General features: G+C 46.3%; 3 protein-coding genes across 3 annotated transcripts; all 3 read right to left on the bottom strand.

The window, feature by feature from the left end:
• Window positions 1–10671: 10671 nt before the first annotated feature.
• Window positions 10672–11635, bottom strand: LOC137156338 (olfactory receptor 52P1-like). The gene has a single exon (XM_067553057.1). It carries the CDS (start codon window positions 11608–11610, stop codon window positions 10672–10674), a length of 939 nt encoding a protein of 312 aa, XP_067409158.1. The 5' UTR covers window positions 11611–11635.
• Window positions 11636–26300: 14665 nt separating this feature from the next.
• On the bottom strand, window positions 26301–27425 carry LOC137156346 (olfactory receptor 52P1-like). The gene has a single exon (XM_067553066.1). The coding sequence runs from the start codon at window positions 27336–27338 to the stop codon at window positions 26301–26303; it is 1038 nt and encodes a 345-aa protein (XP_067409167.1). The 5' UTR covers window positions 27339–27425.
• A 14591-nt stretch (window positions 27426–42016) lies between these two features.
• Window positions 42017–42819, bottom strand: LOC137156337 (olfactory receptor 52P1-like). The gene is made up of 2 exons (XM_067553056.1): window positions 42419–42819; window positions 42017–42281 (listed from the first exon to the last, which is right to left on the bottom strand). The coding sequence occupies exons 1-2, from the start codon at window positions 42817–42819 to the stop codon at window positions 42017–42019; spliced, it is 666 nt and encodes a 221-aa protein (XP_067409157.1).
• Between the last annotated feature and the right edge of the window lie 18129 nt (window positions 42820–60948).

Here is a 60948-nt window from a genome sequence, read left to right as displayed (position 1 = left end):
CATTGGTGAGGCCGCATTTAGAATATTGTGTCCAGTTTTGGGCCCCCCACTACAAAAAGGATGTGGACAAGTTGGAGAGAGTGCAGCGGAGGGCAACAAAAATGATTAGGGGGCTGGAGCACAGGACTTATGAGGAGAGGCTGAGGGAACTGGGCTTGTTTAGTCTGCAAAAGAGAAGAGTGAGGGGGGATTTGATAGCGGCCTTTAACTACCTGAAAGGGGGTTCCAGGGAGGATGGGGCTAGGCTGTTCTCAGTGGTGGCAGATGACAGAACAAGGAGCAACGGTCTCAAGTTGCAGGGCGGGAGGTCTAGGTTGGACATTAGGAAAAAGTTTTTTTACTAGGAGGGTGGTGAAGCACTGGAATAGGTTACCTAGGGAGGTGGTGGAATCTCCATCCTTAGAGGTTTTTAAGCTGAGGCTTGAAAAAGCCCTGGTTGGGATGATATAGCTGAGGTTAGTCCTGCTTTGAGCAGGGGGTTGGACTAGATGACCTCCTGAGGTCCCTTCCAACTCTAATATTCTATGATTCTATGATCCTCTGAGATCAAAGGCAGGAGTGAAATTAACGCCACTCATTGCCAATTTGGATTCCTCCCATGCTGAGTGTTGCAGACACTCATATTACCTCCTTCGTAAAGCAGGTTCATATCAACTGAGGAGGCAGCCCTGACCCGGCAAGATGGAGAGGAGGTTTGCCAAAGCAGCAAGTACTCCACCTTGGACAAAAGAGTTTAGGTTCTGAGTGTCCCCAGAAGAGCCCCCAATCCTGGCACCAAAGGTTTCATGTTCCTCTGCACATCCTGTCCCAAATGTCTGTGCAGGGGGGCTGTGAGTTTGAGACGACAGTATGAATATGCACACCCGTAGTACATTTATCTGGGATCAAATTAGAACGCCGAGCTATAGTCATACTTCAGGGCATAAACTGAGCACCAGCTGGGTTCAGGAAGGAATCCTGCTTCCTCTCCAAGGGTAATGTCGTACAATTTTGTATATGACAACTGCTTATGGTCCTCCTCTGGAGTCTTCAACACTGAGAGCTTTGAGAGGCAGGATACCAGTTCAAATGGGTGAATGCTCAGAACCAGGATGGAAAATCCCTATGTTCTTATGTTTAATATTTCCTGTGTTTGATTGGTCGGTAACCTCCTCAGTGCAGATCATTTATAAGGATGGAAAAAGAAAACACCTGTCAGCCAGTGCTCTCTGAAGCACATCACTCTGGAATTCCACATTATGCCTGTTCGGCTGGAATTCATCCTCTGGCTTATTTCTTTTAACATCCTGTATCCAGTTAGTTTCAGGTGAACAATAAAGATGCATTGTTTCAGGCTGCATATTTTCAAAGTTCATTGTTGTTGCATGACTTTCTGGGGTAGCCCTCTTGCATTTCCTCACCTCATCAGTGCTATATCTCATTTCAAATTTCAGCTAATGATATAACTAAGAATCCTAGAATATTGGGGTTAGAATCATAGACTCCTAGAACATTAGGGTTGGAAGGGCCCCTAGGATATCATCTAATCCAATCCTCTTTGGAAAGCAGGCCCAACTGTGACTATATCATTCCAGTCTGGGCTTTTTCATGCTGTGCCTTGAAAAAATCTAGGATGGACATTCAACCATCTCCCAAGGTAACCCATTCCAGTGCTTCACCACCCTTCTAGTGAAAAATGTTTTCCTAATATCCAACCTAGACCTCCCCTAGTGCAACTTGAGACCATTGCTCCTTGTTTTGTCATCTGCCACCACTGATAATAACCTAGCTCCATCCCCCCGGAACCTCCTTTCTGGTAGTTGAAGGCTGTCACCTAATGTACTAGACCCTCCCCCAGTGCAACTTGAGACCGTTGCTTCTTGTTCTGTCATCTACCACCACTGAGAAGAGCCTGGAACCCCCTTTAGGTAGTTAAAGGCTGCTATCAAATCCCTCCTCCTTCTTCTGTTCTATACACTAAAGAAGCCCAGTTCCCTCAGCCTATCCTCATAAGTCATTTGTTCCAGCCCCCAATCATCTTTGTTGCCCTCTGCTGGACTCTCTCCAATTTATCCACATCCTTTTCATAGTGGGAGACTAAAAACTAGATACAATACTCCAAACGGGGCCTCACCAGTGCCAAATAGAGGGGAATACTCACTTTCCTCAATATGCTGGCAATGGCCCTACTAATGCAGCCCAATATGCTATTAGCCTTCTTGGCAACAAGAGCACAATGCTGACTCATCTCCAGCTCATTGTCCACTGTAACCCGCAGGTCCTTTTCTGCAGAACTGCTGCCTAGGCAGTCCGTCCCCAGTTTGTAGCAGTGCATGGGATTCTTCCGTCCTTCTTCCTTGCACCTGTGATATTTCTATTAAATACACTATTTGTTTATTTTGGCCCCAGTCTCTGCACAATGTGTCCCAAAATGAACTGATAATTGAGGGCAGATTTCATGGCTTTGTGGGGAAGGAAACAGAGGGAAAACTTCAAATGTCTGCTAGTTAAGAATTCAGATAGACTGATAGGGGGAGACACAGCACTGGAAGGGATTGTTGGGGCCTGGTGAATGACAGAGTTGGGCACCTTGTGATGGCAGAGAGGGGCAAAAGAGTCAAAGATGGAGGAGAGTGAGGAATGGTCAGAATCAACAACCATCCTGATGGCAAATAGGGCTGAGAGCATATGAGAAATCGTCAGTGCTGATGTCTGGAAGTTACAGACAGGACGAGGTGACAGGGTATGTGGGTCTGGGGGATGACAGGTTATTCTGAAAGAGATCACGTGATGGTTGGAGAGATGGAATTTAGCAATGGAGAGGGCAGTGCTTCATGATGCAGTAATAAGACATTAGGTGTGAGGAACTTCTGCAACTGGGGAATTCCTCAAGGCAGAGCTCAACAAAATTGTGACAAAGCACCCTTGATTAACAAAGAGAAATCCTTTCTCCCTCCTGTTAAGCAGGTTTAAAGTTTATGGCCCAGGTGATCACATTCTGCAGGTGTATTTTCCCACCTTGTTACAAAGTTCTTTGTTTTTGACCCCATAAATGATATGGTTGAGAACAGGGGGTATAAGGAGATAGAGGCTGGCCAAGAGGACGTGAATGTGGGCAGCGATGCTCTGACCGAACCTCTGTGTCAGGGTGGAGAAGAGTTTGGGAGTATAAAACATCAGCATCACACAGATATGGGCTGTGCAGGTGTTGAGGGCTTTCCTTTGGGCTGTCTTGGAGGAGATCTTGAGGATGGCCCTAATAATCAGCCCGTATGGAAAGCCAATGAGTGTCAGGTCTAACCCAGTGTTCACAATTTTTATCCCCAGGCCATACATCCGGTTGACTGTGGTGTCCCTAGACGAGATCTTCACCACAGCGAGGTGCTCGTAATACGTGTGGAGGATAACGGGGTTGGCGCCAAACGGCAGCCTTTGCCATAGCAAAGGCACTGGCAGAACTGAGAGAAAAGCTCGTATCAAAACCACTAGCCCTATCTTAACGATTCATGTGTTGGTGAGTATGGTTGCTGTGGAAACATGAAGTTTGCACAAAGACAGTTTGAGCATGTAGCTGAAAGCTAAGAGGCAGTTAGGAATGTGCTGACCGATAAGTGTGTTCAGCTAGGCGTGGACAAAATTTTCTCTGAAGCTAAATAAGACAGCAAACTGCCCTACTGTTCTTTCTTTTGACTGAAGTTGTATTTTTCCATTTTAACAATGAGCTATGCACATGCCTTCCTTTGTAACCAAATACGGAAAGTTCCTTGTATATGTGACACTATTTGTTCAAACTCACCATTTTTTCTTCTTTTTATACATGCTTAATGCATTTTGCTGTATAATAAAGACTTGGTAATAAGTCTGTATAAAAACCCTCACACGATGCAGATCGGGGGTGCAGTTCAGCTGAAGCTGTTGCCCCAGGTAATTACCTTGTTAATAAAGTTCTTTCCTTGCCCACCCAAACAGAAGTGAAGACAGTGTTTTCTTCAACAATTTTTGGTGCTGTGACTCAGATCGCTGAAGCTCACCTGGGTGTGCCAAAGTCAGAGTCTACACGGTCGGGGTAACAAGAAGGAGAGTACAGTACAGCTGCAGGCAGCCTTCAAATTGTCCCTTAAACGGGGCAGTTTGCCACTGGTGGTTCTGTGAACCCCGAAAATCTTGGGTGTTAATTCTGTGTACTCTCCTCCTCTAACTCATGACCTGACTCTTTACCCTGCAGTTATTGCTGGCAAAGCCCAGGATAAGGCTCACACGATCATAAGAACCACACTTGGATAGGGTGTGCAGAGCGATAGGGGAGATCGGCGGCTGTCCTAACTTTGGACACCAACGGTGCCACAACTAGGTAAGGGGCCTTTTGAAATCCCTAAGAGTTGGTCTCCGAGTTCTTTGGCAGTGTCATGCATCTCCCTTCCCGTGCAGCCACCTCTAACCGAACTTGACAGTGGGCAAATGGAAAACAACCTTACGGCCAGATCCTAGGAAAAGGAAACTGAGTAAGTCAACTTTGGTTTGTGGTTTTGTATTGTTTGAAGGGGTGTTTATTATTGTATTAAATATGGGTATGGGAAAAAGTAAAGGGGCTCCGCCAAAAGAGTCCCCCACTTTATATGTATGTGAATTATGGTCCAATGGAACTCTCTCACCCATGATAATCCGGTTGAGCAGTTTCCAAAGGAAAGCTCTTTTTCCCATGACACAATTCTCCACTTAAGAGGAGCCTTGGAGTCAAAGGGAGCCAGGATTAAACAGCCGGAGTGGCAGGCATATTTTGCATGGTATGAGGAGTTCTGTAACAGAAGGGAAAAGTCTAAGGTTAAAAGCTTGCAGAATACGATTGGAAACTTGCAAAGCAACTGGACCAGACTAAGGAGAAAAGCCACAGGAGACTGAGCCCAAAGTGAAATCTTGCGTTCCACTTTACCCTCTACTTCCAACCAAACTAGAGGATGAGGTAGATGACCAGGATCAGACAGATGTTCTGGACTTGCTCCAGGCTTGCCACCAACCCCTTCCTCTCTCTCTCTGCTTTTCCTCCCCACCCATCTTTCTCTGCATTTTCTTTCTCCCCCACCCTTTTTCCTTGCTGCTTCTCCTCCCTCCCCTTCCTGTCATTTTTTCCTCTTGTTTAGCAGTTAAGGGTTAAAGGCGCAGTTGGAATATTAAGGAATATTGGTGTGGTTAGCCTGTGCTTTAAAATATTTCACAGAACTATTTGGTTGCTTTTCAGCCCCCGTCTCTGCACTTTTGTTTTCCTAAAAATTTAAAGAAGGGAATCTTAAATATACTTTAAAAGGGGCACAGACTAAAGTAGCTGTGTTGCAAATATTGTGCTTGGTGACTTAAGTTTTACAATCACAATAAAGGAATGAAGGGTTTACTATCACAAACCTATGTTCTCAGTGAAATGTTCAAGCTACGGCCGCAAAGAATGATATAATATGTTTAACTGAATGCAGAAGTAAGTAATTTAAGAAAAGGAAAGAAGTTAAAGGTAGCTTTTGTAAGAATTAATACTACAAACATTGAGGACAATTGAACAGTTAAAAGTTGTGGAATTTGTTGAAGGGTGATAGTTATGAAAATGGTGTAAGAGTAATAGTGTTAAATATTTTGATTTAATAATATTCAATAAAGTAAATGTATGTATAATTTGGTACCGTCACATTGCGTGGAAACCTAATAGTTAAACAAATTACACAAAGGGGTCAGGTAGTGGCCACTAGCATGTTTTTGTCCCCAGGAGCCTTTACAGCTATTTGAAGGAAAATGGGCCCTTTTCCTAAAGGAATTGTCTGTAAATAATTAAATGTAAATAACTGCTGCGGGCAGCAGGCAAAGAACCACCTAATTTAAATCATTTGATTACTAAACAAGTGGTCAAATTTACAAAAGGAAATAAGGGGTTTCCATTAAAATTTAACTGTTTTAAATGTACAAAATAAAAAAAATTAAGTGTGTAAAAATTCTAGTGAAAAAAATATGAAGCAAACACAATCAGCTGGTGTTGTTTAGCTTTTGTTATCAAGTATTTAATTTGAATAAAAATCTCAATAACAAAAAATACAATTTTGGCAGAGGCTTCTCAAAGTGCTATGCTAATACCGGCATGGTTCAAGGAGGCTTCCTCAAGCCACCGTGTCCACGGTACCTGGGAAATGGGTTCCCATTTAACCATTAACGTTGTGGAGAGCATTGCCAGGAGATCAAGGGAATGTAATTTGCGTACAGCTGAGTGAAAATAATTAGAGCAGTGCAAGGGAAAAAGAGAATTTGTGTGTACAAATATATTGTGTAAATTTGTATGGTTTTAAGGACCTAAACGAATACTCTTGATTTGTAAAAAAAACAAAACCCTGCTTTGTAGGTTTCAGATGAATAGGTTTGGTTAGCATTTAACCCTTTGAGTACATCCGTGTTTTATAAAGTTCATCATCTTTTAAAGACCAAAGTTGTGGCTGTGGGAAAGGCAGCCAGAACCAGAAAAATGGGGAAAGATTCTGGATCTTTTTTTGGTGATAAAGTAGCACAAAGGGACTGCAAATAATAGACATATCTGGGCAGTAAACAAACTACCTGAAACCAAAAAAAAACAAAACCAAAAAACCCAAGGCCACAGGAACTCCTATCAAAAATGACCGCTTTGTGTCCAAACTACTGGACAACATTCAACTGCCTTTTAAACTTGCTATAGTTAAATGCCAGGCCCGTATAGCTTCCACTGACCCGGTGGCCAAAGGAAACTAGTTTGCTGACTTTTATGCCAAACAGGCCACCTCCCAACCATTCCGTTCTTCTTCTTCCCCAGCACGTCACCTCCTGCAATTATCACTTCAATGTGGGCATGCCTCACCCAATCCCAACCTTGCTCAATTACAGTCAGCTGCATCACCTCAAGAATTGTCTGCCTGGCAGAGGGCGGGATGCGTCCTCAATTCTTTGGGTCTGTGGGTTGACCCCCTGAACAGGATAGCAGTTCACTCGCATCCCTGCCGTTCCTCACTCGTCTGTACCATGGTGCGGCACACACGAGCAAAAGGGGGATGTTGGCACAAATCAACAAACATTGGTTTGCCCCAGGTATTTCTATGGTGGTACAATGACTTTGTGTCTCTTGCCCCACCTGCAACATTTTAATGTGGGAAAGGTTGAAAAAACAAACCAGGTAATCATCCCCCGCCTTGGGGCCCATTCTTAAATATACAGGTTGAATTTATACAATTACCACGTGTCAACAGGTATGACTACATACTTGTTATTGTTGATGCCTTCTCAAAGTGGGTTGAAGCCTTTCCTTGTGTTAAGAACGGTTTAACTGTTGTTAAAATTCTGCTCAAGGATATTATCCCTCGCGATAGTATACAACGTTCCATCAATAGTGACAGAGGGACACATTTCACAGGACAAGTCTTTCAGGAGATTCAAAAGGCCCTGCAACTGAAACACAACCTTCACTGCCCCTATCATCCACAGTCAGCTGGGCTAGTGGAGAGACTGAATGGGGTGCTGAAATTAAAATGGTCAAAATTTTGCTCAAAAACTAACTTGACCTGGGTGGATGCCTTGCCATTGGCTTTAATGACGATGCATTCCAATCCAAGCAGAATCACTGGACTTTCACCCCATGAGATTTTGACAGGTCACCCTATGTGAACCCCGGTAACAGTCTTGTCCTTAAAACGCTGGGACTTACACTTTGCAGATGAGCTGGTGATAGACTATTGTAAGAAGTTAATTGCATGTGTACAGCAATTTCATTCACAGGTTAAGAAAGCCCAGCATCCCTCACCAACAGAACCGTGCCATGACCTCCAGCCCGGAGATTGGGTCCTGATAAAGAACCACAAGCATAAGAACACACTTGCCGTTTGGTGGAACAGCCCGTTTCAAGTCCTACTCACTACCCACACAGCAGTCAAATGTGAAGTGAAAAGCACCTGGATCCACATAACACATTGCAGAAAAGTCCCATTTCCGGAGGAATCCTCATTAACACCTCCTGTTGAAGACAGCGTAATAACAACCAAGGCCCCAATATCTAACCACGGCCTACAACCTGCGCTCATGTAAGACTAACCAATTACATAGCCTTAAAACAGACTCCAAACACCAACTGGTAGGGTGAAGTGCTGGCAACCTCTCCCCTACTTAAAGAAAATCGACTCCAGCACGTGAAGAGGATTTGCCACAACTAAGGCTGCTCTGAAGGATGGTGTAAGGTTAAGTCTGTATTCACTGTGAAGTAAAGATCATGAAAAGCTTCATGTATGTGTTATTGGCACTCTTGATCCCCCATGGTATTGGCTCCAATACATTCCTGCGCATTCTATTACAATCCACACAGGACCTTAACATTACTAACTGTTAGGTTTGTGGTCACCTACCCACCCATGCCAGGGGAGGGATTCCACTGGTTCCTATTGCAGTATCTCAAAACGATACCTCTTGGGAGAAACTTGCCTTTGGTGAAAATGCCACCTGGTAAGATGTCGGTAGAAATGTGACTGAGTACTTATAGGTCACGGACTGTCCAAATAAAGAGGACAGGGTGTGTTATGTGTGCAGTTCTACTGGCCAGAGATTTTTAGGCATAGCCCAAAATTGTTCCCAAGTAGTATATGATCATGCACTAGCGACCCCACAATTTATTTGAAAGGTCCATATTGGCATGCTGGGTTCTGAATTAAGTGATGTGATTATGGAACCACAGCCAGGCCAGGGGAATATTGGGTATGCGGGAATAAGGCATATAAGCATTGGTCAGCGGAATGGAATGGAGCTAGTTATCCAGCCTATGTGCGACCTGCCATTCATCATACCACCCATGACCTCCACACTCTCTTCCCAACACGGGTCAAAAGAGCCATCATTCAAACCCAATGATACTGAGGTATTACCCTTCCTTGATATGGGGTAGAACTGGCCCTCCGAGAAATAAGAAGGGTGTCTTCAGTCCTAGAAGAGGTAGCAAGCAATACCGTCATTTCTATTGCCTCTCTCACTGAGGAGGTAAGTGCTATAAGGCAGATGACCCTTCAAAACCGCATAGCCCTTGATCTCATTCTGGCTGAGAAAGAAGAAGCTTGAGGAATTATTGGCCAGCAGTGCTGCACTTACATCCCAGATAATGAGGGGGTATTTCTGGAGCTTTGCAGAAAATACAAGAAGCTTCCAAGAAATTACACCAGTCAGATGACTGGATCTCTGGAGCTGGTTTAGTTCCCAAATTGGAAACTTAGGCTCCACCATTAGCCAAGGTCTGTTGTTTCTCCTTGGCATAATTGTGTGTATTTATGTCCTCTTTATGCTTATCAAGCTTTGCTGTACCTGTGCCACACATCAAATGGCTACCCAGGCTCAAATTACCAAACGCAGAGCTATTCAGATAACGTATGCAAGGATTCTAAAGGAACAAATAGAAGAACATGAGGAGGTACAGGGTATCATGAATATAAAAGTTGATAAGGGAAATTAAAGGGTTGTGACAAACTTAAGCTACAAGCTTGTTGTGCTTCATAGCACAAAAGGGGGCAATGTGGAAACATGAAGTTTGTCACAAAGACAGTTTGAGCATGTAGCTGAAAGCTAAGAGGCAGTTAGAATGAGCTGACCGATAAGCGTGGTCAGCAAGGCGTAGGCAAAGTTTTCTCTGAAGCTAAATAAGATAGCAAATTGCCCTACTGTCTCTTTCTTTTAACTGAAGTTGTATTTTTCCATTTTAACAATGAGCTATGCGCATGCCTTCCTTTGTAACCAAATACGGAAAGTTTCTTGTACAGCTGTATACGTGACACTGTTTGTGCAAACTCACTGTTATTTCTTCGTTTTATTACGCAGGCTTAATGCATTTTGCTGTATAACAATGTTGGTAATAAGTCTGTATAAAAACCCTCACGCGACGCAGATCGGGGGCACAGTTCAGCTAACGCTGTTGCCCCAGGTAATTACCTTGTAATAAAGATCCTTTCCTTGCCCAATCAAACAGAAGTGAAAACTGTGTTTTCTTCAACAATGCCCAAAATGTCACAGACTATGCCACTCTGCAGCATCTAAGCAGGGTGATGTCTGGGAAACACTGCATCCCCTTGATGACAAAGGGCACAGGGGAAACCTTTCAGAGAGAACAGGTAACTTGCATTAGAAAAGGGAATTTGACTAATATAGAACTTGAAAGCCTGATGTTTTATCTTTGTTTATTTGCTGTGTAACTTGTCTATGTTTCCTTTTCCTTACTATTTCATCAGGTCCTTTTCTGCCGAACTGCTGCCTAGCCAGTCGGTCTCTAGTCTGTAGCAGTGCAACGGACTCTTCCATCCTTCATCTTTGCATCTGTGATTTTTCTGTTAAATAGATTTTTCTTTATTTTGTCCGCAGCCTGTGTACAATGTGTGTACCAAAATGAACTAATAATTGAGGGCAGATTTCATGGCTTTGGGGAGACTCAGGACTGCAGGATGACAGGTGATTCTGAAAGAGATCAGGTGATGGTTAGAGAGATGGAACTTAGCAATGGAGAGGGCAGTGCTTGGTGATAGAGTGATAAGGCTTTAGGTGTGAGGAACGTCTGAAAATGTAAACTGCCACAAGGCTGAGCTCAGACAAATTGGGACAAAGCACCCTTAATTAAAGAGCACACATCCTCTCCCCCTCTTGTGATGCAGCTTTAAAGTCAGTGTCTGCAAGCGATCATGTTCTGCAGGTGTATTTTCCCAATTTTTCACGAAGCTCTTTGGTTTTGATCCCATAAATGATAGGGTTGAGCATGGGGGTGACAAGGAGATGGAGGTTGGCCAAGAGGATGTGAACGTGAGCAGCGATGCCCTGACCGAACCTATGTGTCAGGGTGGAGAAGAGGATGGGAGTATAAGACACCAGCATCACACAGATGTGAGCTGTGCAGGTGTTGAGGGCTTTCCGGTGGGCTTTCTTGGAGGAGATCCTGAGGACAGCTCTGATGATCATCCCATAGGACAGGCCAATGAGTGTCAGGTCTAACCCAATGACCACAAGTGCTATCACCAGGCCATACATCCGAATGACTCTGGTATCCCCACACGAGACTTTCATCACAGCGATGGGCTCGCAGTACGTGTGGAGGATAATGTGGTTGGCGCAGAATGGCAGTCTCTGCACTAGGAGGGACAATGGAAGAATCAAGAGAACAGCTCGTATCAAACCCACTAACCCTAGCTTAGTGATTCGTGCGTTGGTGAGGATGGTGGCGTATCTCAGAGGGTCACATATGGCGACGTAGCGATCGAAGGCCATTATCACGAGGATGGCTGATTGCATATCATAAATCGAGTAAAGAAAGAAAATCTGGGTGAGGCAGCCTTCCAGAGTGATGTCTTTGAAACCGAACCAAAATATAAACAGTGCCTTTGGCACGACGCAGGTAGACATGCTGATGTCTGTGAGTGCCAGCATGCAGAGCAGCAGAAACATGGGCTTGTGGAAGGTCTGCTCTTTGCCAACAACCAACAGAACCATGAAATTTCCCAACAGGCCGATGATGTAGAACATAGAGAAAGGGATGGAAATCCAGATGTGGGCAGCTTCCAGCCCCGGGATGCCATTTAGGATGAATGTTGGCGGGCCAGAGGGGGTTAAGTTGAAAGCCGGCATGAGAGGGTCGAAGCAGCGATGAGGATCTGAAATTCCCAGTGTGTCTGTGTGGGAAGAGAAGCCCAGTGAGGGGGTTAGGCACTTGGTAACAAAAAGCACGGTAAATATTTTATAGTTACTAACAACCTAGAAAGAGGAGTGAGCAATGTGATGGCAACATTTGCAGATGGCAACTAATTATTTAGGCTGTAATCCAGTCCAGAGATGACCTCAGAGGGAGCTAACGGAGCCGGTGAACGAGCAGCATGGTGGAAGATGACGTTCAATGTCAATAAGTGCAATGTAGATGCTCATTGGAGAGAAAAATGGGAACTTCTCAAACACCTTAGAAGGAAACAATATAATAGCTGTGTAGATGTATGCATCTAAGGACAAAAAAGATAGGCGATGCTTACACATTGCAGGACTCTATCCTAGGAAGCCGTGACTCTGAACAAGATTTGGGCAGCATGAAGGGATAATTAGCTAAACGTGAGCTCCCTGTGTGACCCTTTGGCCAAAAGAGCTAATGTGATCCTGGCATGATAAACAGGGGAATCTCAAGTAGAGGTAGAAAAATTGTTTTACCTCTTTCGTTGGGAGTGGTGCAACAGCTGCTGGAATAATATGTCCAGTTCTTATGTCCACAATTATGGTTGGATGTTGATACATTGAAGAGGGGTTAGAGAAGATCCACAAGAATATTTAAAGATTAGAAATCTTGCCTAATAGTGATAGATTCAAAGAGCTCAATCTATTTAGTGTAAGAGAGGTGATGAAGGGGTGACTTGATAAACAGTCTACAAGTCCCCACAAAGGGAATAAATATTGAATAATGGGATTTTCAGGCTAGCATAGAAAGGTCTAACACCATCTAATGCCTGGAAGTTGAAGCTAGACGAATTCTGACTATAAATAAGATATACACTTCATAAACGGAGAGAAAAATTAACCATTGCAGCAATTTAACAAGCATCATGGCAGATTCTCCAACACTGAGAATTTCTAAACCAAGGTTGATGTTTCTCTATAAGCTCTGCTCTAGGAATTCCTTGGAGGCAGGTCTCTGGTCTGCGCTATGCAGAAGGTCAGTCTAGATGATCACATCTAGTGCTCCATTTTGGCCTGGGGCTCTGTGAACATGTCCCTGAAGCACATACAGGAGTCAGCTGGAGGCATTTTATCCAAAAGCTGGTGTCTGAGCCTAACGGAAGGCATATTTTTTACTCATGACAGTGCTGAATTTAGCCCCACTGCGAAAATGTCTCAAAGCTTCGAAGCTTTGAAAATGACACTCTAGGTGTGTTCCTTTCAGGTGTGAGGCTTCCCATGAGACGTGGCATAGATGAATGTTTCAGATGAGAAAACTACTGATGTGACTTCATAAAACCTCCACCTTTAGAAATGTATGTACAACTGTCCCCATTAATGACTAACACCTGGCTAACAAATGATCCCAGAGAGTCCCAGGTTTAGGCTCTGTCTCCCAGTGACTCACTGTGTCAGCCAGCGGCCAGTGTGTCACCTGCACATGGCAGCTGTATTTACCTAACACCGACATGACCCAGCATTCCCAGCTCTCATTATTTACTGTGCACACTTCTCAGCTTGCTCGTTGTTCTTGTGTAGCGGCCTCCGAAGCCCCACACGGTGTGTGTATGAGCAACAAGAGCAGCAGCACAGGACAGGTGCCTTGGCATCTGCCAATGTGTGTGTGACATTCCTCATCGGAGATAAACTGTCACTGATCCACCCTAGCTGAGGGACGGGGGGGAAAGGGACACCTCATCCCTTCAGAGGAAGAGTCTTGGGGAGCTTGGAGTGGTTTGGAGGCTGGGGGGACCACGGGTGACTGGGAAGACTGGAGAAGATACTGGTGCCCAGCGTAGTGTTGGAATCAGAGCAGTCAGGGATGGGGAAGGAGATTATAGACAGGGTGTCATATCTGATGGGAGATGGAACCAGCTGAGTAGCAAAGATCAATGGTTCTTTCCACTGGGGAAATGCCTGAAATTGAATAACTAACATTCAAGAACCGTAAAAAAAAAAAAAAAAACTGGAAACAGAAATGAGCAAAGGTTGTGACACCAGGATGAAATAGGCCCTGAGACCTGCCCAGACAGACTCAGGGCCACAAAATCTCCCAGCACTGGCCTGGGACCAACAATGAGAAAGAAAAATTGAATTTCAGCAGTGCTGCCTGTCTGTCCATGTACCCCTCCCTCCCCACCCCCACAACGCCCAGCGCTGTCACACAGTGATCTCACTCAGCCAGGACCAACACCAGGTGCCGGACACACCACTCAGTGACAGCTCGTACAAATATCTACACAGCCTAGATTAATTTCTGAGTCTCCCTGCACCGGTTAAAGGGGGGATGGAGGAGGAGAAGCAGCCTGCACAGCCTGTCCAGGTGTGAAAGGAAACCCAGTAGCAGCTCAGGGTGTGCAGGGAAGAGGAGAGAGACAGACCCGAGGGGAGGGGAGAGGGAACGTGGATACTAAAACGAGCCAGTGCGAGTAACTCTTCCTCAAAATGACACAAAGCTTAGTGAATTCCTACCAGTTAGAAACCCAGACACAATTTCCTGATGTTGCTTTTCCATGTTGGCAATTGCTGAAGTTGCCACAAGACTGTTGTGGGGTTGCTCACAGGGAGAGGGATGGGCTGGATGGGGAAAGTCTCAGAGACAATCTACTACAGTGTGTCCACATTACATCACAGCCTGAGACACCCCACTGCCCTGGGAGATTGCAGAAGGGCTAGTTACACCTTTGTGGTGTGTGAATTAGGCAGGATGTCCATTCCCCATTTCGCCCTGTTTCAGGACTCTGCACCACTGCAATCTGAATACTGCACGTTCCCACCCACACAAACACATCATGAGTTCCTGGGTCTCCCCCACTCAGATTTCCTAGGCTGTCTGATTTCCTGTAAGCCTAAAACATACTTTTATTTTTACTGTATTTTGTGCTTCTCATCCTCTACAGAACTACAGACAGAGGAGAGCAGATCACCTCCTCCCAAAAATTGTCACCCTAATTGTTTTGAACCTTTAAACTGTGAGTTTAAGATTTCAGCTACTCTCCTGTAAGGTTTTCTCTGATCCAGATGACCTCACCCATCCTTAGAGGCAGCAGGACGACTTCAGTTGGAGTCACTGGAGGCTCATGACCGGTGAAAAACTGGCCTTTTATTTAAATCCCCAAATGTGCATTTGCGGTGAAATCCTGGCCCTCGTGGGAGTTTTTCAATTGATCTGAATGGGACCAAGATTTCACCCTTAGTGTGGGACTTTAGGTTCTCTGCTGCAAAGATCCTGGCTATTCTGTTCGGGTGCTGAAAGAGTCTGAAGGAAGACCCCCAGTTTCTGTGGCACCCTGAGGCCAGGCATGAAAGATGGGGATTTAAAAACACAGTGGTCCTGATTTTGCTCTCAGTGATGCCAGTGTCAATCTGGAGTGAGCCACTGAAGGCGGAATGTGAGAGCAGAATCTGGCCAGTCTGTAAAACCCTGTGTGAGCCATTTGTGTTGCGAAATGGAAAAAAAACCCACAGAGACCGAAAATACTGAGACAAAGAGGACACAGTAAGAGACAAGGGAATGATCTTAAAAAGAAATATTTGTCTAAATGATTTACAATAAATCTTTAGTCTCCGTTCTGGAGAATTCCTGCCCAAATTGTTGTTCACTTGAACCCCTCCCGAGCCTTTAGCACTACATTGATTGTAGAAACAGGCAACTCACCAAAAGGCCATGCAGCAGAGAGAGGAAATATCCTTACTGTGACCTGAGAATCCGCATATGAATCTCACGTCTGATATTTGCAGTGCTGGACAGGGACCTTTATGATTGCCTTGTACAGTCCCAGAAGACTCTCAGATTGGCCAGGACACCAGCAATTCCCTGCGCTTCGTGATCAGCAGGAAGAGCTCAAAATAGACTCTGGAGAATTTCAGGCTAAGAATCCCCTGAGAATAAATTAATTCACCGATAAGAGGCTCAGATTGTCAGAGCACTGAGTCCTGCAGACTTGCTAGAGTGGTCCTGCACTGTTAAAACACCAGAGAAAGAAGAAGAGCCAAGGGTTAGACGTGCTCATTTATCTATCAACATTTCTGTGCTGCTGCTCATTGTCATAGAATCTGAGCATCTGCTGCTACTCCCGGCTGATGAGCCCTGTGCTGAATCCATGAGACTGTGACGTGCACGTGGACAGGCTCTTGTGCATCCTTGTTTCAAACGTAGGATTTCCACACTGAGTAACAGTCCCTCCCATCCCATAGCCTCTCTGACAGAGGGCAGCACAGACTGCCCCAGCTTAGTCATAAACCTCTCAGGATGCAATATCCTGCCATAGGGAAGCGCAGCTTCATGAGACCTTTTCAAGGATCACTACGTGCCCTCAAGCCTGTGGACTAATGGCCTTTGTCTCTTTATCCCAGCTACAGTAACTGCACAGGCTGTCATTGGGGTAGGGAGGATGCAGGGAGGTGTTCAGAGATGAAAGAGGTGCCCATTGTCCATCCACATTCAATGGGACTCTGCTGCCCACTGCCCTTGTGCCTTTGACAACCTCCCCCTGGGGTCTGGTGGATCATGCGCTGGTCTGGAACTCAGGAGACCCAGTCAATTCCTGGCTTGGTCACAGAGGTTCTCTGTGACCATGGACATGTCATCTCATAATCTACCTGGGCCTCAGTTTCCCCTCTGTGAAATATTGAGAGCACTTCCCTGTCTCAGGAGGTTGTGAGGATAAAAACCTTTAATTGTGGGGTGCTCATATGGGGACCAACAGTGAGGAGGGCCATATGAGGACCCAGAGGTACAGTAATGCTTGTTTATCTCAAGCTATTATCTAAGTACTGTGATTTCGATACTGCACTGTGTGTTCCTCCCCCAGTCAGTGCAGGAACAGTCCTGCGCCCCTATTCTCCCCCTCCAGGGTCCCAACAACTCCTGCTAATATCCCCAATGCAGTTTTTTGGGGAATTTTATTTAATATATAGCTTTGAAAGTCTCTTTGTACCACTTTCTGCGCTCACATTTTCAACTCTTCATAAAATATGGCTTTGGGGAATGACATAATCATCCAGCCCAGTGAAAAAACCATTCCTAACCTTTCGTAACTGTTGTTCTTCAAGAGGTGTGGCTCATTTCCATTCCCTTACTTGTATCCATTGGGTGAGCTCTATTGCTTACTAGAGACGCTCACTTATGGTTCTGGTATATGGGACCCTGTCAACCCTCCGCTAGCTAAGATCCTTCTTGCCAGCTAACTCTAACAGAGGATCAGCTGAGGGGGGCGTGTCCTGGAATGGACATGAGCAACACAACTTGAAGAACAACAGTTATGAAAGTAGAGAAGAGAGCATGTTACCAGGTCTAAAATGGGGGGCCCATGAGCCTTGATAGTAGAAGAGTGAGATCCCAGGCTAGGATCCGCTGGCACATTTGAGGGTACAGCCTGTCCAGGCCCTTGAGAAAATGGCTGGCAATTGAGTTGGTGAAGACAGATCGGAAGTTGACCCACGAATGGAATGCTGAAACCACAGCCAGGCGAATGCTCATCAATGAGACTGATAGCCCCTGCTATTTACGTGTAGTAAGTAGTCTAGGATGAATGGCGTGGATGACTGCAGGGGTAAAAAGTTTCTCCACAGGTCAGATCAAGAACCTCTTCCACTTGTCGAGATACATCACTCTACTGGATGGTTTTCTACTCCCTAGAACAGGGGTGGGGAACCTTTTCCCTGCCAAGGGCCATTTTGAGATTGCTGCCTCCATTCGCGGGCCATGTCGCCGATTCCGCCGCCGAATTCCCCCCGCCGCCGCCGAAAAGGCGCAAACGGCGGCAGGGTTTCGGTGGCGGGAACTGCCCGACCCCCCCACGGAACCGCGCCGCCGCCGACTCCACCCCCCGCCGCTGAAATGTCGCCGCCGTTTCCGTCTTTTCGGCGGCGCGGTTTTACAGTGTCCGCGGGGTGCCGTGGGCCAGTAACCACCTCCGAGCTCCCGCCGCCGCCGAAAATGGGCAGACGGCGGCAGGGTTTCGGCGGCGCGCACTTCCCGCCCGCCCGCGGGCCGGATCAAATTCTTTCGCGGGCCGGATCCGGCCCGCGGGCCGGAGGTTCCCCACCCCTGCCCTAGAAGGACCTCTTTAGTGTTTCCTGACCATGTCAACTCTAAGGACATCAGACATGGAACTTCCAGGCCTAAAGATTCAGAAGGGTGGAGAACCAGCGTTGACGAGGCCAGGCTGGGGCTTTATCATGATCACGGAAATTCCTTCCCTCCTGACCTTCAGCAGAACTCTGAGTATGCATGGAGTGGGCAGGAACATGCAGAAAACAAATATGGAGAAGGAATGCGCCTGTAACCAAACCCGGCTAAAGGTTCAGGGAAGAGCAGAACTGCAGACACTTCTTCTTGTGCCTTGTTTTGAACAAACCTATATGGGAAACACCCCATTTTTCAAAGATGCTCTTCATGGTGTCCCAGTGAATGGACCACTCATGATTGGAAAAGGATCTTCTGAAATGATCCATAGCTCATTCTGGGTGCTGTGGCCTATAGCACTAGCCTGCTTGCTTGCATATATATAGATGCAAGTATTGTTGTTTTATTATAATAGAGTCATAGATTTATACTAAAGTATTTTAGCTGTTATTCAAGGTACCTTACAGGCCACATCCTGTATGAAAGCTAAGGCAGTTAGCATACATATGTCCGGGACCTTTGCCCCAGATAAGTAATGATGAGTTAAAGGATAAGACATATATGGTTATAACCTTTACCCTAGATAAGTCAGGAGGTATCAAAACAGAGGGGCTGTCTCAAGTTATGTCCCGAGTAAACTTCACAGATACACCACAAAACCCACAAAAGGGCCAGAAATAACAAAGATGAGATAAACAAACCATCTGGAATCAAGTGGAAAGGATGTGGATATGTCATTAATATGCACAAACTTGCCAGCCTATAGAATAAGTGTACCCTAATAATTTTGGGGTGAAGAATCCAAAATGGACTTAGAAGAAGGACGCCTACTGCTCAGGGTATGAGAAGGGGCAAATCGTTTAACTTGGGGCAAGAGATCGTGAGCTTCTCCTTCTTGAAACTTCTTTGAGTTAGTTTTAAGATTTTATTCTTCTTTTGTACTTAGTATTGTTTGTAGTGTTAGTCTTAGCCTTATAGCTCTTAGCATTTGAGCATTGTCTACTTCACCCAGCTAATCAAGAGTTGAGGAACCAGACATCTCTCACAACCAGTCATCAGGGAAGGGTGTGAGTATACTAATCCAAAGCGTACCATAGATATATATATATCTCACACGAGTTTTTAAAATAAGACCGTATTTATCCATTTGATGATTCATTTACTTTTAGTCAGTCATTTGTCTATCATTTTATGTTACCTTAATAAAAGCTTATAAAATTATACAATTTTGGCTATCACTGTGAACCCTTCCGTCGTGCACCCCGGGGTCCCTATTAAACTCTTCCGGAGCCTGATTCCAGGACAAGAACCTCATTATCTTCTGGCCACATCAATTGGTGAGCCTATAACCCCATTCAAATTACTAAACACCCAAAAGCATGTTATAGTGCCTGGAAGACTAGAAGTCTCAAGATGGATTGAGGGGTCCATGGAATTCTCACAGGCGGAGGGCTTCCTGGCAAAAGAGAGAGGAGTGTGCTCCACTCTGTCTTTATTTAGAACATTGCTGTCGTATTCTCTTTCAGAACCAACATGTATTTGCCCTCCAGGTGGTTCTGGAACATTTTGCAGGCAAGCTGCACCTCTCTGAGCTCTCTGACATTGATATGCAGCAAGACCTTTGCCGGGCACCAAAGGCATTGGGTCCTGAAGCTCCCCACATGAGCCCTCCAGACCAGCGCCAAGGCGTCCGTAACTGGAAAAAGTGAAGAGTGTCGTCTTGAGAATGGGACCCCTGGACAAACTGACCTTGGGTCCTGCCACAAAAAGACAGCATCGGTTACCATGTCTAAGCAGTCCCTCTTTGGTCAGTATACTGACAGTTGCCAGGACAGCAGCGGTCTGAGCCTCAATCTCGCATGTTGCGCAACGTAGGTGTAGGTGGCCATAGGCGTTACACATAATGTCTTGTGTAGTGGTAAGATATTTTCTGTGACCTTCTATGATGGTACCCCAGACCTAGAACCAGATGTCTGTGGAAGGAAGGCTCTGGCCTGGACTGAGTTGTGGACTGCCCCTCTGAAATCAATTATTTGAACAAGTGAGAGAGTTAACTTCTGCACAAATAATAGTAGGCCTAACTTTTCGAAGCTTGTCCATACCTAGCTCACTTTGGACTCCACCTGTGCCCTGATGCAGCCCTCAATCAGCCAATCGTCAAGGTGAGGATAAACCTGGACCCTTTGTTTCTTCAGAAATGCCACGACGACTGCCTTGCACTTGTCAAATACATGAGGAACTGCTTATAGGCCAAAGGGGAGGACAGTAAACTGGTAGTGAACCTGGTTCACTATGAATTGGAGGACTCTTATGTGACTCTGAAGGAGTGAGATGTGAAAGTATGCATCCTTCAAGTCAAGAGCAACATGCAGTCGCCTGGATGCAGAGAACAGATTATGGAGCCCAAGGAGACCATGCAAAACTTCAGCTTCTTCATTAATCTGTTGAGGTTTCTCAGGTCCAGAATGGGTCCTAGATGGCTCTTGGCTTTCGGGATTAGGAAATAATGGGAGTAGAAACCCTTACCCCTCAGTTCCAGAGGAACATCCTCTACTGCTCCCAATTTAAGGGCGTTTGCAACTCCTGGATTAGAAGCTGATCGTGAGAAGGTTTCCTGAAGGGGGATGAAGAGGGAGGATAGGAAGGAAAGAAACAACTGAATTGTAGGGAATATCCCAGTCCTATCATGATTAACACCCTAGAGTTAAAGTAATATGGGCCGACCCCTGATAGAAATCGGATAACCGGTCCAAAAAACACAGGGGGATTAGATCCAGATACTGTTCTAGTGTGTTATCCTCAATCACACCTCCAAAAGGTCTGATTTCACCCGCATCATTGTCTTCCGGACCAAGGCCTGTGAGTTGAGGAAGGACGAGGCCTTCTCTTACAGATCCTGCCACTGTCGCCTGGGAATAGTCCGAGAGGAGCACAGGTGAGTTCTACTTGAGAGGAGCTGTGTTGTGTGCTAGAGGGGTGAGTATCTGAGAGACCATTTGTTTGATTGATTGGTGCAAGTTACAGGGACTGTCTGAAAGTTGACTGTGTGTGTCATTGTTTAAAAAGTGTGAATTGGGAGTGCTTTGTTCCAGGTGGGCCTTGAGTGGTTGATTGGAGAGGGAGTCACTGAGCCGGGGCAACTGCTTTGAGTCAGCAGCCTTATAAGAAGCAGCCAGTTGCGAACCAAGTGACCTGTGAACAGAGGAGAGGCAAACAGAAGGAGTTTGCCTGGGAGTTCACCTTGGGGGAGAGCCCATAGCGTGTTTTTGCCTTTCAGACTTAGCTGAGCAGTAAATACAGCATCTGAAGAGGGTCTCAGAGGAAGGATATGGAAAGTGAGCAATCTGCTGTTGTCACCTGCACTGGATGTGCTATGTTTGTCTTTCTCCCACAGGATACAGCCGAGTTCATCTGTACCAAGTGCAGGCTGGTTTCCATATTGGAAGAGAAGGTTAAAGGACTAGAAATCCAAGCATCAACGCTGTGTTACATTAAAAAAAACAAAGTCTTTCTCAATCGAATACATGATTTGTTACTGCGAGCACAGCATGAGGATGAATCAGAGAAGATAGTGCAGGGGATACCAAAGAAGGGGGAAGAAAATTGGCAGCATGTGACCTCCCGAAGAAAGAGAACCTATATGCCAATCATGGAAATATACGTCAGAATTAGTTTTCAGGCTCTCTGCATGGGTACAATGGCAGAGAACAATTTGAAAGACTCATATGAGGGAATGGATCAGAAGGAAACCCTGTTGATCAGAAGGCATGGGATGTATTGTCCATGGGATGGGGGTTCCATGACCACCGCTCCCAAGAGGAAGAGAAGGGTGGTGGTGGTTGGGAACTCCCTCCTAAGCGGGACGGAGTCATCCATCTGCCATCTGGACTGGGAAACTAGAGAAGTGTGCTGCTTGCCTGGAGCTAGGATTCAGGATGTGATGGAGAGACTGCCAAATCTCATCAAGTCCTCAGACCGCTTCCCCTTCCTACTTCTCCATGTGTGTACCAATGACACTGCCAAAAATGACCTTGAGCAGATCACTTGTGACTATGTAATTCTGAGAAGAAGGATAAAGAAGTTTGATACACAAGTAGTATTCTCATCTATCCTCCCAGTTGAAGGAAAAGGCCCAGGTATGTAGCGTCGCAATGCGGAAGTAAATGTGTGGTTACGCAGGTGATTTCAGAGAGAGGGCTTTGGATTCTTCAACCATGGGATGTTGTTCCAGGAAGGATTACTAGGACGAGACGGAATTCACCTAAGAGACAGAGAAGAGTAGCTTTGCAGACAGGCTGGCTAACCTTGTGAGGAGGGATGTAAACTAGGTTCGATGGCGGATGGGGACCTAAGCCCGGAGGAAAGTGGGGAAATGGGTCACCAAAAGGAAGCAGAAGGAGGAGGGTGCAACACGGGAGGCCTCTGGAATTGCACAGTAGGGCAATCAGCCACTTATCTCAACTACCTGTACACAAAAGCAGGAGGAATTGGAAGTCCTGGCACAGTCAAGAAACTATGACATGATTGGAATAACCGAAACTTGGTGGGTAACTCACATGACTGGAACACTGTCATGGATGGGTATAAACTGTTCAGGAAGGACAGGCAGGGGTGAAAGGGTGGAGGAATTGCACTATATGTAAGAGAGCACTAGGATTGCTCTGAGCTCCAATATGAAACTGGAGATAAGTCAGTTGAGAGTCTCTGGGTTAAGTTTAGAAGCAAGAACAATAAGGGTGATGTCGTGGTGGGTGTCTGTTACAGACCACCAGACCAGGAGGACGAGGTAGATGAGGTTTTCTTCACTCAACTAGGAAAAGTTTCCAGTTCACAGGATCTGATTCTCATGGGGGACTTCAATCACTCTGACACCTGATGGAAGAGCAATACAGCAGAGCACAAACAATCCAGGAAGTTTTTGGAGAGTGTCGCAGACAATTTCCTGGTGCAAGTGCTGGAGCAACTAACTAGAGGCCGTGCTTCTCTTGACCTGCTGCTCACAAACAAGGGAGATTTGGTAGGGGAAGTAGAAGTGGGTGGCAACCTGGGCATCAGTGACCATAAGATGGTCGAGTTCAGGATCCCGACAAAAGGAAGAAAGGAGAACAGCAGGATTCGGACCCTGGACTCCCTCAGGAAGCTGGCTCTGTGGGATGTGGGGAAAGCGGTGGACATGATATACCTTGACTTTAGCAAAGATTTTGATATGGTCTACCACAGTATTCTTATCAGCAAGTTAAATAAGTATGGGTTGGATGAATGGACTATAAAATGGATAGAGAGCTGCCTAGATCATCGGCCTCAATGGGTAGTGATAAATGGCTCCATGTCTAGCTTGCAGCTGGTCACAAGCGGAGTGCCCCGGGTGTCAGTACTGGGGCCAGTTTTCTTCAATATATTCATTAATTATCTGGAGGATGGGGTAGATTGCACCCTTAGAAAATTTGCAGATGACACTAGTATAGAGGGAGTGATAGATACCCTGGAAGGTAGGGATAGGTTACAGAGTGACCTAGACAAATTGGAAGATTGGGCCAAAAGATATCTGATGAGGTTTGACAAGGACAAATGCAGAATCCTGCACTTAGGATGGAAGAATTCCATGCAGAGCTACAGATTGGGGACCGACGAGCTAGGCAGCAGTTCTGCAGAAAAGGACCTGGGGGTTACAATGGATAAGAAGATGGATATGAGTCAGCAATGTGCCATGGTTGCCAAGAAAGCAAATAGCATATCGGGCTGCATTAGTAGGATCATTGCCAGCAGATTGAGGGAAGTGATTATTCCCCTCTATTTCGCATTGGTGAGGTCTCATTTCAAATATTGTGTCCAGTTTTGGCCCCCCACTACAAAAAGAATGTGGAGAAGTTGGACAGATCCAGTGGAGGGCAACAAAAATGATTAGGGGGCTGGAGCACAAGACTTAAGAGGAGAGTCTGAGGGAACTAGGTTTGTTTGGTCTGCAAAACAGAAGATTGAGGGGGATTTGACAGCAGCCTTTAACTACCTGAAAGAGGTTCCAGGAAGGATGGTGATAGACTGTTCTCAATGTTGGTAGATGACAGAACAAGAAGGAATGGTCTTAAGTTGCAGTGGGGGAGGTCTAGGTTGGATATTAGGAAAATGTTTTTCACTAGGAGGGTGGTGAAGCACTGGAATGTGTTACCTAGGGAGGTGGTGGAATCTCCATCTTTAGAGGTTTTTAAGATGTGGCTTGACAAAGCCCTGGCTGGGATGATTTAGCTGAGGTGAGTCCTGCTTTGAGCAGGAAGTTGGATTAGATGACCTCTTTAGTTTCCTTACAACTCTATGATTCTAAGACCCCCGTTTCGGGCAAGGCAGGTTGCTGCTCACCAGAAGCCACCTTCTGGCAGCTGCCTGTGGCGAGGCCTTTCTCCTTTTCTCTTGGGCAGCCGAACTAGCACTTGGGAATCTACCCATTCCCCCCCCCCAGTCATAGTCCAGGAGGTCTCTGATCCTGGTGATGCCTGCCAGGACGAACCTCTGTTGAAACGAGGGGGCCTCCGTCACCTACACACGGAGTTTGGGGTTGTGTATCAGAGGCTCCGGGATGAGGTCCTCCCCCTCTGCGACTGCAATGGACCTGAAGGTGAGACCTGGACATTTGGTTCGGCACTACCACACCCATTTGGGCTGTCACGGGTCAAAAGCCTCTCCTGGCAAGGAGGTAGGCTGTATTACCCCCCACCCCTGGAGGGTGGAAGAACACTAAGGGGTGAAACAGTTCCCTGACCTACCACTAGAAGGAAGCGCTGGACCCCCCGAGGTAGAGGAAGAGCTTTGCGACAGCAAGTATAGGCTAAAACAGGCAGCTATAAGAAAAATAAGGGAAAAAATGGGAAGGTTAAAGGAAAGAAGGAGCCCTGCCCTGTGGGAGTGGAGACCCCCAACCGAGAGTCTCTGGGATGTAAGAAAACTTCACAGTCTGTCCCTCACACAACCCAGGCCTCCCTCCCACTCCCTGTCTGTGCTGTGCTGATGCCAAATAACAAAGGAAAGCTTTCATTAGATATGCAGCCCCAAAGTAGACCAAGCTAGTTATTGAAACAAAGCTTTTGTTATGAACACATTGGTCTCTACATCAAACAACAAAGGAAAGTTTTCATCAGAGTTTTCTTTTATTTAATCCAAGCTGTGCTACAAGCCCCAGCAGAGGTTGCTCCACGTTAGCAACAAAGCTCTGAGTGGACAATTAAATTCAAAATCAGAACCTCAGTCCTGGTACTTGTGCCCTGCCGGAGGGTTGGCAGATGTTTTAAACTAAAAACGGCAAATGACGGCAGCCTGGCCGTTCCAGAGCACCCCTTGTGGATTTTCCCAGATCTCCTGAATTCAGGACCTGCCCCTCCAGCCAGATTTCTTTAAAGTCCCACTCCTTCCCGGGCAGTAATGTCCTTCAAGTAATGTCCTGCAACAGCATGGGAGCAAATGGAGAAAACTCTAAAATGTTTTCCATCCCTTCTGGACTTCCCTTTGATGAGAACTCGGAGAGACGGATTTGCAGAGGCTTTTGACATAACCCTGCATGGAGTAAGTCGGCTGCTGGAAGCCAGAGTGAGATCATGATGCTTGTGGGCTGGTTACTGGTGCAAGGCCGTAACTCGTCACAGCACAAGTGTTAAGGCCCCCAAGGTTACAAGGCAGATGGTAACAGACCCCTTTACTGGTCTAGGTGATGCCCAAAATGTCACAGGTTATGCCACTTTGCAGCGTCGAAGTGGGATGCTGTCTGGGAATCAACTTGATGACAGAGGGCATGTGGGAAACTCTTCAGAGACAACAAGTAATTTGCATTAGAAAAGGGAATTTGACTAGTATAGAACTGGAAAGCCTGAGGTTGTGTCTTTGTTTATTTTCCGTATAACTCATCTATGTTTGCTTCTCCTAACTATTTCATCTTTATACCTGTGATTTTTCTATTAAATAGACTTTTCGTTTATTTTGACATCAGTCTCTGTGCAATGTGTGTCCCAAAACGAACTGATAGTAGAGGGGAGATTTCATGCCTTCGGGTGGGGCAGGGATGAACAAGAGGGGAAAACTCTAGGCGGCTGCTAGTTAAGAATTGAGTGAGACTGATTTGGTGCCTTGTGGATTGCACACGGGGACAAAAGAGTCAAAGATGGAGGAGAGTGGGGAATGGTGAGAATCAGCAACCATACTGATGGAAAATGGGGTTGAGAGCATATGAGAAGTCACCATTGCTGGTGGTGTAGATGTCATGGAAAGGCCAAGTCACAGGGTGTGTGGGGATGGAGGCGGAAGAGTGACACTGAACGGGATCAGGTGATCGGCAGAGAGAGCAGTGTTTGGTGATGGAGTGATAAGACATTAGGTGTGAGGAACTTCTGAAACTGTGAACTGCCACAAGTATGAGCTCAACCACGTTGGGACAAAGCACCCTTGATTAACGAGGAGACATACTTTCCCCCTCTTGTCGCTCAGGTTTAAAGTCAGTGGCCCCAAGCGATCACATTCTGCAGGTGTATTTTCTGACTTTCTCACGGAGCTCTTTGGTTTTGACCCCATAAATGATAGGGTTGAGCATGGAGGGGACAAGGATATAGAGGTTGGCCAAGAGGATGTGAATGTGGGCAGCGATGCCCTGACCGAACCTGTGTGTCAGGGCAGAGAAGAGGATGGGAGTATAAAACATCAGCATCACACAGATGTGAGCTGTGCAGGTGTTGAGGGCTTTCTGGTGGGCTTTCTTTGACGAGATGCTGAGGACGGCCCTGATGATCAGCCCGTAAGACAGGCCAATGAATGTCAAGTCTAACCCGATGATGACTGATGTTGTCACCAGGCCGTACATCCGGTTGACTGTGGTGTCCCCACAAGACATCTTCACCACAGCCATGTGCTCACAGTACGTGTGGAGGATAATGCGGTTGGTGCAGAATGGCAGTCTCCGCAAGAGCAGGGGCCAAGGCAGAATCAAGAGAACAGCTCGTATCAAACACACTAGCCCTAGCTTAGCGATTCGTGCGTTGGTGAGGATGGTGGCGTATCTCAGAGGATCACATATGGCGACGTAGCGATCGAAGGCCATTGTCACGAGGACGGCTGATTGCGTAGCAGCAACTGTGTGAAGGAAGAACATCTGGGTGAGGCAGCCATCCACAGTGATGCCTTTGGAACTGAACCAAAATATGCACATTGCCTTCGGCATGATGCAGGTAGACATGCCGATGTCTGTGAGCGCCAGCATGCAGAGCAGCAGGAACATGGGCTTGTGCAGGACCTGCTCTTTGCTCACAACAAACAGAACCATGACATTTCCCAGGAGGCTGATGATGTAGAACATAGAGAAAGGGATGGAAATCCAGATGTGGGCAGCTTCCAGCCCCGGGATGCCATTAAGGATAAATGTTGACGGTTCTGAGGGGGTGAGGTTGAAAGCTGACATGAGAAGGTTGAGATGCTGATCAGGATCTGAAATGCTGACGATGCCTGTGAGGGGAAAGAAGCCTAGAGAGGGGGTTAGGTACTTGGTCACAATTAGCATAGTAAATATTTTATAGTAAATAACAATCTAGAAAGGGGGGTGAGCAGTGAGTTGGCAGCATTTGCAGATGGCAACTAATTATTTAGGCCTTAATCCAGTCCTGAGATGTTCTCAGACATCCAAGCTCGGTGAACAAGCAGCATGGTGGTAGATGACGTTTGATGTCAGTAAGTGCAACTTACATGCCCATTGGAAGGAAAAGGTTGAACTCTTCAAACGCCTTACAGGGTGAACTCAGGACAGGTGCCTGGTGTCATGGTGCACGGCTCTTTGAAAACCTGCTCAAAGTGGTAGCACGAGAAGTAAGGAAAAAGTAGGGACACAGGAGTAATGGTTTGGGGAATAATACCGAAAATACAATCCATGAGTTCAATTTGTCTATGCTTCACCCCCCTATGGACTTCTCTGTGCAATACTGAGCACCCTTCTCAAATAGGACATTGCAGAACTAGAGGGGTTCAGGGAAGGGCAACGAGAAAGATCAAGGGTCTGGGAAAATGCTTACAGGGACAGAGGTTGAAAAGACTGGGGTTGTTACCTTAGAAAGGAGAGAAATAAGAGGGGATTTCAGAAGAGTCTTTTAAATACTGACTGGTAGAGAGTATTTCAAGAATGTGTTCTCCCTTTCTCATAGCACAAGGTCAAGAGGCTACTCAATTAAACTCATTGCCACAGGATGATCTGAGGCAAGGAGCTAAGCTAAAATTGGAAAGTTTTTGGTCATTTATATGGAGAGTAAGAATTTTTTGTTTCAATAGTAACAGCTAAATAAATATAATGGAAAGCCTGTACACCTGCGTGTTTCAGGGCACATGCTAATCTCTGGCTCCTTTGGGAGCCACTGTGGTTGTTGCTGACAGAGAGAGAACACTGGACTAGATGGACCATAGGTCTGATCCATGATGCAATTAGGCTGTTGGATAGGTGCCAAGTTTTCCCAATGAAAGCAGACATTATCATGGCAGACTGGGATTTTGTGCTTTTTTCCATCCCTTGTTTCTTTTGATGAGAAACTTTCTTGAAGGTGCCCAGTCTATTTGTTATTCTGCCTTGTTAACTGACAGGGGTAAGCAGAGACACCCGTCAGCAACCCAGATGCTTACACATCTCATGCTTGAATACTGATAAAATTTACAGGTGCCACAAAAGGGGAGGGATTGTAAATTATGAAGAGGACAGGTCACCAAAGAACGTGGGGATAAAGGATGTCAGTTCTGGGCCACATCCCTGGGGGGCTGGGAGTTGGGCCCAGGCTTTGGACACAAATTGTCCTCCGCAGGACCCCTGACTTGGGCTGAAAAGGCCATGTACTACACAAGCAATAGTCATGTGCAAACCACAGCACCTTTCTAGCCTTGAAGTTAGGGAAGGAGGGAGCAAATCAGAGCAACTTTCTAGCAGTGTCCAGAGCAGGGCAAACCTGCCCAATAGGCACCATGGTAACGGGCAGGCTATGTTCCCCTTTCGCCCCCCTGACCATTCCTCCCCTCACCACCTGGACAAAGAATGTGGTCAGAGGCTGTTCTCTCTTCTTTCCCAGGAAGCATGCCTGTTAGGGAAGGCTCGGGATCTCTCCCCCTAGTTCTTCCTTGTAGCTAGTTATTAAGGGACTTCATGGTAATTCCTGCTGTTAAGATAAATGTGCAAGTTTTGTGGGAAATAACAAACAGGGCGGGTATAATTATACGCATCCCCTAGCCATTAATATTCATTTTATAATCTTTTATATCACCAAACAGGGGTTTTATGGGGCATTGTAGAAGTGTGTGTGTTTACATATTATTGTAGATAAAAAGTTGTAAAGCAGTGACCTCGGGGCTTACTTTGTTCATCACGAGGCAAAGGGGAATGAGTGGACTAGAAGCTGTAACCGAAGAAACGCTCCTTATCACTCCACCCGGCTCAATCTCTCTCTTCAACCGACCCTACAACAAAAGTCAGCAATGCTTACAGAATGGGGGACTGGGTCGTGGGAAGAGGTGACTCTGAATAAGATTTGAGAGGCGTGAAGGAGGAACATTTCAGATGAGAAAAATACTGACGTGATCCTATAAAATCTCCACCCTGAGGAATGTATGTACAACTCTCCCCATTAATGGCTAGCAGAGGTGGCTAACAAATGATCCCAGAGTGTCCCGGGTTCAGGCTTTGTGGCCCAGTGGCTCATTGTGTCAGCCAGTGGCCAGGGTGTTGTCTACACATGGCAGCTGTATTTACCTAGGCACTGAGATAACTCAGAATTCCCAGCTCTCATTATACATTGTGCACACTTCTCAGTTTGCTCGTTGTTGCTGTGTAGCAGTCCCCAAAGCCCCACACGGTGTGTGTGGGATCAACAAGAGCAGCAGCACAGCACAAGTGCCTTGGCATCTGCCACTGTGTGTGTGACACTCCTCACCGGAAAGAAATTGTCACTGATCCCCCTTAGCCAAGGGAGCAGGTGGGACACGAGGTACCTCATCTCTGCAGATGAAGAGCTTTGGGAAGCTTAGGGTGGCTCTGAGGTTCTTGGGGCCACATGTGACTGGGAATCCTGGAGAAGATGCTGTCGCCCAGGGTAGTGTTGGAATCAGAGAAGTGTGGGATGGGGAAGGTGATTATAGATGGGGTCAGATCCGATGGGAGACGGAACCAGCTGAGGAGCAAAGATCAATGGCTCTTTCCACTAGGGAAATGCCTGAAATTGCATAAATAACATTCAAGGACCCTAAAAAAAATTGGAAAAAAATAAGTAAAGGTTGTGACATCCTGGCTGCAATTCTATGGCTTCTCAGGGAAAGAGGCTTTGAGACCTGCCGAGACTGAGTTGGGGCCAAGAAAGCTCTCAGCACTGGCCGGGGACAAAGAATCAGAAAGAGAAATTGAATTTCAGCAGTGCTGCGCCTATCCATACACAGCTCCCTCTCCAACCTCACAACCCCCAGCACTCGGTGCGGGACACACCACACAGTGACAGCTCGTACAAATATTTACACAGCCTGGGTTAAACTCTGGGTCTGGCTGCATCGGGGAAAGGGGGATGGAGGAGGAGCAGCCTGTAGAGCCTGTCCGGGGTGAAAGGAACCCCAGCAGCAGCTCAGTGTGTGCAGGGAAGAGGAGAGGAACAGACCAGAGGGGAGGGGAGAGAGGACGTGGAGACTAAAAGGAGCCAGCACGAGTAACTCTTCCTCAAAACGACACAAAGCTTTAGCGAATTCCTGCCGGTTATAAACCCAGACACAACTTCCTGACGTTGCTTTTCCATGTTGGCAGTTGCTGAAGTTGCCATGAGGATGTTGTGGGATTGGTCACAAGAGGAGGGATGGGCTGGATGGAGGAAGGTGTCAGAGACAATCTACTACAGTGTGTCCACATTGCATGACAGTCTGAAACACCCACCTGCCTCAGGAGATTGCAGGAGGGCTAGCTACACCTCTTTGGTGTGTGAATTAGGCAGGATGTCCATTCCCTATTTCAGGACTCTGCACCATTGTGATCTGAATATGGCATATCCTGACCCCCCCTGCCCTCCCCCCCCCCACACACACACACACACTGTTCCTGGATGTCCCCCAGTCAAATTTTCAACACTGCCTGGTTTCCCCTAAGACAGAAATATGATTCTATTTTTACTACATTTTGGTGCATCTTTTCCTTTATGGAAGGAGAGATGGATGAGAACTGAGAGCAGACTCCTCCTCTGAAAAAAATGGTCACCCTAATTGCTCTGAACCTCTAAGCTGTGAGTTTAAGATTTCAGCTACTCTCCTGTCAGTTCTTCTCTGGCCCGGATGACCTCACCCATCCTTAGAGGCTGCAGCACGACTCCAGTTGAAGTTACTAGAAGTTCTTGGAGGTGAAAATCAGGCCTTTTATGTAAGTCCCTAAATGTGGATTTGGGTTGAAATCCTGGCCCTGATGGAAGTTTTGCCATTGATCTGAATGGGACCAAGATTTCACCCTTAGTGTTGAACTTGAGGCACCCTGCTGTGAAAATCAAGATTTCAGGTCCTGCAGCAGTGACAGCTATTCTGTTAGGGTGCTTCCTGGGACAAAGCATAAAATATGGGCTTTCAAAAAAAAAAGAGGCACTGATTTTACTCTGTTATGCTAGTGTCTATGTGAAATGATCTGGAGTGAAGGCAGAATGTGAGAGCCTGTCCAATCTGTAAAACCCTGTGTGACCCATTTGTGTTGTCAAATCTTGGCTATCACAGATACCCTCTGCAGAGGCTTTGGCTACACGTCTTAACCTGGCAGTAAAGTTACTGAGTTGGAAAACTTGAGAAACCAGAGAAAAAATGAAACAGACCAAAAAAATCGAAACAGGGAGACAGATAGAATGACACAGTAAGAGACAAGGAAATTATCTTAAAAACAAATATTATATAGACAATTTACAATAAATCTTTAGTTCAATTTTAAATCCCCTGGTGTTTCTGACAAAACTAAACATTTCAAGTCTCTGTGAATGAGAATTCCAGCCCAGATTGCTCTTGACTTGAACCTTCCCCGAGCCCTGAGCACTAACTATATTGCAGAAACAGGCAACTCACCGGAATCCCACGCAGCAGAGAGGAAATCTCCTTCCTGCAACCTGAAAATCAGCATACGAATCTCACGTCTGACGCACTGTGTTGGACAGGGACCTTTATGATTCTCCCGTACATTCCCCACGGAGTCCCAGATTGGCCACCAGTGTAGGACAATTCCCTGCAGTCCGTGAGCAGCATGAAGAACCAGAAATAGACCCTAGAGAATTTCAGCCTATGATCCTCCCCCGAGAGTGAAGAAACGATTCACTGATAACAGAGGCTCAGATTGTCGGGGCAACTTGAGTTTTGAAGACTAGCTAGAGAGGTCCTGCTCTGCCTAAACCCCAGAGAGAAAAAAAGAGTCAAGCGTTAGATGTGCTCATTTATCTATCAGCATTTCTGTGCTGCTGCTCATTGAATCTGAGCATGTGCTCCTCCTGCTGGCTGATGAACCCCGGGCTGAATGTCTGAGACCACGACGTGCACGTGGACAGGATCTTCTGCATCCTTGTTTCAAACGTAGGATTTCCACACACAGTAACAGTCCCTCCCATCCGATAGCCTCTCTGACAGAGGGCAGCACAGATTGTCCCAGCTTAGTCATAAACCCCTCAGAGTGGAATATCCTGCCATGGGGAAGCGCAGCTTCCTGAGCCCCCTTCAGTGATCAGCACGTGCCCTGAACCCGAAGGATTGATGGCCTTTGTCTCAGCTACAGTAACTGCACAGGCTGTCATTGGGGTAGGGAGGGTGCAGGGAGATGTTCAGAGGCGAGTGAGGTGCCCATTGTCCATCCACATTCAATGGGACTCTGCTGATCACTGTTCTTGTGCCTTTGACAACCTCCCCCTGGGTCTAGTGGATGATGTGCTGGTCTGGAACTCAGGGGACCTGGTCAATTCCTAGCTTGGCCACAGAGCTCCTGTGTGACCTTGGACATGTCATCTAGTAATCTACTCTAGGCCTCAGTTTCCTCTCTGTAAAATAGGGCTTTTTTAACTGTTCTCCTTCAAGAGATATGGCTCATGTCCATTCCAAGGTAGATGTGCATGTACCACATGCACCGCAGGCAGAAGGTTTTCCCCTTAGTTGTATCCATCAGGTCAGCTCTAGTGCTCACTGGATTCGCATACTCATGGTGCTGGTATATGGGATCCTGCTGACCCTCCATTCCTTCTCGCCACCTAATTCCAACAGAGGGGCAGCTGTGGGGGGGTGGGTGTCTTGGAATGAACATGAGCAACACATCTTGAAAAATATAAGTTGTGAAAGTAGAGAAGAGAGTACATCACTAGGGTCTAAAATGGGGGCCAAATGAGCCTTGAGAGGACCAGAGATCCCAGTCCAGGATCGGCTGGTGCATTTTAGGGTACAACCTATCCAGGCCTTTGAGAAAACGTCTGGCAATTGAGGTGGTGAAGACAGATCGGCAGGTGACCCATGTATGGAAAGCTGAAACCACAGCCAGGTGGACGCTCATTGACGACACTGATAGCCCATGGTATTTCAGTGTAGTAAGCAGTCCAGGAAGAATGGTGTGGATGACTGTAGGGGAAAACCTATCTCCTCCACTTTTCCAGATACAATACTGTACTGGATGGTTTTCTACTCCCTAGAAGGACCTCTCTAGTGGGTTCAGACCATGTCAACTCTAAGGAGTTCAGCCATGGAGCTTCCAGGCCTAAAGATCCAAAAGGGTGAACAGCCAACATTGATGAGGCCATATCGAGGCTTTATCATGATCATGATTAGGAGGCTGGAACACAAGACTTATGAGGAGAGGTTGAGGGAGCTATATTTCTTTAGTCTGCAAAAGAGAAGAATGAGGGGGAATTTCATAGCAGCCTTTAACTACCTGAAAGGGCATTCCAGGGAAGATGGAGCTAGGCTGTTCTCAATAGCAGTAGATGACAAAACAAGGAGGAATGGTCTCAAGTTGCAGTGGGAAGGTCTAGGTTGAATATTAGGAAAATGTTTTTCACTTTGTCAAGCCACAATTTAAAAATCTCTAAAGATGGAGCTTCCACCACCTCCCTAGGTAACCCATTCCAGTGCTTCACCACCCTCCTAGTGAAAAACATTTTCCTCATATCCTTTTTGTACTGGGAGGCCTCGATCTCCTGGCAATACTCTGTAGCCTGATTTGGGTGTTTTAGTAATTTGAATGGGGTTATAGTCTCGGCAATTGATCTGACCAGAAGATAATGAGGTTCTTGTCCTGGAATCAGGCTCCAAAATAGTTTTATAGGGACCCCAATGTGCATGACAGGAAGGTTCACGGTGATAGCCAAATTTGTATAGTTTTAAAAGCTTGTATTACGATAACATAAAATGATAGACAAATGACTGATTAAAAGAAAATGAATCATCAAATGGATAATGGATAGGATTACAGTCTTATTTTAGAGAGTCGTGGTATATATCAGTATCTACGGTATGCTTTGGAATAATATATTCACACCCTTCCTTGATGACCTGGTTAAGAGAGATGTCTGGTTCCTCAACTCTTGAATAGAGGGGTGAGGTAGGCAATACTCGAGGGCTAAGAGTTATAAGGCTAAGACTAACACTACAAACAATACTAAGTATAAATGAAGAACAAAATTTTAACACTCATTAAAAGAAGCTTCAAGCAGGAGTAGCTGACGATCACTCCAATTAACACGATTTGCCCCTTCTTATACCCTGAGCAATCTGGATCCTCCTTCTAAATCCAAATTTGGATTCTTCACCCCGGAATTATTAGTGTATACTTATTCTATAGGCTAGCAGGTTTGTGCATATTAATGACAAATCCACATCCTTTCCAGATGGTTCCAGATGGTTCGTTTATCTCACCTTTGTTATTTCTGGCCCTTTTGTGGGTTCTATCGTGTATTTGTGAAATTTACTCGGGACATAATCTGAGATGCCCTCCTCCCCGTTTTGGTGCTTACTGACTTATCTAGGGTAAAGATTATAACTATATATATATATATATCTTATCCTTTAACTCATCATTACTTATCTGGGCCAAAGGTCCCAAACATAGGAACCCAAGAGAGCTGGCTGTATTTTAAGGAGACCTTATTGAGGGCACAAGAGCAAACCATCCCGATGTGCAGAAAGAATAGCAAATATGGTAGGCGTCCAGCTTGGCTTAACAAAGAAGTCTTTGGCGAACTTAAACGCAAAAAAGAAGCTTACAAGAAGTGGAAGCTTGGTCAGATGACTAGGGAGGATTATATAAACACTGCTCGAACGTGCAGGAATGAAATGAGGAAGGCCAAAGCACAATTGGAGTTGCAGCTAGCAAGGGACGTGAAGGGGAACAAAAAGGGTTTCTACAGGCATGTTGCCAACAAGAGGAAGATTCGGGAAAGTGTAGGCCCCTTAAAGAAAGAGGGAGGCGACCTAGTGACGGAGGATGTGGAGAAAGCTGAGGTACTCAATGCCTTTTTTGCCTCTGTCTTCACAGACAAGATCAGCTCCCAGACTGCTGTACTGGGTGGCACAGAATGGGAAGGAGGCAAACATCCCGCAGTGCTGAAGGAACAGGTTCAAGACTATTTAGAAGGATTGGACATTCACAAGTCCATGGGGCCGGATGCAATGCACCCGAGGGTGCTGAGGGAGTTGGCTGAGGTGATTTCAGAGCCATTGGCTATTATCTTTGAAAGCTCGTGGCAACAGGGGGAGGTCCCTGAGGACTGGAAAAAAGCAAATATAGTGCCCATCTTCAAAAAAGGGAGGAAAGAGGATCCGGGGAACTACAGACCGGTCAGCCTCACCTCAATCCCTGGAAAGATCATGGAGCAGGTCCTTAAGGAATCCATTTTAAGGCACTTGGAAGAGAGGAAGGTGATCAGGAACAGTCAACACGGATTCACCAAGGGAAAGTCATGCCTGACCAACCTGATTGCTTTCTATGATGAGGTGACTGGCTCTGTGGATGTGGGGAAGGCGGTGGATGTGATATACCTTGACTTTAGCAAAGCTTTTGATACGGTTTCTCACAGTATTCTTATCAGCAAGTTAAAGAAGTATGGGTTGGATGAATGGACTATAAAATGGATAGTGAACTGGCTAGAGCATAGGGCTCAACGAGTAGTGATCAATGGCTCCATGTCTAGCTGGCAACCGGTCACAAGCGGAGTTCCCCAGGGGTCGGTCCTGGGGCCGGTTTTGTTCAACATCTTTATTAATGATCTGGAGGATGGGGTAGATTGCACCCTCAGCAAGTTTGCGGACGACACTAAGCTGGGGGGAGTGGTAGATACCCTGCAAGGTAGGGATAGGATACAGAGTGACCTAAACAAACTGGAGGATTGGGCCAAAAGAAATCTAATGAGGTTCAACAAGGACAAGTGCAGAGTCCTCCACTTAGGAAGGAAGAATCCCATGCACAGCTATAGACTGGGGACCGACGAGCTGGGCAGCAGCTCTGCAGAAAAGGACCTGGGGGTAACGGTGGATAAAAAGCTGGATATGAGTCAGCAGTGTGCCCTGGTTGTCAAGAAGGCTAATGGAATATTGGGCTGCATTAGGAGGGGCATTGCCAGCAGGTCACGGGAAGTGATTATTCCCCTCTATTCGGCATTGGTGAGGCCGCATTTAGAATACTGTGTCCAGTTTTGGGCCCCCCACTACAAAAAAGATGTGGACAATTTGGAGAGAGTGCAGCGGAGGGCAACCAAAATGATTAGGGGGCTGGAGCACAGGACTTATGAGGAGAGGCTGAGGGAACTGGGCTTGTTTAGTCTGCAAAAGAGAAGAGTGAGGGGGATTTGATAGCGGCTTTTAACTACCTGAAAGGGGGTTCTAGGGAGGATGGGGCTAGGCTGTTCTCGGTGGTGGCAGATGACAGAACAAGGAGCAACGGTCTCAAGTTGCAGGGGGAGGTCTAGGTTGGACATTAGGAAAAAGTTTTTTACTAGGAGGGTGGTGAAGCATTGGAATGGGTTACCTAGGGAGGTGGTGGAATCTCCATCCTTACAGGTTTTTAAGCTGAGGCTTGACAAAGCCCTGGTTGGGATGATATAGCTGAGGTTAGTCCTGCTTTGAGCAGAGGGTTGGACTAGATGACCTCCTGAGGTCCCTTCCAACTCTAATATTCTATGATTCTATGATTCTATATGTATGATAACTGCCTTAGCGTTCATACAGGATCTGGCCGATAAGGTACCTTGCATTACAGCTAAAATATTTGAATATAAATCTATGACTCTATTATAATCAAGCAACCATACTCGAATCTATAAAGAAAGATATACATATATATGTGTGTGGATATAGGCAAGCAAGCAGGCTAGTCCTATAGGCTACACTGGGCTACAGCACATAGAATGAGCTATGGATCATTTCAGAAGAGCCTTGTCCAATCATGAGTGGTCCATTCACCGGGACACCGTGAAGAACATCTTCCAAAGATGGGGTGTTTCCCATACAGGTCTGTTCAAAACAAGGCACAACAGGAAGTGTCTGCAGTTCTGCTCCTCCCTGAACCTTTAGCCCGGCCTTGGTTGCACTCATATTCCTTCTCCATATTTCACTTCCTTGCACTACAGCTATAATACTTTAATATAAATCTATGATTTTATTATAATAAAAACAACAATACTTAAATTTGTAAGGAAAGATGTGTGTGTATATATATATATATGCATGCAAGCAGGCTACTCCTATAGGCTACAAATCCCCCCTTTGATGGGGTGGTTACAAAATGAACCCAGTCACACAAGTGTGGATATGGATGGTTAATTGTTTGAGGGAATAATTTCGCCACCTCCTCCTACAGCTCGTGGTGGAGGAAGAGTATCATGGTGATGGTCTTGCATGTCCTGGTGCCTGACAATCATGGGTACCACGGATACATATTCTCCAATTTGTACGAGGTGGGTCTCTTTATGAGACAATAATGATTTCAGTGATAACCCTAGTGGGGGAATATAAACAAGGAAGGTTGGTGTACTTTGGATAGTTAAATCTTGATTAGCAGGGTCAGACAGAGTGGTAGTGATGTTCTCAAATGTGGGACTAGGGGAAATCATTTGATTTCCAATTAATGAAGGTTGATTTGGAATAAAACAAAAATTTGGGTCTGTGACCTGACACTCCAAGGGACCATATTGGTACCTTCTTTGATTGGTTACCATGAAAAATTGGCCATTTCCAGCATAGGACACCCTTTGCACTGGAGTTCTCCAGTTTGTCAGCCTCACTAAACATGACAAGGATAATCTGTTTTGTAATTCTCCCTGTAATCCACACATGACAGTATCTGTCTCAAACACGTCACACCTACACATGTACTGAGGCCCTTTTTCAGAGCAACAGACCAACTGGGGAACATTCCAAGTCTGAGTTGGAGTCTGATAGATTACCAAGGGAGGCACATTGACATGTTCTCTGTAGATGTTGTCTTCCAGGTGTCGTGGAAAAGATCATGCAGCTTCTCTTTTAGAGTTAGATCGAGCAGAGCTTTATTCTGACAGATACACACAGAGAGCTATGGCCATAGGGAAGCCCAGACAGCACATCCCCGTGCTAATCTCTGGATCATCGCCTTGGTACCAATACAGAGGGCTTATATAGGTTTGTTTAAGATTCATTTTACATACAGATTGTATAGTGGAGTTTACTTCACAGGTTATTTACTGCATGTAAGGTAATTATAACACACAATGGGGGTCTCCCGGTGCCAGCCTGTCCCGGTGAGTCTCCCAGTGCCAGGAAGTCCTGGGTCACATACACTCACTTGTTATCTTATCTGACAGGGTACGTCCGTGAGCGACTTCAAAGGTAGTTAATGTTTTACAACATAGACCAAGATTGTAGTTCTAGATTGTAGTTCTAAGACATCCTTCTCGAATTTAGCATTTCTATCACAGTTTCAGTCCAAGGCATCCTCTCTGTAATTTTTTGATTCCAAACAGGTGACCTATGGACTGGGCAGCTGCCAATTGCTTGTACACATCCTTGTCTGGGTCAAACACCGGCAAAGAAATAGTGAATGAGACATACAAGGATTGTGCCACTGTACAACTTTTTCAAAAAGAACAACTGTCTTGGTTAGGGTGGGGTGTCACAGATCTCTACGTCTCAGTGTTCTCAATGACAAATGCTGACGTAGATCCAAACACGTGGATCGCTCCCTTTACAGCTTTTCAAAACTCTGAGGGCAATACCAACTTAGTAAATGTTCACTTTGATTAGGTCTGGAACCTTCCCCAATTTTAGAGCTAGCAATGTATCTGTGATAGTATTTATAATATATTCTCCATATGCGGAGCAGATAATTTCCTTTCCTAGATATTGGTCCTTTTGCTGATCATTCTTCAGAGTTACCAGTTGGTTAATTTTAAGTTGGGTTTTATTCAAGGTACAAGATACATTCATACAAGGTAAAGGAATGAGTCCATAGAAGCATTTTCCACTGGTTTGGTATGCATTTCTAAGGTAATCATATGGCCTGGGTCAATTGTAAGAGTCTCTTTTCTTTCTTCACTTCTTTCTTTCTCACAAGTACTTCTCACAATTGTCATATTTAAGCTCAATTGATGACATTAAACATGAGGCATAAGCCAAGGGTCAGATTTTCCCATGCCTCTCTTGTGAAGCCACAGCTGCTAATGCTTAACACATGTAGCCTCCTACTAACTACCTCCTACTAATGCACTACTCCACTTGGTCTCAGATTCCGGTGACGTCCACCAAAGACAACTCCCACCAGGTCTCGGTTATTCCAAACACATCATAGTTCCTTGTCTGTGCCAGGGCTTCCAATTCATCCTGCTTCTTTCCCAGCCTTCTTGTGTTCATGTACAGCACCTAAAATAATGAGCTGATTGTCCTACTTTCTCAGTATGAATTAGAAACTGAAATGCCACAGTTTCTAAGAGAGTCCTGTGAGGGACTAGCCATCCAGCACCGCATGAGGCTGGGGACTCCCACTGTCGCCCATGGTGGTGGGGGATCCAGGTCTCTCCTTTATCCCCTTCGTCCGGATGTGCACAATCCTTGTGCATGAGTCCCAGCCCCCCGGGGCTGACAGCTGGAGCTCATAAAAATAGAAACTCACACAGCTTGCGCCTCCCTTTACACTCCCCCACGCACCTGGTAGTTTGGGAACCGCTGCTCTAAACAGATCTGAATGAAAGCAACTGCCCAGGAGAAGCACAAGAAATGTCTGTTGGAATGATTGGCCAGTTTTCAGCTCCTTCATACAGCTCCTCGTCACTTGCAGTGCAGCGTTCAGCGTATTTGGCTGAATGATGGTGAGTAGATCAGCAGCTCCCTGTGAGAGATGAAAGCAATTGGAAAGCTGTGCAATTATTCGTCGAGACACCTGTAAACGTAGGAAAATCTTTCTGAGTCGGCAAGTCTTTCACCTTGTGATGGCCCTCGCTCGGGGTCCGTTGGCAGGGGAGTGCTGCCTAGTAGCCAGGGCTTAGGCTGTTACATGCAGTGGGCTGTTGGCAAGGGAGCCCGGCACACCCACTGCACCAGGCTCAGGTCAAGGGTCCTGGGAGGGCTTTCAGTGATCTGGACAGCCGGGGATGATAAGTTGGCTCTCCCTGGGCCGCTTCTTGACATCTCCCTGTGATTGTCACATCCCTGCAGCAGGTTCCCTTTCCTCAAGGAGGGACCTTTGGGCAGTTGTTTAGGGGGAGATTCTGCCTTCCATCAGCTCGTCTCTCCTGGAGCTACCACGACCAGTTCTGCTCTCCGTCCTGGTCTGACCCCAAAGAGTCGCTCCTCGGCCGTTGAACTCCTCCTCCAGCTAACGCAGATCTCCAGTGCTCATAGTTGTGCCCTGCCGGAGGGTTGGCAGATGTTTCACACAACAAACGGCAAATGACGGCAGCCTGGAGACTCCAGAATGCCCCTTGTAGATTTTCCCAGCTCTCCTGAATTCAGGACTTGCCCCTCTAGTCAGATTTCTTTAACCTCCCACTCCTTCCCGGGCAGTAATGTCCTTCAAATAATGGCCTCCTCCAGCATGAAAGCAAATAAAGGAAACCCCACAATGTTTCCCGTCCCTTCTGGACATTCACTCGATGAGAAGGCGGGGAGACGGAGCAAGGAGTAAGTCGGCCGTTGGAAGCCAGGGTGAGACCATGATACTTGTGGGCTGGTTACTGGTGCAGAACCATGAGCCATAACAGCACAGTGTTAAGGTGCCCAAGGTTACAAGGCTCATGGTGACAGATCCCTTCATTGTCTAGTTGATGCCCAAATGCACAGACTATGCCACTTTGCAGCATCTAGGTGAGGTGGTGTCTGGGAAACATTAAATCCCCTTGAAGACAAAGGGCACGTGGGAAACCCTTCAGAGAGAACAGGTCACTTGCATTAGAAAAGGGAATTTGACTAGTATAGATGTGGAAAGTCTGAGGTTGCGTCTTTGTTTATTTTATGTGTAACTCATCTATGTTTGCTTCTCCTCACTATTTCATCAGGTCCTTTTCTGCTGAACTGCTGCCTAGCGAGTCCGACCCTATCTGTAGCAGTTCAAGGGATTCTTCCATCCTTCATCTTTACATCAGTGATTTTTCTGTTAAATAGACTTTTTCTTTATTTTTTTCCCAGTATGTGTACAATGTGTGTAACAAAATGAACTAATAATTGGGGTCAGACTTCATGGCTTTGGGGCAGGGGGGATAAAGGAGAGGAGAAAACTCCAAGTGTCTGCTAGGTAAGAATTCAGAGAGACAGATTTGGGGAAACTCAGGACTGGAAGGGCTTGTTGGGGCCTGAAGGATGGCAGAGCTGGGGACCCTGTGATGGCAAAGAGGAGCAAAAGAGTCAAAGATGGAGGAGAGTGGGGAATGGTGAAAGTCAACAAGCATAAGAATGGAAATGGGTCTGAGAGCATATGAGAAATCATCAGCGCTGGTGGTCTAAAAGTCAGAGAAAGGCCGAGTGATAGGGTATGTGGGGCTGGAGGATAACAGGTGATTCTGAAAGAGATCAGGTGATTCTTAGAGACATGGAACTGAGTAATATACAGAGACCCGCTTGGTGATGGAATAATAAGAAATTATGTGTGAGGAACTTCTGAAACTGTGAACTTCCACAAGGCTGAGCTCAGCCAAATTGGGACAGAGCACCCTTGATTAACGAGGAGACATCCTTTCCCCCACCTGTGACACATGTTTAAAGTCAGTGAGTGGCCCCAGGCGATCACATTCTGCAGGTGTATTTTCCAACTTTGTCATGAAGCTCTTTGGTTTTGACCCCATAAATGATAGGGTTGAGCATAGGAGGGACAAGGACATACAGGTTGGCCAAGAGGATGTGAACGTGGGCAGCGATGCCCTGACCGAACCTGTGTGTCAGGGTGGAGAAGAGGAAGGTAGTATAAGATGTCAGCATCACACAGATGTGGGCTGAGCAGATGTTGAGGGCTTTCTGGTGGGCTTTCTTGGAGGAGAGCCTGAAGATGTCCCTGATGATCAGCCCATAGGACAGGCCAATGAGTGTCAGGTCTAATCCGATGGTTAAAATGTTATTACAAGACCGTACATTTGGTTGACTGTGGCATCCCCACACGAGACCTTCATCACAGCGATGTGCTCTCAGTACGTGTGGAGGATAACACGGTTGGCGCAGAATGACAGCCTCTGATATAGCAGGGGCACTGGCAGAACCAAGAGAACAGCTCGTATCAAACACACTAGCCCTAGCTTAGCGATTCGTGCGTTGGTGAGGATGGTGGCGTATCTCAGAGCGTCACATATGGCGACATAGAGATTGAAGGCCATTGTCACAAGAATGGCTGATTCCATAGCAGCAACCGCATATAGAAAGAACATCTGAGTGAGGCAGTCATCCACAGTGATGCCTTTGGAACTGAACCAAAATATGCACATTGCCTTCGGCATGATGCAGGTAGACATGCCAATGTCTGTGAACGCCAGCATGCAGAGCAGCAGGTACATGGGCTTGTGCAGGGTCTGCTTTTTGGCAACAAGAAACAGAACCATGAAATTTCCCACCAGGCTGATGATGTAGAACGTAGAGAAAGGGACAGATGTGGGCAGCTTCCAGCCCCGGGATGCCATTTAGGATGAATGTTGGCAGGCCAGAGGGGGTTAGGCTGAGAGCTGCCATGACAGGTTCGAAGCACTGATCATGATCAGAAATGCTCAGGGTGGCTGTGAAGGGACAGAAATCCAGGGGCTGGGGGGAAAGGCGTTTCGTAACAAATGGCACGGTAAATATTTTATAGTTATTAACAAGCTAGAAATAGGGGTGAGCAGTGAGATGGCAACATTTGCAGATGCCAGCAAATTATTTAGGCTGTAATCCATTCCAGAGAAGTCCTCAGAGGGAGCTAACAAAGCTGGTGAATGAGCAGCATGGTGGAAGATGACGTTCATTGTCAACAAGTGCAAAGTATATGCCAATTGGATGGAAAACGTGAACTCCTCAAACACCTTAGAAGGTTCTAATTTAACTGTATGAACTCAGCACTGGGACCTGGTGTCATGGTTCATGGATCTGTGAAACCCTGCTCAAAGTGCCAGAATGAACAAAAACTAAGCAGAGCTTTGAGACACAGGAGCATTGTAATGGGGAATAATATAAAAAATACAGTGTCATGAGATTAGTCAGTTGAAGTTTCACCCTACTCTGCACTTCTCTGTGCAGTACTGAGCACCCTTCTCAAACAGGATATTGTAGAGGTTCAGGGAAGGGCAACAGGAAAGATCAAAGGCCCAGGGAAATTCTCCAAAGGAGAGAGATTGAAAAGCCTTGGATTGTTACCTTAGAACGAAGAGGAATAAGAGGGGATTTGAGAAGAGTCTATAAAATACTGACTGGTAGAGAGTATATCAAGAATGTGTTCTTCCTGTCTCATAACACAAGGTCAAGAGGACATTCAATTAAACTGAAATATGGTATATTGAAAACTAATTAAAAAATGCATGCTTCCTTCACTCAGTGCAAATTAGACAGAGAAACTCACTGCCACAAGATGAAGTTGAGGCCAGGAGCTAAGCGAGAATCAAAAAGGTTTACATTTGTATGGATAGTAAGAATGTTCCATTACAATAGCTACAGCTAAATAAATATCTTGGAACGCCTGCATGCCTGCGTGTCTCAGAGCAGAAGCCAACCTCTCGCTGCTAGGTGTTAAGAGGATACCCTCATGTCAGTCAGGTTATCCCTCACAACACCTTCTTCAGCAGCTCCTGGAGAGTCACTGTGAGAGAGAGGACACTGGATGGACCATAGCTCTACTCTACAATACAATTCCTCTTTTGTAAAGGAGCCAAGTTTTCCCCTTGGAAACAGACGTTATTATGCCAGACAGGCACTTTGTGCTCTGTTACTTCCCTTCTTTCTCTTTGTGAGACATATCTCTAAGAAAGCCTTCAAGAAAGTAACATGTACAGTGGTTTCGTTATTTTGCCTTGGTAACTGACAGGGGTAACCAGGGACACCTATCAGCAACACAGCTACTTACCCTTCCAATGGACACATGGATTCTAAGGTCAGACGGGATCAATATGATAATTTAATCTGACTTCCAGCACAACCTAGGCCACAGAACCTCACCCGCCCACTCCTGTAATCTACCCCTGACCAATGGCGGAGTAATTAAAGTCTTCAAATCCTAGTTTAAAAGACTTAAGGTACAGACAATCCACCAGCAAGTGAGCCAGGCCTCATGCTACAGAGGAAGGCGAAAAAACCCCAGGACCTTTGCCAATCTGCTGTGACGGAAAATTCCTTCTCGACCCCAAATTTGGCGATCAGTTAAACCCTGAGCATGTAGAGAAGACTCACCAGCCAGACACCTAAGAAAGAATTCTCTGTAATAACTCAGAACCCATCCCATGTAACATCCCTTCACAGGATACTAGCATATCTACAACCAGTAGTGAAAGATCAGTCAATTGCCAAACTAGGCTGTTCTATCATACCATACACTCCATAAATTTATCAAGCTCAGATATGAAGCAAGCTAAGTTTTTTGCCCTCACTGCTCCCCTGGGACGGCTATTCCAGAATTTCACTCCTCTGATGGTTAGAAACCGGAGTCTCATTTGAAGTCCAAGCTTTTTGATGGCCAGTTTATATCCATTAATTCTTGTGTCCACATTGGCGATTAATTTAAATAATTTCCATTCTGCAGATCATCCTAATAGCACTTCACTGCACTTGTTCCAGTTTGGATTCAGCTTTCTTAAACATGGGGGACCAGAACTGCACACAGTATTCCAGATGAGGTCTCACGAGCACCTTCTGTAACGGGACTAACACTTCCCTATCTCTACAGGAAATACCTCATTGGATGCATCCTAGGACCACATTAGCTTTCTTCATGGCCACTTCATGTTGGCGGCTCATAATCATCTTGTGACCAACAAGTAGGCCCAGGTCCTTCTCCTCCTCTGTTACTTCCAACTGATACATCCACAGCGTATATCAAAAATCCTTGTTATTAGTCCCTAAATGCATGACCTTGCACTTTCCGCTGTTAACTTTCATCCTATTTCTAATACTCCAGTTTACAAGGTCATCCAGATCTTCCTGTTTGATATCCCAAACCATCTCTGTATTCTCATGCTTGAATACTGATAAAGTTTGCAGATGCCACAAAAATTGGGGGATCGTAAATAGTGAAGAGGACAGGTCACTGATTCAGAGTGGTCTGGACTGGTTGGTAAACTGGGTGAAGGCAAAGAAAATGTGTTCTAATAGAGCTACGTAGACATGTACTTCTAAGAACAAAGAAGGTAGGTGATGCTCACACATCTATTGTGGGAAGCAATGACTCTGAACAAGATCTGGGGGCTGTGAATGGGGTAATTAGCTAAACATCAGCTCCCAGTGTAACCCGGCGGCCAAAAGAGTTAATGGGATCCTGGGGTAATAAGCAGGAGAATCTCAATAGAGGGAGAGAAGTTATTTTAACTCTTTCTGTAGCACTGATGGAACTGCTGTTTGAAAATTTGCATGTTGATACACAGAGATGTTTAAGTGGTGACTTGATAACAGTCTATAAGTACCCACATAGGGAACTACTATTGAATAATGGGTTTTTCAGGCTAGCCTGGAGAGATCTCACACCATCCAATGGCTGGAAGTTGAAGTCAGACAAATTCTGACTATAAACAATGTGTACACATTTTAAACAGAGACAGTAATTAACCATTGGAGCAATTTACCAAGGGTCATGGCAGATTCCCCTTCACTGAAGATTTCTAAACCAAGGTTGATGTTTCTCTTTAAGCTCTGCTCTAGGAATTCCTTGCGGGCAGGTCCTGTGCTATACAGGAGGTCAGACTAGATGATCACAGTGGTCCCTTCTGACCTGGGGCTCTGTGAACACATCCCTGCAGCACATGTGTGTTTCTTACATGGCGGAGGCAACCTGTGAGCTACGGCATGGTTGAATATTTCAGATAAGAAAAATACTTACGTGACCCCATAAAATCTCTACCCTTACGATTGTATGTACAACTGTCCCCATTAATGGCTAACAGCTGGCTAACAAATGATCCCAGAGAGTCCCTGGTTTAGCATCTGAGTCCCAGTGGCTCACTGTGTTAGCCAGCGGCCAAGGTGTTGCCTGCCCGTGGCAGCTGGATTTACCTAGGCAATGACATGACCCAGCATTCCCAGCTCTCATTATTTACTCTGCATAATTCTCAACTTGCTCACTGTTCCTGTGTATCTGCCCCGGAAGCCCCACATGGTGTGTGTGGGTATAACAAGAGCAGCAGCACAGCACAGGTGCCTTGGCATATGCCACTGTGTGTGTGCCGTCCCTCACCACAGAGAAACCGTCACTGATTCCCCTAGCCAAGAGAGCAGGTGGGATATGGGGCACCTCATCCCTGCAGAGGAAGAGCTGTGGGGAGCTTCGATGGGGGGCTCAGAGGTTGTGGGGACCACAGGTGACTGGGAAGCATGGAGAAGACACTGCCGCAGAGCATAGTGGAGGAATCGGGTCAGTCTGGGTGGTGAATGAGATTACAGATGGGGTCAGATACGATGGGAGAAGGAACCAGCCAAGAAGCAAAGAAATGGGGAAATGCCTCAAGTTGAGAAACTGTCACTGATCCCCTCAGCCAGGGGAAAGGGGGGATGGATTGTTGATACTGGACACTTTGTGATCAGTGTGGATACCAGTGAAACACGGTACGCACAGTTTGCAGATCAATAAGGTTTAATATGCAAGGTTTTCTATAAAATGCTAGCTAGATACAAAGCCTAAAATTAACTACAATGTATCCTACTCACTAATCCTGGAGAGCTGAGCAGTCACTCAGAAGGCTGTATACAGGAATGGCTTTCTTCAGGCACCTCGCCAGACGGTCAGTGGCCTCTGGTCCAACCGACAGGACCTTCCATTGAGTAGGTGATGATGGAGCACCCCCCTCTGTCTAAGTGGTGACTACTTATACCTTCCATAAACAACCTTCACCTAATTATCTCTCTACTCATTATCATGTATGCCAATTACCTACATTGGGTTTTCACCCTTAACTACATTCCATTCTCACCATGATAATTGGGGTCATCAGTACAACATCTGGTGGTAGGAGGGGTGGTGTAAAAATATGCCCTTTGGCAATGAAACAGTGCACCCCCAAAAATTCAAGGATAACTTGCTGTTCCCATCACCGTTCTCTTGCAGCTGCAAACAATACATGTTGTGTATTTTGTGTGTTATGTGCTGTGGTACGCAGAAACTGAGACATCTACAAGGTTACTCAGGAGACCTATTAATCTCTGCCAACAAGAAGATGTCATGCTTCAGGGGTCAGAATAGTCAAGCAAGAAACTGAAGCTATCCTAGGCCTATAGAACAGTGGTCAAGCAACTCAAATTGTACTGTGCCTCCAACAGGGGGCACCTCTCTCCTGCAGAGGAAGAGTTGCTTAGAGGTGGAGCTTGGGTAACCTCAAAGGTTGTGGGGGCCACGGGTAACTGGGAAGCCTGGAGAAGACGCTGGAGCCCATGATAGTGTTAGAATCAGAGCAGCCTGCGACAGGTAAGGAGATTTTAGACAGGCTGTCAGATTCGATGGGAGGCAGAACCAGCTGAGGAGCAAAGATCAATGGTTCTTTCCACTGGGCAAATGACTCAAGTTCCGTAATTAACATTCAACAACCCTAAAAAAAAAACCTGGAAACAAAAATGAGTAAACTTTGTGACACCCAGGATGCAATTCCATGGCTTGCAAGGGGAAAGAGGCCCTGACTCCTGGCCCGGCCTGTGTCTGGGCTGCTAAGCTCCCAGCACTGACCTGGCACCAACAATCAGGGAGAAAAATTAAATTTCATCAATGCTTTCCACCTGTCCATGTCTACTCCCCACCCCATCCCATAAACCCCTGCCCTGCCACACAGTGATCCTGCTCATCCAGGAGCACCACCACATGCCAGACACAAAACACAGCTCGAACAAATATCTACATGACCTAGGTTAAACTCTGTGTCTGCCTGCACCGGAAAAAGGGGGGATGGAGGAGGAGCTGCCTGCACAGCCTGTCTGGGGGTGAAGGGAACCCCAGCAGCAGCTCAGCGTGTGCAGGGAAGAGGAGAGGGACAGACCTGAGGGGAGGGAGAGAGGACGTGGAGACTAAAAGGAGCCAGTGCGAGTAACTCTTCCTCAAAACAACACAAAGCTTTAGCGAATTCCTACCAGTTAGAAACCCAGACACAACTTCCTGATGTTGCTTTTTCCATTTTGGCAATAGCTGAAGTTGCCATGAGGCTCTTGTGGGGTTGGTCACAGGGGGAGGGATGGGCTGGATTGCAGAAAGTGTCAGAGACAAGCTACTACAGTGTGTCCACATTACATTACAGCCTGAGACACCCCCTGCCCTGGGAGATTGCAGGAGGGCTAGTTACACCTCCTTGGTGTGTGAATTAAGCAGGATGTCCATTCCCTATTTAGCCATTTCAGGACTCTGCACCACTGCGACCTGGACACTGCACGTCCCACCCCACACACACACTGTGCATTCCTGCAACTCCCCCAGTGAGATTTCCAACACTGCCTGCTTTCCTCTAAGTCAGAGGCATGCTTGTATTTTTTACTACATTTTGGTGCTTCTCGTCTTCTACAGAATCAGAGACGCAGGGGAAGGGAAAGAGCAGACCACTCCCCAAAAATTGTCACCCTAATTGTTCTGTTATTGTTTTGAATCTCTAAGCTGTAAGTTTAAGATTTAGGTTTATGTGACGTTCTGAGTCCAGACGGGCATGGAAGAGAAGGAATTCAAAACACAGGGGCTCTGATTTTGCTCTCAGTGATGCCAGTATCAATTTGGAATGAGCCACTTCAAGTAGAATGTGAGAGCAGAATCTGGGTTGTGTGTAAAACCCTGTGAGACCCATGTATGTTCTGAAATCTCGGCTATCACACTGCAGAGGCTTCGGCTACGTGTATTACCATGACAATAATTTTTCTGAATTGGAAAAGTTGAGCAAACTGGAGAAAAAACTACAGAGACCAAAAAAAGGGAGATACAGAGACAGATGGAGGGACACAGTATGAGACAAGGAAATGATCTTAAAAACAAGTATTTGTCTAAACAATTTATAATAAATTTTTAGTTACAATTTTAAATCTCTTGGTGTTTCTGAAAACACTAAATGTTTCAAGTCTATGTGCAGGAGAATTCCTGCCCAGATTGTTCCTGACTTGAATCCTTCCGGATCCCTTAGCACTAACTATATAGCAGAAACAGGAAACTAACCAAAATCCCACACAGCAAAAATGAATTTTCCATCCTGCAAACCTGAAAATCAGTGTACAAGTCTCATGTTTGACACTCACAGGGACCTTTATAATTCCCCCGTACAGTCCCTGTGGAGTCCAAAATTGGCCAGGAGTGTTGGACAATTCCCTGCACTTCGTGAGCAACAGGAAGAGCAAACAATAGACTCTGGAGAATTTGAGACTAGGATCCTTCCCTGAAAGTGAATAAATGATTAACTGATAAGACAGGCTCAGATTGTCGGGGCAAATTACATCTTGCAGACTTGCTAGAGTGGTCCTGCACTGCTAAAACCTCAGGGAGAAAAGAATAACCAAGCATTAGACGTGCTCATTTATCTGTAACCCTCTTTTATTTCTGGGTTACTTGCGAGCTGGCAACACTCACCTGTGTGCAGGGGCGCCTAAGATTGTTAACTACAAAGGAGATTCTGAGTTTCCCGGTGATGATGTAGGATAGGTGGGAATCCTCTGTCCACCCCTCTGCTGCAGTCCCTTTACTTCTAAAGGAATTTAAAATTGGCAGTGCCTCCACCTGGCTGGCCCCTGCACATGCTCAATAGCGGCCTTGGGAGCTTCCAGGACTAAACCTAGTCTAATAATTGTAATAATCTGTGACACAGTTTAACTCAACAATTGTAATTATGCAAACAAAACATCCAATATACTTACATTAGAGTTAACACAACTTTACTGCACAACTTAAAAAAATATGGCATCACAGACTGAAATTAATCATCACTATTACTTTAAATCCACAGGGCAGTTGAATAAATCAATTAATAAAATAGTACACAGCAACAAATGAAACTTGTCTAAACTGGCATTTACACAGCCACGACTTACCCCACCTGCAGAGTGTGCACTGCCCTAGAGTTCAGAGCCCTGACCCCTGGCTGGCATGGGCACGTTGCAGATCTGAAGCAGCAGACAGCGCTCTGTGGGTCAGTGTACCAGTTCAGCCCAGGGATCAAGCTGGAGATTTGGAGCTGGCCCAACAAAATGTCTGCAGTCCTGGCCCTGCTTGAAGGGACTCTCTCTCTGCCTCTTCTCAGCCCAGTCACAGTCTCTCTGCAGCGCCCCTTCCTTTACACGCCCTGCCCCAAACAACAGGGGGTGGGCACTCACCCCACCTTCACTGCAGGCCCACCTCAGTCAGCTTCAGGCTCAGTCCCTGCCCTGGCCTGGGCAATGCCACCAACCTCCGAAGCTCCCTGCTCCATCAAACTCCAGCAGACGCTCAGCAGCAGCTTCGGGACCCAGGCAGCAGCCAGCAGCAGTCAGCCAGCAGCTTCCAGTCTCGGCTGCACCCCACCCCAGCACCAAAATGGAGTCCCACACATGCTATTCTCTCACTCCCTGGAAGGGGAAGAGTCTCTCTCCTTTTTCCCCAAGGCATCATGGGAGTTGTAGTCTCCCAGGATCTTTCCAACTGTAAAACTCCCAATCATGTTTCAAGGCCCCTGAAGTACAGGGTGCCTACATTCTTGCCCCACCAGAAAAATCTTTAATGTCCCCATTAAGGAACCAGAACAAAGAAGAAAACAGATTAATTCACAACATGATACAGACAATCTTAACTCCTACTGCTGCCTGGGTAACATTTAATGCAGGATAAAGTACAGGCCCACTAGAATAGGCACAATTTAGGCATCTAGCCTGAGGTGCGCACCATCATGAACACTTGAGCCCATCCTTAGAGGATACAGATCCTGATCTGGACTTTACAGGTGTTATAGAATCTTTCAGTGCAACCACCCCACGATGTATTGTGGGGATAGACACCTCACTGCTGACTCCAGCCACATCATATGTTAGTCACTGCGGGGGCCTGATTTCTCTCTGGGACCGCCTTGAGGACCGTGCAATTCCCTTTTTCTCCTTTACAGGAGGTGTTGATAAAACTCCTTCAGACTTGGGGTTTCTTACAGAATTACCCATTGCAGAAGGAGCAATGTCTGTAGCAACGTCGCTTCCTATGCTAGAAGACCCAGGAGGATTATTGCAGATTTTGGCACCTTTTCTAAGAACTTTTTCCACAGGAAAAAATGGAAGAGCTTCAGGGTTTAAAGAGGGTATTTTGGTTGCACTTTCAGGTTGAGCTGGCTTAAGTGAAGGTACAACAGACCCAGTAGACATATCTGAGTGTCCATGATACATAGATATATAGTCAGGATGGACCTCCACAGACTCAGTCTTTGATGGGGAATCAAATATATCCATCAAGGTGGCAGGATTTAACACAGGATTAGCACCACCTACAGAGTTAGAGGGAGAACTTTTGGAAGTTAGGGCTTTCCTTTGGCAGGATGATTTGGGTACAGGGGTAGACTCAATATCTGATGAAGCATTCATTCTGACATGTTGCCCCAGAGGAAGTAAATGGTTTTGATGTAAAGTTTTTAATGGGCCGCTCTTCTGTTCAGGCTTTAGTTGGTAGACAGGTAGCCCAGACAGCTGATTCTCTACAATGTAGGGCTGTGAATTTCAACGGTTTGCAAGTTTATGTTTTTCAGGGAGCCCAAAGTTCTTAATAAGAACACGATTACCCGGTTGCAGATCACAGTATCGCACCTTCTGATTATAACACCCTTTATTGCCCTGGTTCATCTTATCAGATGCAGCCTGAGCAAGCTGATAAGCAGCACTTAAGTTTTTTTTTAAATTAGCCACATACTGGAGGTAAGATTGGTGGGAGGTCCCATCCACTGAGACCCCAAGACAGAGGTCTACCGATAATCGGACTCCTTGTCCAAACTTTAGGAAATATGGAGAATACCCAGTGGCCTCATTTTGGGTACAGTTATAAGCATGCACAAGATGGCTAACATGCTGACTCCATCTAGATTTCTGTTTGGTATTTAAGGTTCCCAACATACTAAGCAGGGTCTGATTAAATCGTTTAGGCTGTAGGTCTTTTTGTGGATGATAAGGTGTTGTTCTTGATTTTTTTTATATTTAGCATAGTCAAAAGTTTCTGAATTAGTCGACTCTTAAAGTCCCATTTTTGATCAGAGTGCATCCGCTTGGGCAGGCCATAATGCACAAAGTACTTTTTCCACAGAGTTTTAGCAACAGTAGTGGCTTTTTGATCCTTAGTGGGGAAAGCCTGTGCATATCTTGTGAAATGATCAGTTACAACTATTGCAAGTATTTCTGCAAGCATTACAAACATCGCAAGTATTTCTGCTATCAGGTTCAATTGTGAGGAAGTCCATATAGACCAAATCCATAGGTCCTTCACTGTGAAGATGAAACAGTGGAGCAGTTCTTGTGGGTAGAGTCTTCCGTTGTATACACTGGGCACAAGTTTTACAATATTGTTCAACATGAGTTTTTATCCGTGGCCAGTAAAATCGGTCTCGTACAAGCCCATAGGTCTTATCAAATCCAAGATGCCCATGGTCATCATGTAAAGACTGCAGTACAGCTTTGTGATATTGTTGAGGTAAAATCAGTTGTTTTTTTATATGGTGCTCAGGCTCGTTAGTGATTCTATACAAGAGTCCATTTTCCAAGGAAAGCCGATCCCATTTTTTTATTAGGAGAGGAATATCAAGATGTCTGCTCTTATCCACAGCAGCAGAGTTCCTTTGATCAACTGCCAGCCAAACCTTTCCAACACAGGGATCGTTCTGTTGTGTGTCCTGAAGCTCAGCACAATTCAGTTGAGGAAGGTGGAAGGTGTCTAAAGAAGCAAGACTGCAGTAAGCTTGAGGAATAGCTTGGGCAGTCACTTTAAAAAGATTAATAAGGCAGATAGGTGGTATTTTAGTCAGTTTTACACAAACAGTAGAAATTTGACACGAAGCTTGAACCCCAGGTGCAGATACCTCTTCTCATTCATCCTCAGGTGCTGAAACATTATGAGGTCACCTAGACAATGCATCCGCATCCAAATTCTTGCTACCTGGCCGGTACTTTAGGCTAAAGTTGTAGGTGGACAATGCCGCTAACCACCGGTAATCAGTGGCATCCAGTTTGGCTAATGTTAAAATATAAGCCAGAGGATTGTTATCCTTGCGAACCTCAAACCTTGCCCCATACAGATAATCATGCCGCTTGTCTACTATAGCCCATTTTAAAGCCAGAAATTTAAGTTTGTGTGCAGGGTAGTTTTTCTCAGAAGTTGACAAGCTTCGGCTGATGAAAGCAACAGGCCTCAACCCCTCAAGGTGTTCTTGATATAACACCACTCCTAAGCCATTCATACTGGCGTCCACATGCAAAACATAAGGCTTCTGGGGATCAGCAAATACCAAGACAGGAGCTTTGACAAGGCACGTCTTAATTTTCTGAAAGGTGTCTTCGCACTGATCATTCCATCGCTTTTCAAATGGTTCAGAGGGATGGAAGTAAGTTTTGCCAGTTGGTTCAGGCTTAGATCTTGATCCCTGCCTGCAAGGTGGTGTAGGGTAGCCCTTCAACAGCTATTCAATGGTCTCACCAAACTGGAGTATTCTCTCACAAAGCGCCTATAGTAACCACAGAATCCCAAAAAGGAACGCAAGGCAAATATATTCTGAGGTCTGGGCCAAGTGGAGACTGCCTCAATTTTTGATGGATCTGTGGCATTACCTTGCTCTGACACTATGTGCCCCACATAGGAAACTGAAGGACGGCAAAACTTACACTTATCTAAGGACAGTTTCAAGCTTTCCTTTTTTATGCGACCAAGGACTTGAAGCAACCGCTTTTCATGCTCTTCAAGAGTCCGCCCAAAAACAATTAGGTCATCCAAGTAAACAAGGACCTCCAGGAGATTCATATCTCCAACTGTTCGCTCCATTAATTTTTGGAAGGTAGCAGGAGCCCCACAAATGCCTTGGGGAATCCTCTCAAATTGGTAAAATTCAAGTGGACAGATAAAAGCAGTTTTCTCTTTATTCATTTGGTTCATAGGTATTTGGTAATATCCACTGCGAAGATCTAATACAGTAAACCATTTACTTCCATGTAAGCAGCTAAGGACATCATCAGTTCTTGGCATTGTATATTGGTCTGGCACTGTGCGCTTATTTAGAGTTCTATAATCAACACACATTTGGACAGACCCATTTTTTTTCCTTACCACAACAATTGGGGAGGCATATGGACTTTGTGACTCAGAAATTCCAGCAGCCATCAAGTCATGTAGGTGTTTTTGAACATCCTCCACATCGGCTGGGGCCAGGGGACGGGATCGTTTCTAAAAGGTCGAGAGTTAGTCAGACGGATTTCATGTTGAGTACTTTTTGCATGGCCCACATTCCACTCATGCCGGGAGAAAACATCAGCATGCGCTAACATTTTTCTACAAAATCGCTGCTTCCATTTCTCAGGGATAGGTGAATCCCCAAAATCAAAAGAGTTGGATGTTAAATCATCAGTGTTGCTCTTGACAGCTGCAACAGGCATCTGAGGCACAACATCAACTGGGAACAAATGGGCAATCATTGTCCCATGGTGAAGGGTCACTTTGTGAGCAGATACATTTCTAATAGTAACCGTGATCCTCCTAGCAGATACTGCGGTAGCTGTTTACACTTCAGGTCTGACCACAAACCCTCCAGAAGAGGACATTTCCTCCAGTGTATCCACTAACAACAACTGATCAGTAAGCCGAACAGAAAACTTAGGAATCCCAGTTACTTGACGGATGCCACCTGGTGGTATGTGGATGGTTTTTTTTCGTGTGTACCATACTTTGCCGTACCTATTAGTATGCTCATCAGAAGTTGAGGGAGGTTCTCCTTAGAAATATTTGTAGGCCTCACGGATGTTAGGGTGGATAGGCAAGGTATTGATGCACTGTTCTCCCATGGTTTCTTTGCATAATTTGAAAAATCGCCGGACCAGTCTGGTGTTGGTTTCAACCACTACTGCAACTTTATTTTTGACACAGGGGTCTGGGCATACTAGGACTAAAGTGCCCAGCTTCTTGGGAATTCCCATGATGGACTGCAGGAACTTAATCTGAATGGATAAGTACCCCTCATATGGGTATTTTTCATTACTCAACCCCCATATTTCCAAATTATCTAAGGGTTGGATGGGCAAGTGGTGAAGGTAAGTGTTGTAAAATGTCTTATATAGAATGGTGCGAACCACTGTCCAGAAGGGCGTGAGCATAAATGCCTTTTACTTGAAGAGGAACAATGGGAGCTGGACCGATCAGTCCTTAGGGCAAATCCCTCTGGGTACTAGCAACCTGTGGGCAGCACTTACTGGAGCATATTCTCCTTGAAGCACCAGTTCGCTCCTTTACTGGGCTTCCTGAAGTTTCCCGAATTTTTTCTGGCTTGGATGAGACTTTCTGCAAGTCTTCTTCAGTTTCACAGTCTCGTTTTGTGTGACCATCCTCCCCACACTTGTAGCAGAAGATGTCACTTCTATAAGTAGTTTCACCAGGGACTCTTGAACTATGGGTGGTAATATCAGCCACTGAATTTTTGGCTCTCACAGTGGCATCCCTCCTTTGAGATTGAGAGGATCTGTCAGGCTTTTCCACTCCAGTACTCAGCAGAAGTAGCTGATTAACTTGCTCAGCTAGACACAGCAGACCTTTCTTGAGGTCAGCTATTTTATTATGAGGAGCAACAGAGGTAAGAATGCATACAGAAGCCACAGGTATGCGACCAGTTTCCTGGGCTGCCAGTCGATCCTCCTCTTTCCTGACATCCCGTACCAGGCTGGAGAAGGAGGGAGGATTCTGGAGTGAATTAGAAAGCTGCAGCTTCAGGGCTATTAGATTGCCAGGACAAGCACCCTTCAGTACTTGCTCCATCCTCACCTGATTCATGCAGGTATCAAGAATCCCCTTCTTTACCAGTACTCTATGTAATAGCTTGTCTAGAGGGCATATGTACTGCGAAAGCTTTTCACCTTCTTCTTGATATGTGGACCGAAAACGCAGGTACAACTCTTCCCCACTCTCAGTAGTACCATATATATCATCTAGCACATGTAGATACTCCATAGCACCAGCAGCAGGGTTGCTTGTCCGCAACGATCTGATGAAATCAGAAGCTGGTCCCCTAAGACTTTCAGCTAGTCGTTGCCTTTTGATATTATCCGGGCATTGCCATTCCTCCATCATCTGGGTAGCTTGGTCCATCCAAGATTTAGAATCATCCTCTCCAGTAGGGGTAGGTTTTATACCAGAGAAGAATCTCAGCTTATGATACCCAGATCCTTCATAAAGTGGGCGAGTACACCGTTCCATTCGTTGTCCTGGTGCAGTTATGAGACCCTCATTTGTAGCAGCGGGGGGAGTAGATGCTGGGGTAACAATGGCCCTCACATCTTCCAATGTCTTTCCCTCTTGTTGCAGCCAAGCATCCAATTTAGTCATAAAATCAGGGATCCCAGCTAACATAGCCTGCTCTGGTGGGACAGTCCCAGGCAGAAAAACAGGGAAGGGGCCAATTTCATCCACAATACCAACTTCCTGGTGTACACACTGTGGGTCCAATTCAGCAGCTACTCTCACCAATACAAAGACAGTCTGGTTGTTAGAGTCCCTGTGGCGACCGCAAATTATGGTCTTTTCAAAAATTTTCACAGTAACCAATGCCTGATATATAACAGCATCCACAGTGTCAATGGGCACCTTACCCAGTATAATGGCTCGGCTGGGTGGCACGCCTACCTCTTTACACCAGGACATTAACTTATGAAGCTCCATGATGTGGCAGATAACAAGTTCACTAATGCAACAGGGTCCTTTAAAATTCAATAAGGTTCAGGAAAACAGTCAGAACTTCAATAAACTTCAAGGCCCCTGAAGTACAGGGTGCCTACATATCTACCAGCTTTTCTGTGCTGCTGCTCATTGTCATAGAATCTGAGCATCTGCTGCTACTCCCGGCAGATGAGCCCTGTGCTGAATCCCTGAGACTGCGACCTGCACGTGGACAGGCTCTTGCACATCCTTGTTTCAAACATAGGATTTCCCCACACAGTAACAGTCCCTCCCATTCGCTAGCCTCTCTGACAGAGGGCAGCACAGATTGCCCCAGCTTAGTCATAAACCCGTCATAGGGCAATATCCAGCCATGGGGAAGTGCATCTTCATGAGCCCTATTCAGGGATCAGCACGTGCCCTGAAGCCTGTGGACTGACGGCCTTTGTCTCTTTACCCCAGCTACAGTAGCTGCACAGGCTGTCATTGGGGTTTGGAAGGTGCAGAGAGATGTTCAGAGGCGAGTGAGTTGCCCATTCTCCATCCACATTCAATGGGACTCTGCTGCCCACTGCCCTTGTGCCTTTGACAAGCTCCCCCTGGGGTCTAGTGGATCATGTGCTAGTCTGGAACTCAGGAGACCTGGTCAATTCCTAGCTCAGTCACAGAGGTGCTGTGTGACCTTGGACGTGTCATCTCGTAATCTACTCTGGGCCTCAGTTTCCCCTCTGTAAAGTAGGGAAAGCACTTCCCTGCCTCAGGGGGTTGTGGGGATAAAAATCCTTTAATTGTGCAGTGCCCATAGGGGGATCAGCAGTGAGGATGACCAAATGAGGACCCAGAGGTACAGCCGTGCTTGTTTATCGCAAGCTATTTCCTATATCCTATCTCAGGACTACGCCCCACTGTGATCTGGATACTGCACACCCTATCCCGCACACCATCTATTCCTCCCCCAGTCAGTGGAGAACTGTGATGTGCCCCTATTCTCCCTCTCCACAGTCCCCACAACTCCTGCTAATATCCCCAGTACAGCTTTTTGGGAACTTTATTTAATCTACAGCTTTGAAAGTCTCCTTGTACTGTTTTCAGTGCTCACATTTTCAACTGTCCATGAAATATGGCTGTGGGGAAATCACATCTCATCCAGCCCAGTGAAAAAACGGTTCCTAGCCTTCCTTAACTGTTGTGCTTCAAAAGGCGTGGCTCGTGTCCATTCCCTGAGTCGTATCCATTGGGTGAACTCTAGTGTTCACTGGAGTTGAGCACTTACGGTGCTGGTACATGGGACCTTGCCACGCTCCACGCGCTCAGTTTCTTCTTGCATATCACCTTGTCCGCCAGTCCCGGGATGGCCTTCTTCAGAGGGCAGGAACAGTCCATGGTGACTGCAGGGGCAGTGATAGAATCCCTGCTCAATACAGCATCGAGCTCTTTGTAAAAGGGACAGGTCTTGGCAGCGACTCCAGGCAGCATGTCGTGCTCCTCTATAACACGTCAGCAGGACTTCCTCATTTCCTGCCCCTTTGCCCCTCATCCTGGTGGATCCCAGGTTTTGTATTGCTGTGGGTAGCTCTGTTCCCCTGGGAATGCCACAGCTGTTCCTGCAGATGCTCCTCTCTGCGCCGCCCCAGGGAGTCCAGACCTAGGGCCCTATGAAATGTCTTACGGGGTCCCCTAGCCACCCGCAGAGAGGGGGGGCTGGGCTCGAGCACTGCACTTGCCATGCTTGCCCTGCACAAGCACCCAGTCCCGTGAGGAATAGGGCAGGTCAGCGGGGCAAGGACACAGAGGTTGGGGCTCGGGAAGGCAGGGGCAGGACAGTGGGGAGTGAGAGGACGCCGGGCCAGGGCATCACCTGACAGAGATAGCACCGAGCCTCCCCGCCGAATAGAGGAGCCGGTACTGGGCACCTTAATGGGGCATCAGAGACGGCTCCTCAAGCGCCTCACCGTCACGTTCGGGCCTTGCAGAAGAGGGGAACAGGGCTAATCACCCAGAGGGGTGAAGAGGAGAGGCAGAAGGGCAGCACTGGGGAGGAAGGGCAGGACAGAGGTGAGCACCACCCATATGCCCAGGTCCTCCAGGGATTTCCCCCAAGGCAGCAGACAGCACTGCTCTCCACAGGGGGAACCACAGGGGAAAACCCAGGTACAACTTGGGGGCAGGATTGATACCGCTCCTCCTAGGGCTGCACCAACACGACAGCAGAGAAAAGGAGAAAAGGAGAGGTACTCTGCCAGGGTCTAGGTGGTCAGATTTAACACGCCCGCCCCCTCCATGGATTGTAGGGCCATTCCTTAGACCCAAACCACAGCCCACTCCCAACACGCTGGGCCTGAGATGCTGAGGGGAGAATCAAAAAGACTCATCCATCGTGGGGCAGATTGACCCCAGGTCCTTCTCGCCAGAGGAGGCAGCCCTGACCCGGCAAGACAGAAAGGGAGCTTTGCCAAAGCAGCAAGTGCTTTACCTGGGACCAAAGAGTTTGGGTTCTGAGGGTCCCCAGATCAGCCCCCAACCCCAGCACCAAAGGTTTCATGTTGTTCTGCACATCCTGTTCCAAATGTCTGTGCAGGGGGGCTGTGAGATTGAAACAGCTGTATGAATATGCAGACCCACAGTTAATTTAGGTGGGATCAGATTACAACGGTGAACAATCATCATGCTTCAGGGCATAAACCGAGCAGCAGCTGGGATCAGGAAGGAATCCTGCTCAATATCCATGGGGTAATGTTGTACAATTTGATATATAACAACTGCTTATGGTCCTCCTCCGGAGTATTCAACACTGAGAGCTTTGAGAGGCAGGATACCAGCTCAAATGGGTGAATGTTCAGAAATAGGATGGAAAATCCTTATGCTCTTATTTTTAATGCTTGCTGTGTTTGAGTGGCCGGTAACCTCCTCAGTGTAGATCGTTTATAAAAATGGAAAAAGAAAACACCTGTCAGCCAGTGCTCTCTGAAGCCCATCACCCTGGAATTCCACATTATGCCAGCTCAGCTGGAATTCCATCCTCTGGTTTATTTCTTTTAACATCCTGTATCCAGTTAGTTTCAGGTGAACAATAAAGATGCGTTGTTTCAGGCTGCATATTTTCAAAGTTCATTGTTGTTGCATGACTTTCTGGGGTAGCCCTCTTGCATTTCCTCACCTCATCAGTGCTGTATCTCATTTCAAATTTCAGCTAATGATATAACTTAGAATCCTAGAAGATTAGGGTTAGAATCATAGACTCCTAGAACATTAGGATTGGAAGGGTCCCTAGGAGATCATCTAATCCAATCCCCTTCTGAAAGCAGGCCCAACTGCAACTACATCATCCCAGTTTGGGCTTTCTCATGTATGCCTTAAAATAACTTGAATGGACATTCAACCATCTCCCAAGGTAACCCATTCAAGTGCTTCACCACCCTCCTAGTGAAATTTCTTTTCCTAATATCCAACCTAGACCTCCCCCAGTGCAACTTGAGCCCATTGCTCCTTCTTTTGTCATCTACTACAACTGAGAACAGCCTCGCTCCATCCTCCCTGGAACCCCCTTTCCAGTAGCTGAAAGCTGCTACCAAATCCCCCCTCATGCTTCTCTTCTATACATGAAAGAAGCCCAGTTCCCTCAGCCTATCCTCATAAGTCATTTGCTCCAGCACCCTAAACCTCTTTGTTGCCCTCCGCTGGACTCCTTCCCATAGTGGGAGGCTCA

Source organism: Emydura macquarii, unplaced genomic scaffold (assembly GCF_026122565.2).
Source record: "Emydura macquarii macquarii isolate MOO-44397 ecotype Brisbane River unplaced genomic scaffold, CSIRO-AGI_Emac_v2 contig_1447, whole genome shotgun sequence".
NCBI lineage: Eukaryota > Metazoa > Chordata > Testudines > Chelidae > Emydura > Emydura macquarii.
The sequence above is the reverse complement of the archived record's forward strand: the minus strand, read 5'-3'. Positions and strand labels throughout refer to the sequence as shown.

Bases quoted from the DNA above. Each gene is read 5' to 3' on its own strand.
- LOC137156338 (XM_067553057.1), bottom strand. From the start codon at position 11,610: ATGCCGGCTTTCAACTTAACCCCCTCTGGCCCGCCAACATTCATCCTA.
- LOC137156337 (XM_067553056.1), bottom strand. From the start codon at position 42,819: ATGGTTCTGTTTCTTGTTGCCAAAAAGCAGACCCTGCACAAGCCCATG. The intron at 42,282-42,418 runs GTACTGAGAGCA...GCTGATCATCAG, and splicing joins AACCGTGTTATCCTCCACAC to GGACATCTTCAGGCTCTCCT.
- LOC137156346 (XM_067553066.1), bottom strand. From the start codon at position 27,338: ATGCTAATTGTGACCAAGTACCTAACCCCCTCTCTAGGCTTCTTTCCC.